This window comes from Pollicipes pollicipes, unplaced genomic scaffold (assembly GCF_011947565.3).
Source record: "Pollicipes pollicipes isolate AB1234 unplaced genomic scaffold, Ppol_2.1 Scaffold_3447;HRSCAF=4054_pilon_pilon_pilon, whole genome shotgun sequence".
Lineage (NCBI taxonomy): Eukaryota > Metazoa > Arthropoda > Thecostraca > Pollicipedomorpha > Pollicipedidae > Pollicipes > Pollicipes pollicipes.
Window position 1 is genome coordinate 2,393,716 of NW_023596297.1, and position 70,753 is coordinate 2,464,468.

A 70,753-nucleotide genomic window follows, 5' to 3' on the forward strand; every position below is an offset into this window, starting at 1 on the left:
TAGGATCAGGTTTAGTTCTAAAGCACTATTCATGTCCATGCATGCAATTTTAAATGTATATATATATATATATCATGTATATAAGGCAGTGCTTGTGATAGGTCTACGGTAGGACCGTTTAATCTCCAATTCATCTAAGGTATTCAGCGAAGTACCGCATGCATGTCTACTGGTCAAAACTCCTGGCCGAAATTTACCTATAAATATGCTACATGCCCTAATCAGACTTTTTTCTGCAAATCGGGACATTTGACTGATCTGCGACTTTAACGTCTTGCAGATTAACAAATAATATGTGTCAGAGGCCACTGGTTGAGCAGTCCCCCAAATGTAAAGGAGCAGGTATGGGTCGCTACCCACCCACCCCCTCCCCAGGGAAAGGAAAATAGTAAATTCCAAGAATCTGCCGGTTTCACCAAAGAAATAACACTCGTTTGCAAGAAATACGATCTCGTGCAAATTTTGACTTCCGTTGTGTGCATGTCACTTGTACTGTACGCTCGCATTAACAGTACTTCTCTGTCGATGTTTGAGCTCTTTCGGAATCGTTTGAAACAGGCCTTAACACTTTTTTCAAAAGCCAAGTTCACTTCACTTCACGAACGGCGCAACGACACCCACCAAATGTGAGTACCATCTGGCGGGAGCCCAAGGTGTATTAGCACTTCGTGTGATAAACGACTGCCCACAAGGCTGTCAAAATATATTTCATTTCGGTCTGAGCTATTCCGTTATTAATGACGCAAATATATAGAGAAATAAATCACGTGCTCTTTACGACTCAGGACCATTGATCACTGCTCGCATAATCTCGCTCATTTGATCAATTCCTGAGTTGGCCAAGTGACAGTGACGTCCTCAGCTGATATCGTCAAGCCGGGAACCCCAGCAAATGTCGTGCCCACAGATCCTCAGTCCAGGTGGCTAGAAGGAGCCCGAGGGAACGCTGGCGTCGTTGGATGACAACGGTGCACTTCTCTCCGCTGGGTTGTGTGCTCAGAACCTCCTGAAAATCCGCAAACCCCTTGTGGACACGAAATCTGATCCCCACAACGACCAGTTCGTCAAGTCTGTGGTCAAAGCTAACTGCTGAGGTTCCAGAAATGTAAAGGCAACATGAACCTTATTTTTTGGTAGCATAATTCATACATGCAACCAAGGGTCCATTGGAGTGATGTGTAGCAGTTCTCTTGGACGCAACTGCGCAATATAGCATTCTCGCGGCCTGTTGGTATGCCTAAACCATTACAACGTCTCGTGCGGAGCGTGACGAACGTGGCGATAACAAATGTGAGTCTTGTCACTTATCATGCGGATGACTCCAAAAGGAAAGCCCATAGAAACGCTTTCGGAAACCACGCAAACAGAACTGATTGATGCGGTGGAAGTCTGTCCATCTTAAGAGTGCTGCAACTTCCAAGCAGAGGCTCACTGATGAAACGTTCTCTCGCGAAATTGCGAATACATGGTGTGCATATTTGCTGGATATTCGATCGGCTAATCCGATGAATTCATAATAATTGACTTTTCGGTTAATGTGACTGGAGTGCTGCGAAGAAGCGCAAACACCTGGGGGAGGATATTGAATAATGGAAACAAAAGGTCATTCTGTATAGTTGTCATACCTTAATCTCTTTCGGTTTGACGGTTAGTCAGTGGCATTGGACACCAGCTTCGAAAAAGGCTTCCGTATACATGGGCCGGATAGTTCGGATCGAGGACGGGTCCCGGCTCAATTCGAATCACAACTGTCCATGTAAACAGGGTAATGGACTGGATAGCGTTTTGAACGTTTGGCAGCTAGTAGTGTAAATATTCGCTTCCATCCCACGAACGGTTTGCGTCTTTGTGCAGGCTGCCGATCTGACATCAATCCTTAAAATGACCGAAAATTGATGGATACGTTGTTTTACGTGGGGCGAGCGTGAGCGAGCTCATCCAAGCGATGTCTGTTTTCCGTCGCTGCGATGTCGGTTTGTTGAGATCCGCGTTCAGTTCCGAGGGGTGCTGCAGCTGCTGACTCTTGGCAGAGCCATCAGAGTTTACTTTTCCCATGTCAATGGCATTGGGGAGAGTTATGACAAGCATTCTGCTCGCTTTGCATTTTCATGAGCATCACGCCACTTCAAATACGTCTACATGCAGTAGCATAGGCGAGGGGGGATGAACAGAATGAGGCACGTGACGATTAAGGGCCCGAATTGAGAGCCTGAAGGGCTGACCGGGGGTCATATTAGGGGCCCAGCTCTGTGGGTCTGGCCCTCAAATGCCAGTCTGACGGCACTCTGCGCCGACTGGAGGCCCCTGAGTCGATGAGGACCTCCACGTCGGTCCGGCACCGCCAGTACCGAACGGTCGGCTCCGTGTCAGTCTGGATCTAAGGGTCTATTTCCCAAGCCGTATCAAGGCCCAAGCGTGCAATTCACATTGGTCGGGGCACCTGAGGCCATGAGTGCCCCTGTGTCGACCGGTCTCTAAGTGCCTCACATAGGGTCATGTGTGGCAAGCCGTCCCGAATCGGCCAGGGGAGCATTTACTGAACCGGGACAGGGAAAGAACTCCAAATGCCAAAGGGCCATTTGTGCTGGTTGGAGCCCTTTGGCATAGAGGGCATTTTTATAATGGGAGACTTATACATGTTGCGAAAATTTACGAGAGTTCACAATGAGACCATGCAAGGATCCTATACCAGTGAGGGCCTCTAGTATCGAACGGGGAGCCCTTGACGTCATGTCAGCGAACGGCCCGTTAAACCAAGTTTGAGTATCCGTGTCAATTATTGGACAACCCCGATCACCAGTGGTGATAAGGGATCTTGTTACATCCATGAGAGTTCTCAGATCGCCCTGGGGCTGGCCGCCGGGTCAGAGAGCTTCCCGCGCCAGGGATCAGATCAATGTATGATATCATATCTCCCTCTAAGGGCCTCCTGATTGGCCAGGGAGCCCCGTCCTCGTGTCGTCAGAATGGCAGCCGGTAGGCGCCTTACATTGGGATGGGATGCTCCAGCCTTTTATGCCCTGGTGTTGTAAAAAAAACGTAAGAGGCCTCATTAATGTTCATTGGTGTGGATTCAGATAAATTTCCGGTTTCCGTAATGTTCGGTTTCCGTAAAACCGAACAGCGTCGGCAGTTCCGAAAAAAACAACACTAGGTGGTGGGCGAAGGGCGCGCGGGAACGGCTGTCGTGAAATCATGCTTCCGAAAGTGTTTTTCAAAATTAATCTATATCTTGCAAAGATAGCTTTACTGCTGTTCGGGCGTATCCCTAACCATAAGATTTTCGAGAATATTCCCTGAATAGATTAACAGCTACAGCACCAGAAAATGGAAATATCACCTTTATTCTTCCAGTTCCACCGCCAGATTCCAAGCCCAGATCGCAGTGCTGTAAATGGCGCTCCTGTCACCAATCCGAAAGTCACATAGACGCCAGCACTGGATTCTTAACGTGCGAACTGATTCCCCATGCGAGCAAAGACACATATCTAAGATGCGTCATCATCTGCATCCATCCACTACCGAGTGTTACACGCGGAATCAAGGCGCAGCACACGGAGACTGCAACGCCGAGCGCCTGTTTTGCTTTCTGACTTGCGAGTGCGCGTGTTGAAAACTGTGCTACTTAATTTTTCACACTAATCGATTCTGACTGAAGGTCGAAAGGTTCAACAACATGGCGACCCAGCCCCACCGTTCCCATTCGTCCACTTTCGTCGGAGCGGTGACCTGGTGACCTTCGCGCCTCGGCGCCGCCCAGCAGCGCCAGCCGGAGTTGGCACGGACGGTAACATGGCTGGAATGCCTCGCGCGCCCGCTGCGAACCACGCCACCTTTCGTCGTGAGCCGTCTGCAGTCCTCGTAAAGCGTGGCTGACCAGGTGCTGCCGGGTCAACATGCTGACGGCTGCGAATCGTGGCTGGTGATGAATTGGATGTTAAGTCAACGCCGCGTTGAGTCAGTGTGGGCCAGGGTCGCCGCGGTCGTCTGAGTCGGTTGGAACGTCCCGGCCAGTGCGAATCCGTGACCTGCACCATCTCCCAGTTGGCCACAGCGTGGCCAGTCACTCCCTGCAGGACAGCGAGCTCTCCACAACCCCGGTCTGGTCCTGCCGACGCCGGGAAGTCTGGTGCTGGCGTCGCATTCTCTTCGCGATGCGGGGACAGCCGCTCCCCGAGAACGGACCTTTTCGGCCGACAGAGTGACGTCTCACGAGCTGGCCGCGGGCTGGTACGGCGGCTGGAGGCTCCGGAGCCGTGCGTCATCCGTGACGTGTGGTGACGCGGCTGGTGTCGGCCGGTGCCGGCCGCCGCTCGTCGGCGGACCGCCGGAGCGCCGAGCCAGCCGGCGCCGCGGTCCGGCTGACCCCGCACGGCGGCCGGCGGCGGCCGACGACGGCCAGGGGCGGTCAGGGGCGGTCAGGGCCGGCGGCCAGGGCGGCCAGGGGTGGCGGCCAGGGCGGCCAGGGTCGGCAGGTCAGGGGCGCGACCAGGGTCAGAAGGCCAGGGGCACGGCCAAAGCAGCGTGTTACGAACATGGCCGTGAGGGGCGCGGTCGGGATCATAGTCACTGGTCAGGGGACAGAGCCGGGATTAGGACTTAGAGGGGAGGGGGAGGGGGCGCCTAGAGTCGGTGGTCAGGATGACCGCGGTGGTATCCAGGCCGACGAGCACGGCCTGGGTCGGTCATGGTGAGGGACATGGGATCAGGGCTCAGAGCGGCACATCTAGCGGCAGAGGAGGGCTGGAACTCAGCCCATGCTGAGCGGACCACGGCAAACTTCGTTACGTGAGTCAGTTATCGGGTTTTAGGGGCGCGACAAATGTAATCGTTATTTGCACCGAGCTGCTTAATTGCGTTCTAGAGCTGTCGGGCTAAGAGTTAAGTAGGTTTGAATCTATGTGCATAAAATTAGGTAACATGCTTTCGCGGATGCAAAGGGTTGAAGCCACGGGTTGAACCCACTGGTTGAGGCCATGGGCTGAACCCGACTCCCAATGTGAAGTCGGTTTGAGACACACTCAAGGTCCGGCTAGAAATAGCCGGGGGTTAGACAGAAAACTTTAGGAAGACTGTCCGAGACCTGAAAATTTGCAAAAGGTAATCTAATCCCATAACTTGATATTTGGGCTATCAGGAGTTTGTAATATGTTGTACATATCACACGATTTTACGTATTATTCCAAGTTTCAAGCTGATGCCATGCCACGCCGCTGAAGGAGGGTTGTATATTGCGAAAATGCGAAAACCGGCGCTCGGCTGTGCTTGTGGAAACATACACAAACCACTGCCTGCAGCAGGTGCGGCGAGTCTTCTGGTCGGCCTTAGTTCAGTACACGAGAGCGTGCAAGATGTGCAATGAATCGTAATTATGGCGCAGCAATTATGATTGCACGTTGCTGTCAAACGGCAAAATTGCTGACGTCGCATTGCATGTACATACCACATTATATATATATATATATATATATATATATATATATATATATATACACACATATATATATATATATATATATATATATATATATATATATATATATATATATATATATATGTGTGTGTGTGTGTGTGTGTGTGTGTGTGTGTGTGTGTGTGTGTGTGTGTGTGTGTGTGTGTGTGTGTGTGGGTGGGTGTGTGTGGGTGTGGGTGTGGGTGTGGGTGTGGGTGTGGGTGTGGGTGTGTGGGTGTGGGTGTGGGTGTGGGTGTGTGTGTGTGGGTGTGTGTGTGGGTGTGGGCGTGGGTGTATATGGACATAACATCAAATTCTGTCACATGTATCAATAACACTGTTGAAAAAGTACGAGATTAAGTTCGTCTTCTGTGTTTGTATGCTGTTCTCGTAGATTACTCGGCTCACGTTCATATCCGATTCTAGCCGATTTTTTCTGCATTGCTGAGCTCCAAAGATGATATTTTACCAAGTGCTCGAGAGAAAATGGTGATTTGAACGGGCTTCATGCCAACTTCGCGATCTGGCGAGAAGCGAACCTAATGGCGTTTGACAACTCAAACAGTTGAACTACAGGATATAGGTTACTTGAGTGTAGGAGCGTTTCATAAAGTCGAGAGGAAGGATTCTAGTTTTAAAGTCGATCCTCCCTGTGCTTTAACATGAGGTTATGCTACGTATATTCAAAAGTGTGTGGGGGAGGGTCAACTCTACCCTACCCTTGTTCCTATACCCACGATAGCTTAGAAATGTGGGGACTGAATGCGAATGTGAAACGAATGTTGTGAGGACTTACAGGGCTATGGTAACACGCTTTACTTCTGGTGCATCAGGTGCGAAATCAATAGGGCACGCGCAAGAGCACTGTTCTAGCTAAACTGCCGACGGGAGTGAGACCACAACACCTGGCGAGGGCTAAGCAACAGTGTCAGCAGTTGTCATTCGCCATTCTCCTCAATGCGAATTTATTGTTCGCAAGTGTCTCCTCAATGCGAATTTGTTGTTCTGCGCTCTTGTAAAGGCGCAGTCGGAGTCCAATAAAACACCATTTACAGGAGGAGCCCAGCCGACATATCCTCGGGAACTCTTACACAGGTGTTTGTTAAGTGCAGGGGCCGAGAGCGCGGGATCGAACCGCCACCTACGCCCCCCCACCGGGGCAGCGCAGGGCACGCTCAGTGTCCGGCGATACTAGCAGGCGGGACCAGAGTATTAACACGGGGGGGGGGGGGGAGGGGTCGGCGCAGATAGGCAGCGTAAACACATTTTCGGGGGGGGGGCAAATACTGAAAGAAAAACAGCACAAAGCAGCACTTAAAGATGCGCGATACAGTAATGAAATTAATATTCTCCACTAGAGCTCCAGCTATGAGAGAAATTCGAGAGAAAAAGCGGGAACTCACCAACGCTAGAACCCGCGACAACCTGAGTCCAGGAACGCAGGCGGGTCCCTGAATAGAACATTTAGATGCTATGTTCACCGGCCCGGTCGTGAAGTAGAAACAAGGCCAGCGGATTCCAAATCATATTGGGTCCTTCGATGACAGCACCTGGGTCCAAGGCCCTTGAATCCGCTTCGGGATCCAGACACGTGCCTGATTTGATACGAAAGAACACAGTTAGTCGAATCATCTCACGCCCCTAAAATGCTGGCATGCCGGGCCCGGGGCTACCCGACGGGTTGTTCACCTGGCCGCAATCTTCTGACCCGCTCCGCCCCGAGTGCTCCCCTCTCCACTGGCCAATGTCCGGCTTCTGAAGCGATGTCGGCCATCGCCCGAGGTTTAATCGGACGCCAGCGGCGTAGGCTGCCATCACATTACCCGCTGGCTCTACAGGCCCCATTCCGAGGACCACGACAAACAAACACAGGCAATAGTGATTATAACGTGGAAGCTTGAAGGGGCTTCCTCGCGACTGGTTGAGAAGTCGGCGGTCGATGGGGTCCTCCGGGTTCCGTAACGGCCCTCACCTCTACTCCAGTCTCCCCTGACCTTGGACAACCGACCACCTCCCTCAGCTGGTCTCCCAGCGTCTTCCTCTGGAACGAGAGGAGTGCACAAGTCGGCCCCAGACAACAGGGGGCCATCGCCTCGACAACGAAGGCCACATTTGGTTAATGTCTACCACCTGCTGTTAGTTCTATCCGCTTGAGTGTGAGAATTATGAGGTCTATATCTACCATCTGCTGTCAGTTCTAACTACGCTGCTGTGAAAACGCGATGAGGTCTTCAAAAAGAAGGCAATTATTTAGCACGTTTGTCATCTGTGACCCAACACTTCCGGACCACCATCAATTTGCACCTGACCACTTACGGGCCGGGTGGAGGAACGCGGAGAGGGTTTGTCCAGCCGCTGGAAAGGCGACCCTGCGGAAAAAGCAACGGTTGGGCAGCAAATCTCACTTGCATAAGAAAGTTGCATCTCTGCTGACCAACTTGATCCGTTCCATCCTTTGCTTACCGGCCCGCGCGGAGGGTTCATCACAGGATGCGTATTGAAGCATCCGGAGTTCATAACGTCCGGTCAAAACGTCCAAAATCGCTGCATCCAACATTCTTAACATCCGAAAATCCTTCGACGCCCCTGGACAGGGGAGAAACTGAACATCCAAGCTCGCAGCATCCAAAACTGCAACACCCAAAGTTCATGCATCTAGGTTTCATGACGTCCAAAGGTTGTAGAACAGTGCCAATCGAAACTAATCAACTGGACGTCCTGATCGCTGGATGTTATGAGCATAGGATGTTGTAATGTTGGCCGTTGCAAGCTTGCACGCTATGAACTCCGCGAATGGGTACGGAATTAGACGCATGTTGAATGCTATGAGCGTCGGATATTGCAGCTTTGGATGATGAGCACTGGACGTCACGATCTTGGACGTTTGCTGGTCACCCGACTGACAAACTTAATTTAACGCGTAATCTGCTTTATGCCGAAATCGGGTCTGTGCCTTTGCGAGCAGTGTTAAGTGTTCCGGAACTTCAAAAACCATGTTTCTTTACGCTGATGAAATGTATTTGCGAAAACATCGCCACCGCTGGAAGTGTCTGGAAGTGTCTAGCCGATGCATCGTAACACCACACACAAAATCGGCCGATCTCAGCACCACATTCCAGCGTGCACCTGGACGTCATTTAAGGCGCGTTGATAGTTCAATGCTCTTCAGTCACATGCCTCCCTCTCCACTGTGCGGCGACAATTTGGTCAGCTGACCACAGCTCACTATGCTGTCGGCTGTTGGTGCCTACTTAGATAACCGTTCGGAAGAGCTCCCACTGGTAGACACGTACCGGGATGCCTTCGACAGGTGCGCACCTGGGGGTACGTACTAGCCTAGGGCGTTCAGTCGTTTACTAAATGTGACGTTAGCATGCTGTACTCAGCATCGGGCACCGACCGCCTGCACTGACTGGGCATGGACTGCCCGCGACCCGGCAACTGCTCACGCACCACCATGCCGTGCCACCTTCACCATCGTGGCGCGACACCGCCCACCTTCCGCTCTCGTGTCGTGCCTCACCGCGCACCGCTCGCTCCATCTCCGCCGAGCATCGCGTGGACGGCGCGCCGCCACGCCAGGCGACGTTTTCATCGCCGACCTCATCAGATTTCGCTCCCCAGCGCGCTGCGTGACCGCGCGCGGTCGGCCACAGAGGGCCTCATTGATCCGAGTGGTCACTATGACCAGATTGATCCGTGTCGTTGAATCGCGCCAAATCACGGTCGCAATGGCGCGCCAGCATCGACCGCCGCCGGCGAAACGGCCCGCGGCGCCGTCGTTCTGGTGACGAGTGGTCCTTGCGGGGCGAGCATGTCCATATACACGTAATGCTTGTTAGCGTAATGGCATGTAGGCGCGGTTTTGGTGATTTCGAACACACACGAATATAGCAGGGAAGCCAGCGAACACGGCGTCCAGGGATCATCTGACAAGCTCCGCGACCGCGGACATTCGCGAGCCCTGCCCTGATCAGCAGCGCATCGCATTTTGTACTGTACATAACGGCCTTGCGGTTGCGACGCTCCTCGCTCCCCGCGGCACAGCACTTGACCCCTCGGTCAGCGGGTGAGCGGCGCCGGGCGCCGGGTGACCGGGCCCGGCGCCTGGCGTCGCTCACCGGCGGTGTTCGGTAGGTGGCCAGTCAGGGACGGATGGGTGGAGGGCGGCGCGGCGGCGGTGTTCGGTAGGTGGCCAGACCGGGACGGACGGGTGGGGGGCGTCACGGCGGCGGCCGGCCGGGAGAGACAGGGGCCGGCCGAAAGACCGCGGCCGGCAGAGAGAGGTCAGGGTGGGGCGGGCCAGGTCACTCGGCCGGCTTGTGGCTGCGGTTGCGGTAGATGATGCGCAGGACGTTCTCGACGGCAGATGGTGTCGGCGAGTCGTCCCACCTGGACGAGGAACGGCGGGTGAGGAGCGGGAAAGGACCGGACAAGAAAGCAGGCAGGACGAGGGTTAGAAAACACATTTTCGGTTTGCGGCTACCCGTGAAAAAATCATAACTGGACGCAAAAAAGAAGTTCCACTAGGTGTCTGCTGGTTTGCAGTTGGAGACGGCGTGGTGCAAATGTTTCGATAATAAACGTATTTCCGAGTTAAGATGGATACATTACAAGTCCTGAGTTTTTGCGGAGCATCAATCAGTTTCCAGTAGCAAAAAAAAAAAAAAAAAAGAAAGTCACGAACCAACACAAAAGATGTAGGTGCACCGGACTGTTACACGTACCTCCTAGCCCTGGGCAGGACGCATTACAAACTGCTCATAATGTATGCTGGCGCTGGTGGAATGGGTCACGCAGTTTTAAGAAAAAAACACAAAGGAGGTTTTAAGACACGAGGTGCAAAGACAGCTCACGCAGTTGGAAAATCACACCAGCCAAGGCGTGCCGCGCCCACAAATACCTACTCGGTACGCCGCTAGAGGAATGACCAGTTGGCGAGCAAATAGTAGATCGATCGGTGAACGCAACACAAGCCAGCTATGGCGTCGCCGTCAGTGAAATCCGCAAATGAGAAAAGGCTGCGCAGCTTTCAGAACATCCTGTATGTAACACATGTCGGTCATAACCTACGGGTTTATAGGAAAAGTGCGCAGTGAGGGTATGGCGCTACTAACGAGCTTCAGTAGCGAGCTAGACTGGAGCGAGTGTTGGAATAGCGGGGAGCAGGGGGCGGCCGGAGGGGAACAGGGGGCGGACGGAGGGGAGCAGGGGGGCCGACGGGGGGCAGCACGGAGCGGAGGGATGAGAGCAGGGAGCGGAAGGATGGGAGCAAGAGGCTGACTGAGGGGGGCAGGGGACGAACTGATGGGAGCAGGGGGCGGAAGGATGGGAGCAGGATGCTGACCGAGGGGAGCGGGGGGCAGACGGATGGGAGCAGGACGCTGATCGAGGGGAACAAAGGCGGGAGGATGGGAGCAGGGGGCGGACGGAGGGGAGCAGGAGTCTGACCGAGGGTTTCTCAGCACGAAGATAAGTCCCGGACAAAGATAGCAGACTACACGACAGAGCGGAGGGGATCCGCGGACAGCGATGCACTCCACGCACTTAACGGGACACCAGTCTTCCTGCTATTCCCGAAACGACAAAGATGCGAACACTTTCACCAACGCCGCGGCCATAGCATCACCAGCGTCGGCCATGCTAACGCGTGACCCGTGGCGGCTGCGGTGCAGGGTATGAGAAATATACCCAGTCCGGCCGCAATCCACCCTCACAAAACATGATAGCCAACAACTCCGGCCATGTACAGAAGACACGTGTACACCGATGCGTCGCGACCTCTACCGACGAATGCAAACTGCACATTAAAATCACGCGCGGTAGGGTGTGGTGGCGAGCAGGCAACGTCCAGCGATCGTCCCGCATCGTGTCGATCACTGAGGCGTGCGTCAATACATGTGCACCAGGAGCGATACATTCGTGGTGAGGCGGTAGAAATAAAAACGGCTTTTTGTTGCATGATTCGTCCACCTTCACACTGCAAAAACCGCGACACTATCGCCATCTAGCAAGCGGTTGCGACAAGCTCAGCTTCATAACCTGAACACAGGGCGTCTCTGTTTCATGGAAGGGACGAATGTGCCGGGCTTGCGGCGAAGGCGGCGCACCCCCTCGCGCAGGTGTCTGGGCTGCACGGGTCCCGCATCGGCCAGCTCATCTTTCACGTCCAGAGCTGGAAGGCAGTGGCATCGTGAGTTCCGCGGGCACTTGCAGGTCGCCGGCGAACTGACGAGGACTGCGCGAGTACGGACGCTAGCTGGACGAGGAATTCGAGGCGAGTGATCAAAATAGTACGTACATAGCAAACGCCCTGAATTTGAGCGAAGTATGTTCCGCAAGAGCAGCAACACAGCAAAATTTTTACTTTAGTTATCCGTCCACAGACGGTTGAGCTATGTTCTGTTCGCACTGAACGGCGAACTCTTGAACGGACTCTCTTGAAACCCAAACGAATGCTTGGGAAGCCGCCTTTTATGACAGTTTGGTAGACATAAGTTCACTTATGTTGCGCCGGCGTGAGGGCGCCACAAAGTAAAATCATATGCAGATTGGCTGGCTGTGCTCCTGCCGGGCATGGCTATTTTAGGCGGCGACATCGGCCAAATGAAATTATTTGCAGTTTTGGTGACCGTCGTCAAAACACCATATGTGCGTTACATTCGAAATCAGTTTCGTAAAAGGTGCCATTGGGCACTTTCCGGTCGACTGGTGGCACACTTGTGTCGGATTTTTAAAAAAATCTCCACGAATTGTAGACCGCGCATTCCATCTAAGCTGCGCGGTCGGTTTCAAATATTTATCAGTTGGGATTGCCGAGACCCGACACCAGTCCTTAAAAACGCTCCACGACGGACGTACGCGTCGTTTGCGCCCCGGGCCGCGGGACCGTTTTCGCGCACCGACCCAGTTTTCCAAAACGGCTGACTATTATCTGATCTGCCGCATGTGCCCATGTCGTATCGCTGCGACGTCGTGCCATCGCGAACTGGACCCGGCTTTGACCAGTGGTATGCAGATTCTTCAAAATAAGAAATTTTACGTTTATCGTGTTAGTCCAATGGGTGAAACAATGTTTGGTTCAATTTGCAATGTTGCAGAAAACTTATGCCTCATCTTCACCGTAGCTGTTGGAGCCACCAGGTTTACAAGCGGGCCACCGAGTCCGCATTGATGGATCCTGGCGACACGACTTTGGGGTAGACCACAAAAGGCCAAGTGCCATCGACTTAGACGTTGTTCATCACGATACGGAAGCGCAATCCACGTCGACACGCTTTTCAGCCGGCATAACAAGCGCTGGCTGGTTACAACGCGTGATGCCGAATGCTTACCCTCTTCCATGATTTCACCCACGAAGACTTTGGCTATGCCCGACATCGCGATCACCGCGTTCTGGGAGACTGAGCAGGTGGTCAGGGTCTGCATCAGCTGCAAAGGGGACGCACGAAATGCTGCTTTATACGCCAAATTTTGCAACCGGTATAAACCATTTCCCACACACAAGACAACACAAGCTGATGGTTTACAATAAATTCCCGTGAAGGGAGTATTAATCAAGTGAACGATAAACATCATCTAGTGTTTCGCACCAGATTATCTCCTGACATAAGTGCATCGATCAGAAAATGATGAAAATGTGAAACACATTCAGCATATCCAGCAGTATATGTTTGAGCAAGACACGGTGATCGCACGATCAACTCGATTGCCTTATGACGAGAATTCGAAAGTGAAACTTTCAATTCAGTGTCTAATGCTAACATCACATTTTAGACAACACTGCGCTCTGAAACGTCACCTCACCCTTTTGATCGCAGCCTTCGGAAACGCAGCACGACGATACATTTCGTATCTATCCAGCTGCTCCTCAGTAAAATAAGACACAAGCACTCTGAAAAATTCAAATATTTCAGAAAATGGTTTCAGTACTTGACACAAGCCACACATCGGTTACAACTGCATTCATCAAAAACAAAACGAAATAGTTAAGCGTGAATTGCTTGCCGGGCACTCACATGTTCCCATTATCCCTGCCTGCCTGCTGCGACACGTCCGGTCCACCACGGATGATTGATGCAGCACCAACAGCATTTCAGCAGGCCCGTCCTTTTCAGCTGGGCCGGCGGCCGCCCGTCTGGTGGGCCCGGTCCTCCCTCCCGCTGCGCACCGGTTCCGTCTTAACGCACTCCTCCCACCCTCGTCCGGTACAGCATGTACCTCCCTCCCCCGCGAGCAGCGCTCCGCCACGCCCGGCGGAGCCCGTGCCGCCCGACCCCGGCCCGGTACTGACTGCATCCGCTCGCGCTCCTCTTCCTCCAGCTCCTGGCGCGACTTGCCGGACTCGGCCGCCTCCTCCGCCGCCGCCTCGGCCGGACGCGGCAGCTGGATGTCGGAGTCTGCTGCGCGCAGACACAGCGACGCCGTCACAGCGGGCACGGCGGGCACCGGCGACGCCCACACCAACCGCGGCTCGCGGGCGACAAACGGTCACGCCCCGTCACCGACAGAGGCAGATGATGATGATTGGGGTTTTAGGGCGCGTCGAATTCTAGGGTCATTTTGCGCCCAGACGGAGGCAGACAACCGTTTCAGAGAGCGGTGTACAGGCGCGCTCCGGCACCGGCGACGCGCGCACCGAACGGAGGAGATCCAAAGAACGGAGCTCACCGTCCCAGCGCAGCTGCTGGCCAGTGATGGGAACACGCCGCAGTCAACACGAACGGCGTCCAAGTCCGGACGCAGAGGCGATCATTTGTATTGACCAGTGACGGGCAGCTGGGGTGATCATCTGTGATCTGACCTGAATTAATCAGATCTGATCATCTGACTGACCGGTGGCTGGAGTAGCCATCTGTGACTGACCAGTGGCTGGGGTAGCCATCTCTGACTGACCAGTGGCTCGGGTAGTCGTCTGTGACTGACCAGTGGCTGGGGTAGCCATCTGTGACTGACCAGTGACTGGGGTAGCCATCTGTGACTGACCAGTGGCTAGGGTAGCCGTCCATGACTGACCGGTAGTAGGCGTGACTGGCTCAGACGGGCCAGCGGTTGGGGTGGCTGGCTCCGACTGACCAGTAGAAGGGGTGACCGGGTCCGACTCCTCCGCCTCGGAGTCCAGCCGAGCCCGCTTCGCCGCCGGCGACGACAGCAGCTGCGACAGTGGGTCGGGCCCGGGGGTGGTGGGCGTCACCACCGCCTCCGAGCCGGACTCGCTGGAGCTCATGACACTCTGAAAACAGTGTGCATCAGCACCTAATGCAAAGAACATGAAAAGGTTCCAGAGAATAAAAACAAAATATCACTGTTACAAGTCAAGACCCAAAAATAATGACCACACTTACATCTTCACAGATAAAAAACAGTTAGCCTATCACCACTGCTTCATTTGCTTGAGATTCCAATATTTTGAGGAGCTTTCCTATGCATCACTCATTAACTCAATGGAGCTTTAAAGGACAACAGCACACCAAGAGGCCAAACAGTAGGGGGGCCTAAAAGCAAGGCAGCATTCCAAGATTGATCCAGAAGTTTGTGCAGGATGTAAACAAGGGTTCATGCTACCCGGCAGCCCCTGCACGCAATTGGTTGACACTAATATGTTGCCCTTTGACCCCAAACCCAGACATCTGACCTGCCCAGCCCATTTATGGAGCCTGACATGCCTACATAATTGGGTTGACAGCCACCCAGCTTGATGCCGATAGGCCAATTTTGAGCAAGGGCCAACAGGCAGTGAGCCACAGGCCAGGGTGTATATCATGAAAAATATTAACATCCCTGCCACCCAAGTAGCCAAATACTGGAACACTGCAGCAAGGGGCCCACCAGCAAAGGGTCTAACAGTGAGAGGCCCAACAGCAAGGGGCCTAACAGCAAGGGGCCTAACAGCAAGGGGCCTTCCTGGGCCCAACAAATGCTGAAAAACTTGTTTTTGTTTGCTTGTGTTTTTGTCATTTTTGTTTGGTTTGGTTTTGTTTGTTTGTGTTTGTGTTGTTTGTGTTTCTGTGTTTTACAGGCACATTAATATGAGTTCATTGTTCAACTTCAATGGCAATACCTTTTCAATTGAGCAGCATTAACTAGCCTAGCTGTAATAATCACTAGATGACAGTAACTGACCAGTGATTAAAACTGCAACTTCATGTGGACTTGAGCATAAAAATCATGGTTACTTTACTGGTATGTCATATGTATTTTGTGTTGGCATGGCTTTTTTGCTAATCCATTTTGCTTTTGCAACCAGCTCTTGCATACCAGCTGACTGACCCAATCTAATCTTCCCACAACACTGCAGTGTGAATGGCATACAGCATTCCACAATCAAGGGAAACTGATTTTCATGATTCCACCATGTTATGAGATTCCAGGGCAATGGCAGAACTTTCTAGAGAAATTTTAACATGCTGTAATGCCCAGCACAGTTGTTCTTATTCTCCATCATCTGACCTTCAGCCCAGCCCCTGCCACCAGCAATAGGTCATCTTAGTCAGGCACAAACATGATGCACATGAATTGACTACAATCCAACCAACCTTGGGTGGCTGAATCCAGAGACCAGCAATCTAACCAATGCAGCCACTGGAACAGGATGACAAAATTAATCCTGCTGGGTGCACAGGATGTAAATATAAATTCATGCTACCAGAATCCTGGTTCTCCAGCAGTCCTGCACACACTCAGTTGGTGCTAGTTGGTCACACCTTGACCCTGACCCAGACATCTCACCTATCTAGCCCACTTGTCAAGCCTGAAGTGCAATAGAGCTCTGTTGCATAGCTGCCCAGTTCAATGCTGGCTGGCTGATTTTGAGCAAAGGGAGGAGCTACAGGCAGTGGGCCCAAAGCTGGGGTGTTGAAGCATGAAAAAAATATTGACTTCCTCACAACCCAAGTGGCTGAATATTAGAACAATGCACTTGAATGGACAAACTACCTCCAATCTGTTTTGTGCCTACCAAAAAAGGCTGGTGCTGCTAATACCTTCATAAATGACAGTTTTGAGGGTAAATCTAACAGAAGATTCCAAATGGGGCTGTATTGTACCAAATGTTGCAGACAATGCACATTATACCAAACATGCCTGGCATAAGAGCATCCCTGCTGCAGAATTTTGGGGCATGCATGCTATAAATCCAAGTGCTCAGAATTTGCCATATAATCCCCACTAATCATAATGCACAAAGAGTCAATATTTCAAGGAACTATGTCACTGATGTCTAGTATAAACATGACACTGGTGTCTCCACAAAAAGCTGTTTTTCCATTCCCAATTTATGATTTATTGGAGACAATCTGTGTCTTGCTTCATTTGATTTCATTAGTCCATTTGCATCACCGGTAGCTTCATGCCTTTTAAGGTACACATCATTCAAAGAAGGACCTGAGAAATACCCGGCTGTTTACTACCTTTACATGCAGATAATGCATTATAAAAGAACAAGCAACATTAAATACACATCAGCCTGAAGCATGTGGATTAGAAAGTCGAGTTCGTTCCATAGCTAGTAAGTACAGCACCTTGTTGTAATTATACGCCAAAATCTCCGGCTTCACGTTTATTTGTGTACCGCTTTCCCACGATCGCAAGATAAATCCCTCCTGGGCAGGCCAAGAAGGTCCGCAGAATGACACCGATGCGTCACGTTCGCTTACAATAAATGTACAAAGCCGCCGCACATGTAGAAGTTATTTTGAGCCCAGATTGCAGAAATCACCCATGCACGGTGTTCTGGGTGAAGAGTTTTGTCTTTGTTTTGTCCACAGAATGGACGCGGCCAACAAGAATTGACTTATTTAATTCAGGCAGACTGCGTGTACGCAGTTCTTCAACCGATGGCCAGATCCCAGGTCTTCTAGCGTATCTTGCGCACGATAATATATGATCTTCTGCGCTGTTGTTTCAGTAACTTCCCATTCATAAGCAGCGCGTTCTCGATCAGTTTCCGCCCAACCGCTGAGATAACGGCACCTGCTCAAAATATGCGCAAGTACAAATGTTTACAAAACTGCTGGCATCCGTGATGAGGGCTGCGCCTCAGCCGACCGAACCGAAACGTTTGGCGGACGTCCGGCGGCCCCGTGCACTGAGGGAGCCGGGTCCCCCATCGTAACGCCTGGAACTCCGTCGCTGGGAGAGCGCGTCCGGCGAGACGCTGCCAGACATGCGGTATTCCCGCTCCCCGGTACTGTCCCGCGGTGACGAGCGCCGATCTCCGCGTTTCGACAGGCCTCGTTCACGGGCCCGCTCCCATCCGTCCAGCGACCCGCCCTTGCTGCTCCGCGCGATGGCCTTGTGCACCATCTCCAGCAGCTTCTCAAGCGGCGGGTCCTTGGACAGCTTCTGCTTAAGCCGCTCCCAAATGACGATGCCGCGGTTAATACGCTGCTGGAGCTCGCGGCGCCGGTCGTGCCCTTCCGGCGGCTGCAGCAGCCGGAAGCCGCTGCTGCTGGTCGCCGAGCCCTGGCGCACCACCGGGTGGTAAATGCCGCACTGCTGAAGCGTGCTCAGCGCGTTGGTGGTCGCTGGCAGCTCGGTCAGCAGGCGCATGTTGCCGTTGTCGTCGCAGAGGTCAAGTTCGACGGTCAGGGGTGGCAGCAGGGACTCCACACGGTCACGCAGCCAGTCCAGCAGCACGCGCACCGGGCAGTTGGCGTTGGCAAAAATAGCTGACTCGTCACCCACCTTGATGATGACGTACGTCATTTCCGACGCGTTCGGTTCGGCGGTTCGGTTTGGGTCGATCGTTTACGGACAGTTCAGTTCTCGATTATGATTGCATCCGGTCGAAACGTCGAGCGATTCGTGCATATACGCAATCTAAAAGTCAGCTCCTTTGTAAGTAGTATCCTGAATATATAGATAACGTGACGTATGGTGTGGATCGTTAACGCCTGGTTAAAAAGCTTGCAACCCCATGAAACTTCGGAACAGATCCCTTGAACAAATTCACTACAGCAAACAGCAGAAACACCATCAGTTATCTCACAGCGTGATACAGTCACGCGACATGTGTTCGATGTCACTTTCCGGTTAAATTTTTTTGTAATCTCAGACCGGGATGTCCAGTAAACATGGAGCAGGTGGCGACATGCATAGGTTTTGTACAGACGGACATAAGATATTGACGTACACCACAGGCGTCTGACAATCGTGTAATTCCGTTTGCGGGTTTACCGTAAAATCATACATCTTTGTACAGCTTTCTATGTTATTACGTGCAGCGCAACAAGCCGACGACGTGTCAACATCTTCGATATTTATTTTGACTTTATCGGGGAGTCTTACACATGTTACACATGAATTTTCTTCCAAGCAGGAGATCCAGTACCAACGCCACGCAATTTCACAAACATTTTATTTCGGCGTTTCAGTAAGCCTGCACAAGCTGAACAGCTGTCGACTTCAAGACTGCTAACGACTGGACGCTTCGAAGCTGCTCCGACACACTTCGAGTAAGTGCGATTGTCCGAAAAGGCTACGAACACATTCCTAGTCTCCTCGTGCCGCTGCACGGTGTGTCTGGCAGCATCAAAACCATTGTAACCCGTGTCCTTCCTTGTGATGACTTTCATCCGCGTCAAGGTAGGCGACGAGTATGAGCTGCTTGCCAACGCTGATTGCTACGTGGGCCTGATGATGGACTGGTTGAAGCAGCGCATGATGAGACTACTCGGCGAGCAGCCGCTGCAGGGTGAGCTCGACCTGTGCGACGAGACGGGAAACCTACGTCTCCTCTGGGCGCTGCCGGCGACGGTGACGGCGCTGGACGTGCTCGTGCCCCGCGCCGCCTACCACCTGGTGGTGCGGCCGACGACCGACGCCCAGCTCGGCTTCCAGCTGGTGCGGCCGTTCGGCGGGCCAGAGGTGTTGCGCGGGCTGCAGGACCGGCTGCAGCGCGCGCTGGCCGCCTGGGAGCGTGTGCAGAGCCACTTACCGGCCGACCTGCCGACCGAACGACTCGTCGAAGTGGTCAACAAAAGCGTGTCGCGGCAGGCGACGCGGATGCAGTCGCGTCGCGCTGGCAGCCCGCTCGGCTCGGCCGACAAGTGGTCGAGCGTGCGTGACCGGCTGGCCGCCAGCCCGCGGTCGCGGCAGCAACGCGGCGACAACGCGGGCCGTGCGCCCCCGAGCATGGCGTCCGTCGTGGGCCGCGTCACCGCCTCGCCGCGCCGCGCCATGGCCAAGGTCTGACCCGGTGCCTGCTGGACAACCGCGAGGACGAGCGGGTTAGAGTACCTCAGATGCCCTGGCTTCTGGTGGCATCATTTCGATCGGTGGAACGCGACGAGACGAATGAGGCGAGCCGATGTATTGACGTGGATGGCGCGCGATACGATGTGTACTGTAGACGAGCGAAATACATCCCTAAAACGCTCAGGTGTTTGCGACGGCAGCGCCCCCTGCGCTTCGACTGTGATAACACAGCCAACGGTTCCCCATTCTGAGCGCGGTCCGGAACAATTCGCCGCAGCCACACATAGGCGGGAGTCTGCTGTGGTAACGTCTACAACGCGCTCAATGCATGCCGCCACCACGCTGCTCCTTCTGGCGTCATTTGGGGCTCTGACATCGCATGTGACCTCTGTTCTCGCTTCAGAAATTCCAACAAGAAACAGCCACTTCACCATCTGAAACTGTATTGTACGCTCGATGTCCCACAATACAAAATTGGCGCGCGGTTCAACTTCCACCGTCATTAAATACATACAAAACAAACAAGCTAATAGATGACAATGATCCGTCCGTGATTAATTTTCGATTTCGGGGAGGGATGCACGTGAGTTTTCTCGCTCGCGCCACACTGTAGGCGGGCCAAACCCAAGATCGAGAGGTTAGCGAGCGACTAGGCCAGTTTATGAGCGGGGCGGACGCGGAGAGATGCGCGCGGACGGGCGGCGGCCCCACCAGAGCGCACCCCACATGCATTCATAATCAAGTGTTATGAGAACAACGCGAGTGGCCTCCCCCGACACATATGCGGGACGTATTCACGTTTCAGCTTCCCAGACGAGACCAATCACACGACCGTCGTGGAGTCCCGACGCCCGGTGCACTGGCGTCCGGCTGCCAGAGTCGATGCCTGCGTTTTTGCACGCCACAGCCATAGCCTTTTTTGGCTTCCGCGCTGCTATTTCGGGGCAGTCCTTTGCCTGTGGCCAGCGGGCCTGCAGTGCCCGGCCGCGGCACCGACCTCAGATTGTTCGTCATTGCTCGCGGCGGCAGTAGTCGGCAGCAGAGTGAACTCAGCCGCCCAGTCCACGAAGATCAGCAAATCTCGCGTCGCTCGCGACTTTCAACCAGGTATAACCTACACCGTACGGGGTGGGACCGTGTACAGCTCACAGGGAGCCGGTGGCCGGCCGCTGGCCGCGGCGGTCGCGAGCGGAGCTCAGCCCAGCGACGGGAAGTCGTTCTCGTCGTCCACCTTCGGCGCGTTCTGGCGCGGCGTGCCGCGCGGGCCAGCGCCGCGGCCGCGGTACTCGCCGCGCCCGCCGCGGAAGCCGCCGCGCGGCCCGCCTTCCTCGCCGCCGCGTCCACGGAAGCCGCCGCGGTAGCCTGCACCTCCCTCTTCGCCGCGGTAGCCGCCGTCCTCTCCGCCGCGTCCGCGGCCGCGATAGCCTCCCCGATAGCCGCCCTCCTCGCCGGAGCCGCGGTAGCCGCCGCGCGAGCCGTCCTCGCCGCCGCGACCGCCGCGGCCACGGTATCCGCCGCGGTAGCCGCTGTCTTCGCCGCCACGGAACGCGCCGCGCCCGCGGCCGCCGCGCCCGCGTCGGTTGTCAGAGAACGTAAACTCGATCTCCTTGACGAAGTGCTTGGGCCGGCCATGACGCACGTCGTGCTCCTCGTCCTCCTGAAACGGGCGGCGGGTCACCAACGGCAACGGCAAGCGTGTCTGTGCGGAGGCCCAAGCTCGGATCACAGCTGCCAACCAGCACATTTAGACAAAACTGATGGCTCCTGACATGAACTTTTACTTTGCAACGACAAGCTCAGTTTATCCCACCTAGAACCAAGTCGATACACCGCAGCCCTCCACTCACCGACTCCTCGCCATCGTCGTCAGAGTCCTCGTCCTCGCCCTTCTTCTTCTTCAGCTCGAACGTATTCTTCCACTGGGTGAGGTTCTCGCCCTCGCCGGCGCGGCGCACGTTAAACTGTGGCTGGCGGCGCGGCTCCTGCTGCTTCTTCCACTCGTCGAGCGTCAGCTCCTGCGGCCCCTCCGGCTCGGCGGGCGCCTCCTCGCCGCCGACGCCGTCCTCGGCCGGCTCGGCGGCCGGCTCGCGCTCCGTCTCGGCGGCCGGCTCCTCGGACGGCGCCTCCAGCTCGGCCAGCTCGTCCTGCACGGTGCCCCAGTTGCCGCGGCCGCTGCCGTCGCGCTTGTCGACCGCCTTCACCCCGCTGCTGAGCACACGGACGCCGGCGCCAGGCCGTTAGTTGGCCGCCCGGCCGGCTCGCGTCGCGCGCGCTGCACCAGCCTGTGAGGCCCTCACAGCGAAGGATGAACAGGCGAGGACACACCGCGACAAGGTCCATTCGGCCAAGGCAAAACGGTTTCATGGGGTTAAAGCACGGCAAGAACTACAGCACGCGATTTCTTGGGACCCAAAGTATCGGCTGCCACAATCGCACTCCATCGTCGCTGACGAAGGCGACTGCCGTCGACAACCAGACCTCAACACAGTCGCCCGGTACGGCGTTCTCCCACACGCACGCGGACAGCACACTGAGCCGCGCGCGTCCCGCGGGGAGACAGGTAGCCGGGCTGGCGGGGGCGCAGGAGGGGGAAGGCGGCATCACCTGCGGTCGGAGCCCGACTGGCGGTCGAACTCGCGCTTGCCGCGGCTGTCCATGCCGCCGCCGCGTCCCCGGCCGCGGCCACGCCCCCCCAGGCCGCCACGGCCGCGGCCACGACCGCGCTCCGACATCTCGCCGCCGCCGCCGCCGCCGCCGCCGCCGCCGAACCGAGGCGGCGCCCCGCCGTCCCTGCGGCACCGAGCCGGGTCACACATCGGCGCACGAGCACGGGCACGGCGGGTGGCCGTACTGGAGACGCGACACGGGGCTGGAATTGGCTGGGTACGGCCTGGCAGTTTCGGCGTGCACGCACGCACACTGCATCACTTTGCAGACTATGCGGAGAGGGGATGTTTTATCGCGCCCATCCATGCATAAGGCACAATGACTGTCAAACCCAAAAGGTCACACAGCTCTGCGCGGTGCAGCGCACTGGATGGTTCAGGGATTCAAGACAGCAATTTGGGTATCTGACAAAGGTCTGGACATCCAGTCCTAACAGACCAGAACAAAAAACACGCGAACCGACACCAAAATCGTTAGACCTGTACGAACTTTGACAAAAAAGTACACAGGAAACCCATTTAAAAAGATATCCCGCTCTGGGGACAATTTCGGAATAGCATTCGGCATAATATCAACACTTATATACCCGTGGGGGATGGGGGAGGGGCATCCGTGAATTAAGCGTACGAACGGCACGACGCCAGTGCCGCACGTGCGAGTTCGAACACTTAACCCTGCTGATTACCGCTGGCAATGGCTGCAGCAAACTATTACGTGACTCGCCGAGGGCCAGTGAAATGAGTCACCGTGCTGGGCGCCATGGCCGGCCGTGACGTCACGGCCCGGGCGAGCGGGGCGGGGTACCTGAACTCGGGGCGCTCGTCCCAGTTGCGGCGGTTGTTGCGCTCCTCGCGGGACTCGCCGGGCGGGCCGCCGGCGCCGCCGCCGCGTCGGCCTGGCGCACCACCGCGGCCGCCGCCCTGAACGGCAGCACCTGCTGACCAGACGCCGTCCGTCAGACGCCGGAGATGGCGCAGATCACCAGCCAACGACAGCGAGCCATCACTCATACGACATCAACACAACTGGATATCGTGTTGGTGCAGACGGCGGGGTGACGGATGACCGATCGCGCGGAGGCGACCTGCACGCACCACCATTGAGACCCTTGAAGCACACATACGCCGTCTACTGACGACGCATTCGGAAAAGGTGAAGGAACACTACACGAAAGCGCGAAGAGCAAATCCCGGACCTCGAAAGTTATCAACGCTAACGTGTGTGCATGCCAATAAGGTGTGGTCACAACAAGCAAACGTGTAATAAAATCGCATGCCTCTCGCGCCGTGCTCCACAACGGCGAAACGTAACGCAGGCACGGATGTACAACTAACTCGGCACCATGAATACACAATAGCCGTCGATAGGTGCCAGCAAGAGCAACCATCAGCGAGAAAATGTGTACAGAAGCATCATGTTCCGTGGGCTGAAGGGAAGGGGAGGGGGCGGGGGTATGCCAGCTGCGCCGGTGATGGTTTGGGTCGGGCTGGGCCGGGTCGGACGGCGTGGCCAGGCGGGACGGGCCGGGCCGCACGTGCGGCCCGGCCCGGCCCCGCCGCCCTCCCACACGTGTATAAATAGCTGGGCGGCCGGCCGCACGGGCGGCGTCAGGCGGCCGGCGCCCGACCGTATCAGGTAGCGCGGCCGCCCGGACCGCCCGACCGCGCGCTCGCGCCACTCCCCTGGTCTCGACGCTCGAGCACACCGGCCGACCCGACGGCTGCAAATGCTACAGCACAGCGCCGTAACCAGGTGGCCAAACCGACCGACGCCGTCCAGTTCGTGAAGACTTTCATGCATTACTAAAAGTGCAATGACGATCTCACTGTAATCATGATCCGCGCTACGAATAGAAAGTGGACCAGCATTCCAACCCGCAGCTGCAAGGCCCTCGATCCACGGCCAATCCCCACCCCCTCCACTCCACTCCCCCCCCCCCCCACACACACACACGAGATCGGTTGTGCACGGCCCCACACAGGATCAAGGGTATGGGATAATTGAACAGACTGGCTGCAGATACCACCCGTCAATGGCCGACGCGTGCTATCCCCTTACCTGAGCTACAAACGGGATTACTAACGCGCATTTCCGTTCTGGTCAGCTTTAAACACTCGCTGCAGTGGGTTGACAATCATATCCCGTCGATAAAGACGCTTCTAGTAATATTTATTTGGTCGTAGCATCCAGCGCGCAAATTGCTTTTTGCTTCTCAGATCCTCCGTATTGATGTTCAAACAACACTTGCGTTAAAATGTGTTTTCGTAAGTGCTCTTTAGGCTAGTGTTAAGCCAGAGACCGGGCCTTATTCACCAGCAAACATGACTTTCTCACTCCTGTTCAGGTCAAAAATGACCCGAACTGAGAAAACTGTCCCAATTTTAGACAACGGCAGCATGCCAAAAAAAGACAGTAAGTGCTTAAATTTGGCGAAGTTTGTAGACATCTGGGCGGACCAAAAACATATTTGTGAGAGATCTGGACGTGTCGCGGGTCTCCCTGCATGTTTGCTATCTGTTTTGCCAGTTTCTGTTAAGTCTGCATCAATCCCGTGAAGTCCGCCCTTGCCAAGGGCGCTATGGGAGACGAGTAAGCAGAAGTACTTTCCTTAAGGTCTGCTAACACCGGCGTCCTTTCTCAGCTCCGAACGCGCGTCGAAAGCAAAAGTCGTCATAAAAACTGTTGATAATTTGGGCTTTAGGGCGCGCCAATTACCCTGGTCATATGGCAGTCATAACAAAAAGTGTCACAATACGTTACCCAGGGTCCTCAAATTGAGATCTGTGAGGGCTCAGCACTAGTAAGTTACATCTGAATTCAAAGTTGGCTTAATTCTAATTACTCAGGAATACAACAAAGCTGCGATCATTAAGTCACTGCTCAAAAAACATGCCTAACTTGTGTCAATTTCAAATTTGTTATGCCAAGGTAACAACATTCAATACAACAGGTGCTGGTTTGACAATGAAGTGCTAAACAATTATATTGGTGACACCCAATATTATGAGCTTCTCTAACCTTCAAACATACGCAACTCGAAACATTCAGTGTTACCAATTAACTAATTGTTTAACACTACAACGTCGTCCTGACATTACCGCCCGCTATCTTGGAGGTCGTTAGCTTAGCAAAAGAACTTTTGACTTATAATGCCCAAATACCAGAAGATGAAGACCCTTCTTCTGATGTCTAGTGCTGGGCATTCAAACGAAAAACCGAATTTTATTACTTATCCTTTACAAAAGACAGTCCAGTCTGACCAGACAGGGATTGGGATAACAAATAAGTACACAGCAGAGGTCCCTATTGATGAACATAGTGCCTTCAGCTCGAAAATGAGGTAGGCAGGTAACTGTTTATAAGCTATGCACGCATGTCTGACGCACTGAAAGCAGAATGTGTAAACAGATCGAGCTTTGGTAGTTTGGTGGTACAGTTTAAAATAGCAGCTTTACTCCATTGTAATTATAGATAAGGACAGGACACAAATTGCATTGCAACATCTAAGCAAAATAGGCTTAGTTAAAGGAAATGTTTCACATGTGAAAACATTGAAGCAAGCATCAGACATGAAACAATCTCACTTATACTACTGCATCCCTTCAAAAAGAATACTGCTTTAAACAACAAAATTTCTCTCTTTGATAACTATGCTCCTCGACATGCCATTGTTTGACTATGCCCTCGCAGCTTGCACCACACTGATCGAGAGCCAACTGGAGGCCGCTAAATCTGGAAATCGTACTCGCGAATGCCGAATGCCGGATGAGCGAATCGACCCTCACATTTTTCTCGGCCTTGATCGCCACATCGCTTACAAAATACCAGATGCAAGTAATATTATTACTAAGTCATGACTGCCATGGTAGCCTTGAAATACACTCCATCTTCACAGGAGTGTAACTCAGATAACTAGAAGTGGTTTAGGTCTTAGGAGGAAGGGCTGGGCCATGAACTGCACCAAATAACCTTCAAGAAGGCTATTTCAGTTCAAAACCCCACAGAAATGTGGAACATTCCCTTCCAGTTGCAACAATACTTTGTGTGATCAGTCCTCTGTTTATGCTGGCAACAAAACAAGTCAAGTTTTCTTGGCATGAGCCAATTACTCTAAGATTGTGGCAATGGATAAGCAAGTAATGCTTTGCAATGCAATGCCTGACAACTTGGAGATAACAGTATACAAAGTAGTGAATAGCTGTTGACGAAAAGATGATGCAAGGATGACATGCTGCAGCTTTCTTCATACGATAAGGGCAGCTTGAAAAATTAGCAAACCAACCAGTAAAAAAGAGCAGAGGAATGACAATATGAACAGCACACATACCAAAAGCAAAATGTTGCTTTCCTTCAATATAAAGACATCACTCTCTTCCCATAACATGTAGGCATTCTTCAGGCACTGGGCAGCTATCCCTGAACTTCAATGAAATGTTCTGCATTAAAACATATTAAAGCAAGTATCAGATATGATGAAATAAGCTGAATTGCACATACATACATATACAAACAGATACAAATACATGCATGTACATAAACCTATATATATATATATATATATATATATATATATATATATATACAAAAATATACATATGGCATATATAAATGCACTTTTGAGTGGAAAAGACTGCTCTAAACAGCACAATTTCTCTGTTTAGAAATGGAAGCTTCCTGATATGCCACCATTTGATTGTCATCATGCCTGGCACAACTCATACTGAGCCAACTTAAACCATTAAAGCTGGGAATTGTTCTCTTGATAGCCACACCACTAATGGAATGACAGAATTTGGATGACATTATTATGACATTACAGATACCTACCTGACCTGGAAGTGGTCTCCTCTCAAAAGAGTCTGCACATCTTTGTGGGCATGTATCCCAGGAACCTGACAGGTTTGGGTCTAAAAGGGGGCAGGGTTGTGAACTGCACCAAATGGTCTTTTCAAAATGGTAATTTATGTTCAAAATCCTGTACAAACATGGAGCATTCTCTTTAAGGAGGCTCATCATTGGCACCAGAGGAGAAATCATGACAAATTGAGTATATGTTGCTCCTCACATCTTAAATTCCTGTGAAACACATGAATTAACACATTTTAAGCCAGGGCAATAGCAGTCTGTGATTTCTGCAACTTGTATCAGTCATGAGCTTAGATGGTATAATCAACCCAAAATCAACTACAGCAATCGCAATGCTTGACTGGGTGGTCAACATTTTGGCAAACAGGCTGGTATCACATGGAGCGTAATCTCAGACAGCATTCTCTCTATAAATGCCTGGAATGTCTTTATTTAAAAAGAAATCAAATAGCTTCATTTGGTATGCTGACCATCAATGCACAAAATGCAGCAAAGCTCTGCACTGTGATAGCCACATTAGTTGAATTCTCAACATGGAGTGTATGATACACAATTATCACTTGTGCAACATGGGCAAGACCTGTTCCAGGTGAAGCATGCACTATCAGCACTATTTATGCACTATGCACTATCAGCACTATTATATGCACTATTCCCCAACCATGCTGAGTCACATGTAAGACAGGTCCTATAAAACCCTTTTGGCAGGCATGCATAAAAGGCAGGGACACAACAAACTTGGTGCAATGCCAGAACTTAATTTTCCAGATCTGAGGTTAATAATATGACATCAATTTGAAATCACACAAAAATATATCTTACAAATTCACCCAAAACTTTTACTGCATGAGTTTCTGGGATCTCAGTCACAGAGCCCACCACTGAAACAATGCTTGTTGCAAAATCCCAGTTACCTGCAGATTGTGTGGTACTGGTTCAATTGTGCCACTATGCTCAGTGTGAGGTACACCCTTCCATCTCATCTGACCTTCATCACATACTGCCACTAGCAACATATCATCCTGTTAATTTGCAAATAGCACATTGTGTAATGTGCAATGATTGCACCATCTCATAGCCACACCCCACCATCTGAGGTCTGGAAGGTGGGTGCTCAACTAACAAACCAGGTAGTCTAGAATCAGATGCATGACTACATTTACCAATGCACAAGGACACAGTAGGAATAAGCTCATACAGAAAATTACATGTTTATATCAGCATGGAGCCTGCTACAAATATGAGTCACCTGAACAGAGCAAATCCACTAAATCAATTATCATCTGATATGGACTTTACTGGATAAGCAGGTCTAAGCAGTTATCTTCCATTAAGCCCTAAAGCGGGAGGGGGCAGGGCGCATCAACTGCTGTAAGTTATGCAGCAATGCCCTAAATTTTCAAATAGTTTTTGCTTTAGCAAATACTCATATTTTTCTTTCAAGTAACTTTAACAACAAATGTCCCTCACAAATTCAGTTTTTTAAGGAAACATGGGAATTTTGGTTCACTGACACCATACAAAAGGGCTCATGAGCACGAGGTGACACTCTCTCCCAGGCCACAGACCGCACAAATGCATGTTACACTGAACATGTTTTCCTCATGTAGCAGCACCACAATTTCAGCACACAATAGTGCACCTCTGAGATTTCAGTCTGATGCATGGCCATCACCAATCTCTGAGCATACCAGTTATGCTTCCAAGGAATCATAACACTGCCAATATTAATTCCAGTATCTCTCAATTTTATTTCATGAGAAAAAATCATAAAAGTTTAGCATAATTTGACTACGCTGGAGTCTAACACATACACACCCTAAGTTCAATGCGTTGCCTCATTTGCGTTAAGCAGAGCCAATTTTGAGCTTACCTACCCACCCCAATAGCTTCATAACCAGCCTGGAAGCAATGTATCTACTAGATGGGACACCCACAACTCAGCCTGCCAGAAATACACCTACCACACCAAGTGCCCATGTGACATCAGGGCACAACACCCAGACCAAAACACATAACATTCTTTAACACATTAGCTATGTACCAAAATTGGCAGCACCTGAAATAGTGACACTGTGCACCTACTAAATTTCACTCCAAGCCATGGGACTTAAACTTGCAGCAAACCTGCAGCAAAACTTCTGCTGTCATATCTTGCTACATAAGACACTATCACACCAGACGTGTTCTGTGACTAGTATTTTTTTGCAGGTCAAACCCACACCTACCATCCACCAGCAGTGCACCTCATGCTAACATGCACCACGCCCAGATCAGGTCACATTTGCTGAATTTTGACACCATTTTAAGTGAAAAATGTTGCCAGAGCATTTCATCAATTACCTTTGCAACATTCGCTGTCAGCTGAGACTGGGGCTGGCCATGCACCCAACTGTGATCATTCAGAATACGAACTACGTGCCCTGAAATTATTGCGGCGATGTCACTGCTATGACGGACATGTCCGGTGAGCGACGCATTATTGCACCGCGGCTTCAAGATACCACCATGCTCTGTAGGCACCCACCTTGCCGAGAATCCTTTTCATTGCCCGATTCCTTTGTTACTGATTTCTTTACAGGCTTCGTCACTGCATTCTTGGAGGTCTTATTCTCTTTTCCAGATACCTTTACCTTCTTCTCGGCTTCCTTCTTGGCGTTCTCCAAAATCTCAAATGGGTCCCCGGCATCATCCTCCAGGAACACGGAGTACTTATTGGTCACCCCTATGCCGTAGGAGTTCTCCATCACCACGCGCGGTCCTCTTCAAGAGGATTTAAAGCGAAACAAATTTGGCTCAAAGGCCGCTATCTTACCCTATCCATCCAATATGGCGCGATTCTACAGAGTGAGCCCGACCCACGTGCGGCGCGCACTCGAATCGGCGGAATCCTGGTAGCATTGTGTTACCAGTCAAGATATGAAATGCGACGTTCAAAATATATCAAGATAAAAACATCGGAAACAATTACAATGTGTATTTCCAAGTGTACGATCAAATAATTTTTAGTCCAACAATTTTTTGAAAGAGAAAAATGAGTAGGGTATTCTACAATAGCGTAATTTACGGTTTTGTTATACCTTTCCCTCAAACAAAGTGTCCTATTAAGCTCATTTTAAGAACGCAACAATATAGCTGCAATCATTCACATAACTATACAGGGAAATATTGAGTGTATAAAGAGCAATTGATTTATTTATAAAAAGGGAAATGCTGGACTATTACATTTACCAGACGGAAATTCCAAACTATACTAAGCGCAGCTTTTGTACTACAAATTCTACCAATCGGCGGCACAGGGAGTTGTTTCGCGCCATTTCATGCGAAGCACTTTGCATTCCCGGGTTGTGCGAGGGTAGGTCCCGAGTGCTGGCTGAGGGGGGAGGGAGCGAGCGGGTGGGGAGAAGGCGCTGGCTTGCAGGGTGAGACAACGTTCAACGATGTGTCCCGTATTAAAAAACACACTCCTCGGATCTCGCTTCCTTTCACCTCAACGAGTGTTTTACAACTAACTGATTCTCATCAGATTTGCTTGGATGTAAGTCTCATAGGTTTAACCGCACGGAGTGGCGGATCCAGAATTACGTCTTGGAGATGGCCTGCAACATCGTGGACTGTCTTTGAGTTGCTGATGTCGGCCCACCTCACTACCCAATAGGGTGTGTCATCAGGGGGGGGGGGGGGGTTGAATCTCTTGAAATCAGCTGAGACAAAAAGTTTCATTGGCGCACGGATTAATGATAAACTTTCAGGTCTGCCGTACCGCACCAATGTTGATATTCGTGAGGCGAAAGCAGTTTTTCTTTGATAGCCCAAAAAAGCCGTATTCGATACTAGCGCCACCTATTTTACGCACAGAACTTCCTCCAACAAGACTCAAAGCCGTCGCTTTCCCTGCTACTGGTACTTGGTGGATTAACTATGAAATAGATATCGTGGAGAGCACCACCAAAACATTGCCAAAGAGCTTGTAAGCTGACTTTTTAGTAAAGCACATTCATTTTTGGTGAAACCCAAAGCTGTGCAGTTATGAGAATGCTCCAGCAGACCGGGCTAGGTTCAAGTTTATTATTGCTAACGCATCATTGTGACGTTGATTTGCAATTGATGTGCTTCTTGCGTGGGACATATGGGTTTATCAGTGTAGTTTTGCCGGTACTAAAACATTTCTTTCGAACAACTACTTGCATAAGCATGCCCAAGGCTGCATGGTCGCGCACAGAACGTTCTGTGATAGGCCACCCGGCTCTTCTGTCCCACCACCAACTGCCGACTACGGGAAAGCATTGAGTTACATCAGGTGGCTGAGCGAATCGAAGAGGAATCTCACTAATGTCATCTTCAAGACCGCGACGTGAGAAATCAGGGTACTGTGGACCAACGAAGCGATTTCTGTTCACAATCTAAAATATGTGACAAAATTGATCGAGAGCGATTGATATCCTCCCAACAGAGCTAACAGCAAGAAATCAAAGAAGGAGAGTGACAGCAATGCCGCCACCGCGAAATTCAGGAAGCTTCTAGATGTCACGAAATGCAAGTGCAAGCCTCGGTGCAGCCTTCCATGACCAGTTGCCTGCATAGTGTATCAGGAGGAGGTCGCCATAGACTAGCGCAGGCACCGGAAGCTTACCCTGGAGTCATATGACCGGGATATGATTAGGACTAGAGAGGCTTGCGAGGTGCGGAGGACGGCCAAACAACTCCAGGGCGTCGTGGCTCGGCCACCAGTGAGACGGTGTCTGCTGTTGTAGACCAGACCATGTACACCATTAAATTGTACACCAGACAATATATTCCGAGTCATATGCTATGCATAGTTTTGTTTATATCACAAGAGTTGTCTTCAAGAAGTGAAAGTCTAAAGTAGTGTTAACCAGCACACTTGTACGAGTTCGTACTCAACAGCTTATAAAGTTTCCGCCAAATGGCAATCAATCAGACAATGTCTGATCCGCATATTAGACCTTAGATCGGGGCATTCTCGTACGACGGGTTAAAGAGCGCTCGGTAGCATCGTCTCTATACGCAAAGGTATTTTGTGTCGCTTGCCGCCCACGGCTTGGTGTTACCTGCGGCGGCGAACGCCGCTCAGCATGGGGTGACTGCAACGCCGGTTGTCTGTTAACGGTGATTTTACGATCGACTCGCAGCTCACGAAATTACGTTTTTGAGAAAAACCTTTGCTATTCCGTGTAATTTTTGACTCCTGCGCCAAAGAATTTGTTTGTCTCACTTGTCTTGTTACTGATGACAAACCATACTTAACATCCTTACTTTGAAGTGGAGTCAGCGCACAGCGGCGCGTGAAAGATCGAACAATTTCAAGCGTGCTGGTCACGCGGATTTATAGCAGGGGCGTAATTTCATAAAATGAGTGTGTGTGGGGGGGGGAGGGGGGGGGGGAGTAAAAAATGGCACAACTTACCCCAAACTATGGCAACAAACAATTAGCTCCCAGATTTGACCCACATACCTTCTTCCTTTCCAAAGTTGAGGGTTGAGGTGTGGGGGTTGAAGCCGTGCGGGGGAGGGGGGGGGGGGGGGCTGAAACCCTCCCCAGACTGGATGAGAAACTACACGACTGGATTACAGGTTTGCGGTGTGCACGGTCACTGGCGGGTCCAAATAGAATTCAACCGTCATATATTCTGGACAGTCTGAACATACCAATGGACCGGGCTATGCGCCCGAATTTTTCCAGAAGTTATAATGAATAGTCACCATGGGTCTCCTTAACTTACTGATCATGTCAGGACTATGATCAGCGGCATTTTCTCACAACATTTGCATGTCAGTATCTCAGTTGCCCCATGGCTATGAGTAGGTGTTTCTTTGTTGGCAGGGCCAGACTACTTCAGAAAAGGTGACCTAAGGCACGTAAGCGTTCGCCACACCCATTTATTAAGCTATCAGAATCTTTTCGAACTGCCTTCATCGCTTTTAAGTTGCATCGCTTTGCTGTAGTGTAACATAAACCAGTGGCATAACCAGTGGGGTTTGGGGACCATTGCCACCCCTTTGCGCAAACTGCAAACGCAAATTGCATGAATGGAACGGCTCATTCTACCCATCGCGCAGCCACGAAGAACGGTTTGCTCGACTCAAAATGGGTCATACATACTTAACCCACTCTAACCCGTTGAACCACGACAAAATCAGTCCCAGATGTTACCAATGTGATGAGTTAAGGGCAGTCACGCATCTTTTTCTTGACTGTTCTAAACACTGTCTAAATCATATTTTTCTCATACAATGTGCATACAAATTCGGCCTTCCGTTGTCCCTTCCACTCCTTGGTAACGATTATCCTGCTCTTACAGAGTTAATGGTTACTTTAGCAACATTCTTACAATGATTCATCTCTCTCCGTAACATATAACGCTGCTTATGCCAGCTAAAAGGTGTTATCGGTAGGATAGCCAAAGGTATACTGCATTGCCGACCCATGCGATGCTGAAGAAATGTTAAAGCATTGAAATCAACAAATAAATACCTCACCAGGCCAGGTAAACAATTGGTAAACGACTTTTATTTACACGCATACACACATACACAATTGCCACCCTCTGGAGGTGGCGGGGCCTTTAAGAACGGCGGTCTAGTGCTTTTTGACATTTAAAGACGGACAGAAACAAACAAACAGACAGACAGACAGACACACCCCATTAAAAAGCATGTGACAAAAGTTCTTCGAAAAAATGTCCGGGGTACCTTTTCAAACAGTTTGTGATGACAAACAGCCACTTTTATATATCTCCAGATGATTTATGATAAAAATACAAGAAATGTGAGAACAGCGTTCTCGGTGACGACATTTTATTTAAACGCAACTATTGACGCAGATCCCTGACCAGCGTGCCTCAAAGTGCAGCGGTCGGAACAAAAGCCCAGATGCTGCATGCTGGCCCATGTTTGTCGTGAAGTGTGCCCGTTTACGAGGCCTCTAGCTGTCCTTGAAATATATATATATATATATATATATATATATATATATATATATTTACACAACGATGCATGCGGTTCTCAATACCGCGACGCGAAACTATGCTGGATATAGCTGTATTAAATGCCCCACAGCTTCCAAACAAAACTCCGGCGGAAGTCACTGAAAGGCTACCAGCTATTGTTCAGAGCAGCCCACAACCTCGCTTACAAGGCTCACCAACTGCCGAGGTGCGTGACTTAACAAGTACCTGCATACGGGCATTGTATGTCCAGAGAAGATCAAGGGCGCCACGTGCCAAATCCCAACAGACCTATGAAAATATAACCCAATTCACGCGCGGAAAGTCCGTAGAAAGTTTATCCATAGCTTCCATAGCCTGGACTGGTCTGAGAACTGACCCCTAAAAATGTTAACGGCCTCTAGCTGCGTCAGGGGCTTTGCGTTAGTGTGGCATTCAATATACCGTTATCCAGAGCTCTAGGTATTTGGCAGGCTAAATGAAGGGTCCAATCAGTCTGCAGGAAAGGATCCCAAATTTCAACAAAGATCCTGAGCTGAAAGAGGCCCCCAAAATACCCAACAGCCTTCCTGTCAGACCTCTCGTATTTTAAGAGAGGACTCAAGTAGTCTTCGGCTTACCAACGGCATGTGGCCTATAGGCATGATCCTGAATGTAAGCATGACTCAATTAGCTCAAAACCCAATAGGAACTTAACGTGTCGAAGAGCAGTTCCTCACAGCTGCCAAAAGGCTCGAAAAGCCACACGAGAACACATGCTATAAAAAGAGGCCGCCGAACCGATCAACGTATCGAAGGCGTCTTAATGTGAGGCTGCTTTCGTGAACCAGTAACAGAATGTTCGCAGCTACTACAAGACGAAGCTGCTTTTTGACAACGATATTGCCCGTTCTCATTGGCCCAACATTAGCACTCAGTACTGCCGATTCGGAGCGTGGTATGGGACATCGAAATCACGTATTTTTCGTGACAAATAGGTAATTCAGACGAGGCATTTTACAGACTCATCAGTAAACACCATCGGCTGAATTAAGCCGACGTCATTTACCATGAATCAAAAGCGGGGTACTTGGTCCTTCGACCACTGCTACAATTTCAAACTTACACATCCTGCAGTCATGCAGTCCGCGGATATCTGGCGAGAGACCATGCCCACTAAACCTTACAAGAATATCAATAAAATGGTGACCATTGCGTCTTGCATCTACGCCAAAAGTTGGCTTATCAGCGGCCTTGCTGCACAATGAGGAGACGATACGTTCAACAGATCCGTTGCACATCTTTCCGATGCTGATTCGGTTCCGATGCATATGTGGTTCTCATGGTGATTTTTGTTCCAATGCTGAGCCATTTCGATGCTGAATCGGTAAGACGCCATGTTGGGATATGGTTAGCTCAGGCTCCGTCAGAATGAACTTGTTGTATGGGTTACGGGCTCCGGCACATGATCCAATGATGCAACAACCCAATTTGACGGTAATTTCGACTTCAAAACAATTCTTTGGCCCTTACAAAACCCGCTCACTTGAGCTATAGTCATTTTGATGTTATTACTTTAAAAAATTAAAAAATGCTCATGCGCTTGGCATTTGGCGAAAAACTGCGAGTTTAAACCGCCCATTAGAGAAGGTGTCTGTTGGTACAAGGTTGTGGTCGAGACCAAAGCCCAACACTTAAAAGGACCATTCATTTCCTTTAATTAACAGCAATTACGTTGCACTTCGTGGAAAACTAGTTATGAAATTCATATCAACAAGGTGCAAAATTATCGTGTACTTATTGATAGGTGCTACCTACTTTTCATAAATCATCGTACGTAATTAAGGAGTTAAGTGATAACATGTTCTCATGCGCCTACTTTCAACTGGAGCCAACGCGTTTCAATTACTTTTCATGTCTGTCTGTGCCTGCTCTCATCCCTATTGCACAGCTAGGTGCCACGTGTCAGTTGTTTTGCATGTAAAGGTAATTTTGCTGTTACCTTCCATGACTCACAGCAGTGAAAGTGACTCCATACTTAAGACGCAATCCTGTTTTCAAACATATAGTGGAAGTCATCGTGTTCAGCTGATGATGAAGAAAAAGCCAATTGATGAGATAATACTTTAAACAGCTCCAGCATTGCCTAAAATCAATGGTGGCTAGGGCCTTGAAATAGAAGCCTGGAATTTCATTCCGCTGTAAAAGCTGAAGAGTCCCATTTTATGTGACTAGAAAATGCAACACGACGGCAGGTACACATAGTTTATTCAGCGTTGCAGCTTTCATTACACGTCTGTATAATTTAAGCAGTACCATTGTCACCTGCATTGTACCATCACAACGCATGCCATCGCACAACCCACACTATTAATATAGATGACATTACACAGCTTTCAATCAGTCAAATTTGAGACAGTTTGCTGATCATCTACCATCAAATCGGCGCCGATGCTGCGTACGCGCAACAGTCATGAGTAACATCAGGGCAGCGGCGAAAACATGATGCCGCTTACGATTCAGCTAAGCATGAAATGCTTACACTGTGGGAGTCTCATTAATGAGCCCAGTCGGTGGGGCACATTTGAGGTTGATGCAAATATGATGTACCTCTGCAAGTAAATGAAACTGGCTACGGCTGCAGCATCAAACCAATACTTTGAGTACCGTATAAGGGCTGCTACCAACCGAATTCAGCATTACTTGATAGCCACGCCCCTCAAACAGGTAAGTGATGCGACAGTTTAGACATATATTTCAACCATAACGAAAAATAAGACATTGGGTTCGATCTCACTTGGGAGTGCAGTCACAACCGACCTCACTCTCGAAGACAAAATAAGTCATACAGGAGTGCGAGGAAACCGAGAGGCGTCCAATTATAGGAAGCTGAGGGTTTCCGGCGGCACCCTATACGAGCCGAAGGTCTCACAGGAGACGATGCCGCAGTAATTTGGCAATCATGCTACCCTATCACTATTTTTTCTCGAAATACCGGCCGGCCCCAGGAGTGACGCGCTCCTCACCAGCTTCAACATCAAACTTTCGTGAGCGCCCTAACGAGCTGTCATTGTTTTCGGATACCTCCGCTGAACTTTTGTTATCGCTGAGATCGCTGCGCATCACGAAGTGAGCCTAAAATATCCGATGCTTCATTCAGCACCTTTAAAATGGCGTCGGTCAGGCACACCCGATACCAACAGCGATAGCATGTTGACGATACCACAGGTTGGACGTAACACTTCTGCCTAATTGACAGACAACAGAGTGACGGTCCTGGAATCGGACTGACTTCATAGCGCTGAATATATATATATATATATATATATATATATATATATATATATATATATCCCACACGGCGAACACCGACTCCACCAAGCCGGCCAACCATCGATCGGCTATCAGATCTCGAGGCCGACCTGTCCAACTGACCGGCTGCGTAGTCCGGGGTGGGAGCAGCATGTTGTCCAAGCCCCATTGAACTCTCGGTATGGAGATGGAGCCGCTCACGGCTCGCCTTAAACCTATCAGACATCAATGCAGGCGGAACATGCTCCCATTCGTCCGGTCTTTTAGTGTTGCCTGACGCAAGAGCCATGCAGCCTAAGACAATAATTTTCGAGACATCTTCAATTTTGGCTCACGATAGCCATTAGACCAATGCAGTTTAAGGTCGAGGTCAGAGATCAAAATTCGAGTCTATCAGCAATAAAAAACGAAGGCTTTCAATATCAAGGACATGACCACGCTTAGGCAGCCGAGCTACCAGCGATAAGGAAGGACGGGGAGAGGGGAGCGGGGGGGGGGGGGGGCGCATGAAGAATGAACAGTGCTGCATGTCTGTGATGGAACTGCTGATCAGTGGGGTCACATACCGCCTAAATAAACTATGAATAATTACAGATAATGGAAAGTTAAGTGATCGATCGATTCCATCAATGATGCAAATTTTCTGACAAAGCTATCCTGATGGAAAGTGAAGTTTGTTAGCTGCACACACACCCGCCGGAAGTGACAGATTTATGGCCTTGTCCTGGTGCCGGATCTGATGCCACTCCTTCGTATTCTTCCGCGGACGGCAGCAGCTGCTCTCGGCGAATAGGCATTGCGTGGCATGGTGGGCTCGTTGAACAGCTCATGATTGACATCTCGTTCTCCTGTTAGAAGATATGCCTAAAGATTGTTGGCTGCGATCAGATGTGTAGCTTCGTGTTCAGTTGGAGGGAGGGCCCCAGATCCGCTCCCCTAGCTTTGAGGGGAAAGCGGACCAAATCTGGGAAGAAACCCGATTTCTGTCTTATTTTGCGGATAAGCTGCGTTACCCGCAACCACGCCGCTCGTTGGCATGCTAAATTTGTCTTCGATTTTGGAAAAAAAAAACTGGGCGACAGGCGGATCCCCTATCCAATGCATATGTTCAGGGTAATTTGCGAACAAAACGTTTAGGTCACCGCACCATGCCAGCCGAGCACCAGCGATCGAGTGATGCAAAAAGGGCGGCTTGGCATTGTACTGCGCAATTATACCAGCAGCGCGACGCAACGCCGGTGTCATGCCTTCGTGCTGGAATGCTCCCCGCTGCAGCCGAACAGAGCTAACCAAAATGGTTACTGACGCTTGATTCTCGTCATAATTATGGAGCTTCATGCAATCATAAATGCTCTTCACGCTCCACCCTTTGACACATTTGGCTTTGAGAGTTGCGCATCCTATTAACAGCTGTGCCGGCAGCGGCGAACGTCGCGCTGGCGAATCCACGCCTAGGCCGCTGGGTGTAGCACCCTCTCAGCTCAAACGTCCTTAAGGGACCCTGAACGGCCAGCACGCCGTCCCCCGTCCCCAATGTTCCAGAGGGTGCTGCAAGCTACCATCATGTCGCTCTGCGAGCCGGAGCTAGCCGGACACCGTGCGCCGCCGGCGGCCAGAGATCCGGGCGACATGAACTCCACACTCAGCGTATCTTGGCATTCGGCAGCAGTCTCTGAGTTTGGTAGCGACCGGGAAGGGGAGGGTGTCTCTGCTGCAAGCCGAGTGATCTTTGAACCAGGAGAGCGGGCGTGGGTCCTCGTTCTCTGCTGGCGCCGCCTGGACAGAGTCGCTCAAAGCTTCACCTCTTCGCCCGGCGCCGAGAGGGCGCTGCCGACTATCGGTCGCAGCAGTCGGTAGGCGGAGGCGCCGTCGCGCTACGCCGTCCACCAGCGCCGAGCGGGGAGAGAGAGCGCCGGCCAGCCGAACCGGCGGGCGAGAGGACGGCCCGGGATGTCTGCAGGCCAGGGAGCGGGGGCTGTTGCTGACGCGAGGCCCCTCGCCGCCAGCGCTGGCGAGGGAGCCGGAGGGCCTCCCGAGACGTCAGGAGTTCAGGGCCCGCTGGAGATCAGGGGACGGGGCTGCCCTGTCCGCTAGACGCCAAACGGCGAGCGTCGGGCCGGCGAGCGCGGCAGCTGTTCGGCCACATCCTCTTCGGCCTCGTCGGCCTCCTCCGTGACGTCCACGTCACTGTCGCGGCCGGTGACGGGCGCTGGGCTGCCGGCCGCGTCGCCCACGTCCGTCAGGTCCGGGTGAGGGTTGTTCTTGTTAGGCAGCGTCTGTTCGCGCGTGCCGCCACTAGCCAGCAGCTCGCGCTCTTTTGAGTTGCGCCACTTCATGCGCCGGTTCTGGAACCATATCTTGACCTGGTGACAGTGGGACGTGGTTAGTGGGCGGGACGACAGATGGCGAGCACGGAGAAGGGGCAGGGGGCGGTGGCTGACCGACCTCTCGTTGCTGATGAGAATGTCGGACCTGCATCTCTTCTAATTCGTGACCGCAAAAAGCCAATACGACCCTGCTAATGCGTCATTGGTGTGTGCCGATACTCCGTTGGACATTTGACACTCCAAGGACATCTGGAAAGACAACCTGCAGTGTTCTCGTCGGAAACAGGGAGCAGCATACAACAAGCTATTTAAGCCCATTTTAAATTAAATAAGCGTTATCCATCAAAGTTTGAGGTTACGAACTTACACCAGGCGTACAAATTCACGTTTCGATTAACGCCCAAGAACATCCGCCATTTTTCCTTCCCTATCAATTCATCCTGGATCCCCGCGACGGCCTTTTTGTCCGGAGTAAGCTCCATAAGCGGGCTTAAGTGTCCATCTGGTAGGAGACCCACCCGAGTCCCCGCGCAAACCGCGAAGAGGGGCCCTGCGGAGACCTACCTGAGTCCCGCGCAAGCCGCGAAGGGGGCCCCTGCGTAGACCCACCCGAGCCCCCGCGCAAACCGCGAAGAGGGGCGCTGCGCGGGATGCGTCTCGGTAGCGGAAGACTCACAGACAAGGGCGTATTTATGGGGCGCGGCGGGGGGGGGGGGGGGCAGTGGCACGCCCCCTGATCAAACTTGAATAGATATTGATATGCATATGAATAAAGTTTAACAATTCAACTAGTGGCCACCATCATTGACCGGCCCACCAGATCAGTCTTGATCGACCAGGCCCGTCATAGCCCTCTCCACTTTCCCTTATCCGGTAGTTTTGAAATGGTCACTGCTGGCCGAAAGGGCTCTTATCCCAACCAATTCAAAAATAGCCACCACGATAAACTTCACTGGCCACAACGGCTCTATTAATGCCGGCAGCACCAACGGAAATGCCCTGTCAGAAGACAGCTTCTAGCAAACCAATGCAGCACCCATACAACACCCTGCATCCTGCAATGCAGCACCCTGCGTCCATAAGATTCAAAGGGCCTTGGCCGTTACCGCTTTTAGGATTGGAGGGAGCCCGTGCACCTTTATTTTTGACACAGATCACTGCATTCCGTGATTTACCCACACAGACTACCTCAAAACCGACTCAGACCTCCGGCAGTTAATCACATGTGTTTACGAGCCTGGCCGTCTCGGGCCGTCCGGGGCCTCTCTCTCCCTCTCTATCTCAAGCGCGGACACCGCCGTGCCATGCCTGTCATCGTCAACGTGTGGCCTGATTTAGATCGCCACCCAGCCATTGGCCACCGGGAGGCTAATATTTGCTCTCATAAAAAGCACTAGGGCAGAATTATGACGTTATAAATCGGCCACGGTTCCGAGCCACAATAACAACAGGGTCGTGCATCACGCTGGCGGCTGCTGCTGACATCTGGTGGGCTAATTGAGCACACGGCTCATCGAGCCCGCGCGCCGCCGCCGCGCCGCTCGCCCCGGTCCGTCGAAGGGCTGGAAAACGTTGGCGACGCGTGATGCATGGCCACGGTAAATAACCGCTCATAAATGCTGGCAGTGCTAGTGCCCCTGCTGACGTGTAAAGTGAATGTGATCTACGGAGCAGAATGCGAAAAACAAGAACGCGACATGGTCACAAACACCTTTGATATCGGAGCGATATAAATGTTCACGTCTCTGTTGCCCAACAGGACATCAACCCCGGAAACGTTATGATTGCTGTTTCCCGCTACCTAATTGTGCATGTCTTTGTTCTGACTGGGTCAAGAATCCCGTTCTTTCCTGGACATCAAACGTTGCATATACACCATCCATCCAAACTTTCACTATAACAACAGCCTTCCGACCTGATCCCCCGGCAGCAAAATAGCGCACACTCGGTTAAAGGGGCGGAAACGAGGCGGGGAGAGTAGGGGAGGGGTGCTGGGGGAGCAGAGGAACGGTTCCGAATTCAATCAACTCCATCAATCGCGTCTCCAACTCCCGGAAAAAAATCGAACATGAGCTCTATTGCGTCGCATTGCAAAATAGCCACGTAAAAGGCGTTTGAGCATCAATTTCCCCTGATTTCCCGCACTTCTGCCTCGCGCCGCGCGAGAGACGCAGAATGCTTGCAGAGTATTATGAAAGCCTACACGCGTCTCGTACCTGAACGCGTTTGGCGAGAGCCGGCCCGCCACCCTGCCTCTGTCCGGCACGATCACGGCCGTTGCAGATGCTCCCGGACATAAATTCAGGAGGCCGTCCGCGCCGCGCGGCCGACGGCGCCCCTTGCGGCGGCCATTTTTGTCGGAGAACACGTAACGGCCGCGCGACTGGCGCCGTCCGTCAGTGATATGTCAATCGGAGGGCCACTGGCGGCAGGCGGCGGCTGCCCGCGCCGCTTCCGCCGCGAAGATGGCGCCGGCCGGCTCAACACGGCCCGGAGCTGCGGCGAATGGGCCAAAAATGGCACCCATAAACGTCTATTTGTCTCCTCAATCACGTGCGCCGCGTCCGCCGAGTCACGGCCGGTGCACCTAAAGCGCCACTGTTTTGACGTATTGGTGTAAAAATATGAATTTAGTGTGGTTTATAGAATCAATTTTATGGAGATTGCCGGCTGCCGCCAGATGTCGCCAGCCAATAATGGCGGCAGCCGCCGCGCCGCGTGAATGTATGAAGTTAATATAGGAGGAAAAATAGGCTCTGTGGACGAGGGGTGAAGCAGGGAGCCGGAGAGGCGGCTGCGGGCGCTGCCATTGATTCTCTGGCGAGGAGCAGCAGCGCCGTGACTGCCTGCTCACCTCACCTGAGGCTGAGGCGCGGCAGCGAGAGAGAGAGAGGCATATCGAGGACCGTTTGGACGCTGCAGTGGTTCGGGCTGGTGCCGCAGCGCCCGGGAGAGCGCCGGGGGAAATTTGAGGTAATTGACTTTTCTCCTAAATGATTCATCACGGACGGGTTGTGAAATGAAGTAAAGAGGCTGTAATCCGGTGGCCGAGAAGCTAAGTTGAAACAAGCGGAATAAACGGAGGGGATGACATCGAGCACGTCTGCTCACTTATCTATAACGAAATAGGTTATATGGTGTTAGGTGGAGAAACCAGGGGTGCACGAAGCGCCCAAGCCGTCCCGCCCGGCCCGCCAACCCGGCCTCCCACTCACAGTGGGGACAACTCACAAAGTGGGCGAGTCAAGAAGTTTTTGAAGTTACTTATTTCCAGGCATGACTGGGTAAAGAGACTGGGCTCACTGAAAATCATTTGGTCGTAAAATGCGTGGAAAGTTGTGGCATTTTCCCTTGGTTCATTTGGTATCTTTCTTTTTGTGAGGGTCTGTTCCTTGTAACCGTTTTGGGCTTAAAGAGCTCGCGGCAAAATTGATACGTATTGCGGCGACGCCAATGCCGTATTTTAGTTTTTTTACTGACAATGTCAAGGCGTCCTGTCCATGGACAGGGCAGTGAATGACCTAGGATGAAGTACAAAAGTGACAGTGTTCCACTTGTTTTGGGATTTGTTGCGATTAAGAAGCTATTTTCAGAAGCTAAAATATTCTACTGGTTGCGTAAAAACAACACCAAACCAAGTTTCGTCCCCCTTTAGTGCCTTTCCTATGGTTTTCAGCACTAAACTGCTCGAAAGTTTTACAATAACGAATCCAAGCATGCTTTGCGATTTCAATGACCTTTTTTGCTAGTTTATCTTTTCCTTTCCTATTGAAGGAACTTCATATGTTTGCCGTGAATAATTGATATTTGTCTGTCGGCCGTACATTTTTATTGCGTAATATTATCCAATTTGTTTACATCTCTGTAACACACTGCACATGCACGCAGGGATGAGAAAAGTGATCTGTCACGAGGGATCAGGAATGCTTGGCATCATCTCTTGGTATGCGCCAAATGGGCATAATGATAGCAATACAAAGCTAGACAAATCCGAAGCTGTGATGTCAATGACAGCATGAACATCAATACTAACGTGAATGTACGCATGTCCGCGTCACCTCGCACCTGTGAGTCCTTCAGTCCGAGCTTCTCGGCCAGCTTCTTTCTGTCCGGCTTGCTGATGTACTTCTGCACCTGGAAGCGCTTCTCGAGACCCTGCCGCTGTAGGTCGGAGAAGACGGCCCTGCGCAGCATACCGCGCCGAGGTTTGCCTGTGGTCCACCGAGCCAGGTTAGCGGGGGCGCCGGGGTTTGCCCATGGCACACCGAGCCAGGTTAGCGGGGGCGCCGGGGTTTGCCTGTGGTCCACCGAGCCAGGTTAGCGGGGGCGCCGGGGTTTGCCCGTGGCACACCGAGCCAGGTTAGCGGGGGCGCCGAGGTTTGCCTGTGGCACACCGAACCAGGTTAGCGGGGGCGCCGGGGTTTGCCTGTGGCACACAGAGTCAGGTTAGCGGGGGCGCCGGGGTTTGCCTGTGGCACACCGAGCTAGATTAGCAAGGGCACCGGGGTTTGTCCTGTGGCCCACCGAGCCAGGTTAGCGGGGGCGCCGGGGTTTGCCTGTGGCACACCGAGTCAGATTAGCAGGGGCGCCGGGGTTTGCTTGTGGCACACCGAGCTCATAAGGGAGCAGCAACATGGAGGCAGTCGACATAACCGCGCAGGGTATCTCTGTCCATGTTCGTTGTATGTTTCGTTCCTTGTAGGGGGCAGGGGCGGGGGCGCGGGTATGTTTGCACTATGCGTAACTGGATGCATGTGTGTGTGATGATTTGCCGTCACAAACATGGACTGATTTGGGAATCTATCAATTTCAATTGACGGTTTAGGTTAGCAACTAGTCAGGAGGCATGATGGCCCGTGGAGGTTGATCCATGGAGGATGGTGGCAATTTGACCACTCCAGTCTTCCAACCTCGTTTCCAAACTATCAAACTGTTCCAGCAAGAGCGAGGAAACTTGGGAATTCCTGCTGTCGGAATTAGGGTAAAATGACATAAATCGAAGAATACCTAATAGAAAAAGAGGGCAATTGCGACGATAAGCTGACGCTCGTTTCTGATCTGCGGTTCGTATGCCTTTGTACATGCCATCGCTATAAACCTACCGCCAGCCATACATTTCAGGGTGATGTGTGAATATGACAAAATTAGATATAGAAGATAAGATAGATGTGCGCGCGGAAGGGTATGATGAGGGCGATAGCTCATAGAGACTAAAATGTTTTACGCAGATCTAGCCAAATGTTCAGATGCCTAGCCCCATCTTTGCGCACCTGAGTGTGCCATTGGCATGTTAAGAACTCACTATGTGCGACGGAGCCTTTACAATGTGATGACTACAGGGAAACTTAAAAAATTGTGTAGCTTACAGAACACCGCGGCAGTGAATCATAAGAATAGAGGTAGGAAAAGGATGAGGAAAACTAGGTGGCCATTACTATCACTTTTTGTGACTGTATTACATTAACACAATGGTGATCCGTGAAGCCAACTGGCCTGAAGAATGGGCTCGTCTCCTGCCCATTTTTCTAGCGATCTCATGCCTCTGAATTCACGACGCAAATAACCGGGCGCTTGAACGAATACGTTCAGAGCAGGCGGCGAGACATCATGCGAAGAACGTCACCGACTTGCGGCACCGCAACGAGGGCGTCAGCCTCTCTCACGACACCATGCCGTGGAGCCAGCTGACGCCGGCCAAAGCTCAGTGGTGGAGGAGCAGGGCGTTATCGCGACCCCGACCAGATCAGCCACGCTGCCGAGGATCTGGTGGCAGCTCACGTAGGTGGAGGCGGAGAAAGCACTCACCCCTGGGTGACGTCGGCCAGCAGGAGAAGGTGCCGGCTAGGGGCAGCATGGACGTCGTCAGGCGCTGACATCCCGATGTGGTAGGAACTGGAACAGAACAACGCGCACTCCTTTGAGGCACAAACATAACAGACATACGTCAGCAACCAGGCATATTAAGGAGCATATCTCTGGAGTTCTTAGCAGCGTTGAATTGCGCGATGTATCACTTCACCGCGTGACGTCAGCCGCATCATTTTAAACTTTCGCATGCGTAAGCTCATCGCATACCAGAACTCCCCTTCGGCGTCCATTGACTGAGCTACGTCACTACGCCATGCTCTTTGGCGGTGATCTGTATAGGCTGCGCGTATTTATGTGCGCGCCGCCACCGGCCCGGTGTGTAATCGCCGCAGCCGCGTCGCCCGTCGCAGCCAGCTGCTTCACGGTGCTGCTCCCAAATTGGTCATTTCTGCCTCACAATGCCGGCTGGCCGGCCCCCGGCGCCCACTAAACCCACATTAAACTCTTATCCCTGGCGCACAGATAGCGTGGCAAATGCGGCTTTCTGTGACCGCGCCGTGCACGCCGCTTGCGTCGAATCCGGTTCGCCGGAGATGCACGCCAACAATCGAAATCATGAATTATTTAGCGCCGCGCACAAAGGGAGCGGTCGAATGTTGTCTCGCCGCCGCAGCTCGCCGCCGCCGTTTCGCATTTAAATGCCGCGCGAGCGCGCGCCGAGGCGTTGATATGAAATTTCACGGTGCAGCGCCGCTGGTTGTCACGGTCGGTCCGTGCTCGCCACCGGATTGTCGGCTTTTACACTGCAGAAAAGTTGGCGATCCGGGGCGGGAAGATCTTGTCAGGTGGCCGGATTGAGCTCACGTTTAAAACGTGCAGTTGCCTGCCTCGGCTATTCGTGTCATGCACCGCTAATACAGCCGCCGAAGTGGCTATTTGTGCGACTATTCAAGCCGATGGGGATGAGCTGGCACACTGTGTGGCGGGTTCAAGGATTTGCTAGATAAGGCCTTTAGACCTAATCCCTCAGTAGCGCCGCCGTTTATGAAGTTAGCTTAAGCGTGCCATTACGAGGTAGGCCTCAGAGTGAAGAGTCTTGCTCGAACTAAGCCGCAAATTATCAATTTTAGTGCCCAAGTCAGGGCCAGCTGTCGTGCTGCGAAGAAGATAATGTTTCGGCAACCATTGATCGCAGGTGCATGGAGGTTTTCATCGGCAGCTTCATACAAATTGATTAGGTGAGTGTCCTGCAAAGTTGTGTAAACACCCCGATTCCACCTCACCCATTCTGGTGACACTGATGGCGTAACATCGTGGAATCGCGGGAAGGCTGAGGGAGGCTGACCGAGGCTGGGTCGAGGTCTCGGTGACTCAGCGCCGCGGAGCTACATGAACAGAACTTCGCCAGCTGAACTATCATGAGAGTTATGCTCCACGACGCTTTGACCAAACCCATTATATTGGCTGCCAAGACTGTATGGTTCCATCGGTTCAGTTTTGTTTAGCATCATCTACACAGCGTCTGATAACTCTCCCGGCTGCTGTCAGTTCACTGGTCTCACGCTGCACGAGACGTGCCACTGGTGGGCAAATGGCTTTCGAATCCTATTGTTTTTATGCTGCGAAGCACGGAAGGGGTCCTTGACCAGCCTGATGACTTCGAGGGTCATTTCATGCAACACGTTTTTTTAAGGGCCGGCTCGCCCTTATCACATCAAAACGGCTCACGTCCGGAAGCGTTTGAAGCGAGTCGCACATCCCTAACACTTACGCGAGACACAACAGACACCACACTCAGGGGTCGAAATCCGCGGGCGATCCTGCCAACCACTTCTGCATGCTTCACTCTTCCTATTCCACCCGATCTTTCTGATCCCGGCAATGAGCGTGAAGGTTGCAGTCGGTCACGGATGAACTGGATTTGGACCCAGGGGTTCCCGGCTGTCCCGAGGCCGACGCTGACTGACGGACTGATTCCTGCTGCTCGGGTGTACGGGACGTAAGGTGTTTTATTTAGTGTTTCAGGCGTAAGGCTAGCAGCACAACGGCAAGAAGTCGTTTCTTGCTCGTTTCTTGCCACCTTTGCCGTAATTCATTCAATTCTCAGAGGCTTTACGGCACACTCAGCTACTGAGGCTATATGGCGTCGTCTGCCACTCATCATGGCAGGAGACGCGAACACCGCAAGCAACTGAACCCCGCATCCCGAATTTTACAGATGTTCAGCTTAACAACTGCATCATCGCTACCAACAATGGACTGCGACAGAAATTCTAAGCGTACCTTACGGACGCCACTTCTCACTCAGCAACACACGGCTAACCAGGCGGCCGACGCCATTCTTTTCACCATGTGGTACGCCCCTGGGTCACACGGCCGCCGTGGGCGGAGCGATGCTGCCTACCATGTGGTACGCCCCTGGGTCGCACGGCCGCCGTCCACGCGTGGGCGGGGCCATGCTGTCTACCATGTGGTACGCCCCTGGGTCGCACGGCCGCCGTCCACGCGTGGGCAGGGCTATGCTGTCTACCATGTGGTACGCCCCTGGGTCGCACGGCCGCCGTCCACGCGTGGGCGGGGCCATGCTGTCTACCATGTGGTACGCCCCTGGGTCACACAGCCGCCGTCCACGTGTGGGCGGGGCCATGCTACCTACCGTGTGGTACGCACGCCCTTGGGTTGCACGGCCGCCGTCTACGCATGGGCGGGGCTAGAGCGGGACGAGGCACGGGTCCACCACCGACTTGGCCAGCGGACGTCCGTCGCGTGCAGTGAACACCAGGCCTGCCGGCGCCGCGCGGCCGGGCATGCCACCCAGAGAGGGCCCCAATGCACTCTAAACGGGCCGCTGTGATAACAAGGTGCTGGAGAGTTTTTTAGCCTTAGTCGCATTTTTTCTGGACGTTGACAAGCAGATGTTCGAGAACCACGCACGGAATTCGCTCAGTGGAAAGCGGCACAAAAGCAGCAGCCTTCGTGCTGTTTATTTTAAACATTCTATCGTTCTTAGCCAACCGACCACCATGACTGTGATCGAAAGGAAATGGGAGTGCTGCATTCGGACCAATGCTCTAAGGCCCGGGATAATCCCCAGATATCCCCAGATAACGTCCAGAATAGCGACCAATAGTTGTTGGTCACACCAGCGTGCTCAGTTCGCAGCTCATGGCTGAGTGGATCCACTTTCAAAGTTGGAGCCTCATAAAATTCGGTGGGAGAAACCGTAGATAATATCTTTCCCCAAGCAAGGAGATGTGTGCCGTATTGCATTGCTATTTGAAGAACTTTTGATATCTTGGTCAGATATGAGGAAGCTTTGAAGAACATTGGGGGGGGGGGGGGGCATGACGAGGACCCCTCCAAACGCTCACAGGACTCCACATGTGGCAACTGCAGCACAGTGTACCAAACGCAGCAAGTAAGCCTGCATGACGCTCGGAGTTATCTGCTCTTTCACGATTTTTGGTACTGATGTCACCGGAATACGTGATATTCAATCAAGCGCAGGCACGAGCCTGCACACCGCATAAACAATAGTGTTATGCAGAAGGCGGTGCATGTGAGGCACGAGTTCGGATTCCCGGTCACAATCACCAAGCCCTTAATAGCCCAGTCGATCAAATGAACTAATGGACGTCGCCATTTGAAAAGTTACATTTGTCTTGACGTCAAGACTAGGACCCCATGGACGTGACATTTTTATTGGTCGAATCGCCGCGCGGCTTAGGACCGCGCCAACCGCGCCAGATAGCCGTATTTAAGACACCCCGGGCAACTTCACGTCACATATCAAATAACTTTTGCAATGTTTCAGCCACAGCTGTTATCGCCGCAGTGTTTCAGCGACGTCAACTGAGAAATAACGTCCAAACCTAACCGATGGCTGAACACACCCGACGACACGATTCAGCTTCCAACGACAAAAATGACCGTTTTGTTGGCTATTACCATTGGTCATTATACGTCACTCATCCTGGCTGTTTTGCCGAGAGCACAGATCGGCCCGTAACCGACCGCGCCAGCGTCACTGAACCCTGTCGTCCCGCTCTAACGTGACGGGTGCACCGCCCCGCACCATCACAAACAGCTGGGTGGAGGAGGCAGGGGGCGTACGCGCGGAGCCCCCCGCCCCTCCCCCCTGCGTCAGCCGCGGGATCATGGGCCTTTCGCCGCGAAACAGATTGTTTTGTTAGTGTTTTATTGGCGATCCCCAGCGGCGGGGCTCGCTAACGATGGAAGCATCGGCGCTATTGTCTGCCTCCAACGGGCTGGAAGCGGCCTTTCAGATGGTAATGGACGCGAGCCACAATGAGCGAGCCGCCGGGCGCCCGGCCTGACCAAACATACACCGCCAGTCAGCAGATATTATTCCAAGTGGCCCATCGAGTTTTTACACGCGCTCTTTTGGTGATTCGGTTTATCCGGGGCTTATAATTGAACGGGACCAGGCGGGATTGGTTCGTATGCTGAGGCTATAGAGGCTCGGCGAAAAGCCTCGCCTGCAGCCCATTGCCATTTGTTGTGAAGAGATATTATACAGATGTGCCGACTTAGTAAACATTGCTTGGCGGATCATCAGCTTCCGAGGCAAAAAACGCCATGGCCCTGAAAATAGAAGTGGGCGGACATCTCTTCCGAAACAAATCATCGGTAAACGAGCCATGTTGTTTTTGTCTAGGCAGGAAGCTCCATAAATTTCTCTACAGCTTTGCATGTCCAAAAACTTGTGTCATTCACCCCTTCCAGCTGCCGCTTCCTGCAGGCCTCACAAAATCCCATGATCGGCGAAAGAGTTTACCATCAAAACTACTCGGGATAAGTCTGGAAGTACATTTGGAGCGTGTATACCGTTTATTTTCTGTCTTTATTTAGCGTGCGTGGTAACGGCTGCATTCTGAACAATGTTCGTTTAATAGTAATTTGCACAGAGCTTCAAAACCGTCTTTTTAAAATAAAAACCAGCATCAGTTTTAAAGCAGGCATTGAAAAAAAACCAGCACATGATGCTGCTGCGGCCCTTGAATACTGTTCTGAATACTGAATAAACCGTTCTGAAGTTCTTGCATGCCGCAACACTATGTTGTGTGGTTATCATCATGACGATAATGAATTCAGCTTCCTGTAGACAAAATGAAACTAAAGAGCAGGCAACCATAAACATGCAAATTATACACATTCAATACACATCGGCACCTTCCCAAAATACCCATATAGGTACACTTGGCTCTGCGCCTCTTGGTCAGGTCTCATCCAGAGCTATCTGAGTGGCTCAGTTATGCCACATAAGTCTATCAGCTATAAACTCTCCGAACCAGGGAAAGCTTAAGTTAAGGCTTTAAAACAGCTAAAATGTAATAAACATCTGTTAAGCCGTTTTCAACCGTTTAGTGTGCTGTTATCTTAGATGTTCACTTTTCTTCATCTTGTCTTTACTTTGTTCGGAAAATAGTTTTTCATTAGAAGGCAGGATAGGGAGCCACCTGCATTTTGGTTTTGTGGAATTCATTAGTCATACATGCCTATGTATCAATTCCTGGGTGGCGAAATCAGCGAGGGACCAAACGGCATTCCTGGAAGCAGGTGCAAGTTTCTTTAATCAACAAAATCTTCTTGTGGCATCTTTTGAACCCATTTTAAAGGACATGACGGTTTATTTTGAAGGATCGTGTTTTTAACTCCACCAAATGAAACTGAGTTTTTTTTAGTAACGAATAAAACAAAGGAAGATATCCGAAATGCATCTCGATGGAGGGGTGAAGGTAGCTGAATGTTACCGTAATTGTCCCCATGGACTCATGGACTACCTTACCTGTACCGCTGCGTGGTTCCTCCATCTGCCGTCAGGTATCATCACGTGGCTTCAACCCCTCGAAATGAGTCCTGCTGGTCACCTGATCGATGTCATGGGCCGCAGCTGCATGATAAAAACCTTACCCGTGAGACGGTAAACACCTCACCTGTGAGATAGTGTGACCTGCTGGTGAGCAGCGAGTGCAGGGGTGTGTCGAACAGGGACCTGTACAGGGGCTTCGGCGTAGCCAGCACGCCGGAGCACCCGGGACCAGGCCGGTACGTCACAGACTCTGAAACAGCCGGCCGTTGTCATCAGCGGTCTGCCCGTCACCGCTGGCGTCAGACAGGGGATTTCAGCAGTTCGGTAGCCTCCCGTGCCACCGAACACCGGGTCCACGAGAGGGACGCTATGACACTCACCGGGGACGTAGCCAGGAGTGGTCCACGGCACCGTCCCCACCCCATGAGCTAAATGGTTTACACGAGATACTGGGCACCTTCACAGAAATTCGGCCCAATTCGCGAGAGTTCCATGGTAAGTTAGTATTTTGTCCCAAGGAAAATTGTGGCTACGTGTCTGGCATTTGCGATGGAATGCATAGGCATCTTTCGGCTTTAAGTTAACATTAGCCCTGCTTATAACACACAACTGGGTTGTGCCACCGACATCATCATTTTGTACGTAGTCATTCAGCCTATTTCCTAACTTGTTCTGCACTTTGCACATAAATGGTTAAATTTCTCGCAGCCTCGGCAATGCCTTATGACAATGTATAAAGCAGGGGTATAACACAGGACAAGAAACAAGGGTCAAAGCTCGCACATGTCCAAGAATGGGATGCCTGATTTGTGGCACGCATACTGTATGGAATAGTATCCGGATAAGGTAAGAAATGACTTCACGGTCGCAGTTTCGATACCACGCGTCCCCGAGACCATTGTTCTCGCGGCAACACGGAGACTCATGCAAACGCTGCGTTGGTAGTGATTGTATGTGCTACGAGCAGCCCCCTGCCTCACACCACCGGGCAAGACTGTACACCGGCTGAGCTGGATCTGTTAAACTGGTGATGAGAGCTTAGAATGAATAGAGACTTCCAGTTGAAAGACTGCATGTTGGGCGCTGCTAACTCTACGGAAGACAAACGGAGGCTAGAGGGCCTAACTGGTTCTAGCATGTCTTCAGAATACATAGTCCCGAATGAAAGCCGACAGACAATTCTGAATCACCGAATCACGGCTGCAGCACTGCATAGTCCTGCAGCATGAAGTGTTGGCTGTCGGCACTATAATAATGTTGTACCCTTAGCAAACCACATGAGGTAAACAACAGCGCACGGCCGACTTCCGGCGAAAATGATGCTTGTTGTACTTGTTGACACGTATTGGTTCAATTAAGCAGCGTGGCCTGTTCTTTGTCAAGTGAGTTACACCTTCAGGCATGCGCGACATGACGTTGGAAGCCCGAGAATGTCACACATTTTGTCGAATAACTCGTTGCGTTTACAGCAATCTCCCAGTTGGAATAATTGGCAACAGCTGCGGACCGCCGGGTCAGCTGTTCAACTTCCGTTCCTTTTTTGGAACGTGAAAAGGGTTTTGCCACGTGAAACAGCAATGGAAAGTGATGCCCAACGTTCCTGCTAAAATAGCAGTGCTCTTCCAAGATTACTAATCGCCGAATTTATGAAATATTAGTAAAGAAACGGTGACATTTCACAAAGGAATCATCTAAACGAACGCTGCAACAGCCGTCATTTCGCTGGGAACTATTTCCAGCTCGTGCACTTGTAAAAGAACACATTCTATTCTATGTTGGTAACCCGTGAAATTGACAATACGTCCAAGAACATCATGCTTCAGGCATTGATGTCAGGTTAATATTCATGAAAAACAATAAAAAGCATGCCATGATAAACAATGTTCATACTGATCACTGGCACCGTTACTTGGACGCTGCTGCGTAGTAAAGTTATTGGAGATCGTTGCGACAAAGTTCTGTGTCAGTTATCGCGAGGTGAAACCATACTTCGAGGCTGAACTTGACCCCATGAACATTTCAGCCGCTCTGTTGAGCTGCTGGGGCGTGCTCTATCATTGTAGGCGCCGTTTGCCGCTTGATCCTAAAGCGAGTCTAAATCGTCGATGGTTCCTACAGTCTGCAGGGTTCAGCTCCTACTATACCGCATGGCACACGAAACAAATTCTCAAAACAAGGTGTCACTTTGCGACTTTGCTAGCAAGGGCCAGATTCTTATCATGTTTTTGTCCCATGTCGGTTTGAACTATAATCTTTTTGATGGTAGACTGCATAAAGAAAAAAGTAAAATATCCCATCGTGCATCCATTCCTTATACATCATTTGATGGCTATGACTACTAAGTCCCTGTAGTAAAGGGAAATTTAACAGCTGGAAAGCTAAATTATGGTTTGTCAATGCAAAACTAAAAAATCACTTTTGCCGCCAGACAAAAAGTGGGCATATATCTGTTTCAAAACACACATTTGGAATCCTCAGTTCGATGCAACATTTTTAGGTGCAGAGCGCAAAAAGGTGGCGCAGAACTGTGCTGGAAACGACCACCTGCCAGCGGCGTCACGAGGGTTACACGGATCAAGCATAAAGGTGATTCCAGTCGCTGAAGTGATTGGAACCGCGGCACCCTTAAGCACTTCAGAACACTGCATGAGTGTTATTATTGGTGGCAACGCCAGTGCTGAAGAACAAGAATACGATGCCAAAATACAAAATGGAATGATTTTTCGTCTTAAGCTTACGTACCGAACCATACGGTTAGCATCTAGTTATCAGGCAGCAATTATTATCTCCTTTTTACAACTGAAGGTTAACGAGGAAACTTCCAGGAGACTCACGACAAAGGAAGATCTAAGCACTTCTTTTCTAAAGCACACATTACACTCGCTGACTCTTCGAATAATTGTTTTGATTGCATTTGGTTCAAGGCTCTTCTTCTCGCTCAGGTCGGTCGGAGATAACAGTGCGCTACAGTGTCAACATACGAGCAAAGATGCAAGTTGAGGTCGCGAATGTAAGGTGATACGGAGGTATAGAGCCGCGGCTTATTGGGCAAAGGAGATAAGACGGCGGGGTTTCCGACGCCGCCCCCTGTGTCTTACCTCAGGGGGCGGCGTCGGGAGCACTACCATACCAGAGAAACGCGGAAAGCGAGTGGAACGACACCGCTTTTTGGCAAGTGGACAAGCAATTATTGTTTTAAACGCCATCTACATCGTTGACTGACCTCAAAACGCTAAATATCTGTTTCTATAACAGTGTGCTGCGGTTTTGTAGAGCGGTCCTGTGCTGGCCAGCATCGGCCACGCCTCCTCCATAAGCGACTCCCCATTCCAGGACCCGACACGACCGTTGAGACAGCATTGAACATGTACACTGGGCAGCATACAGTGGTGCCATGTGCTGTTATCTGTGCCTCAATGACTCAGTTTACCTGATTGTATAGACAAAGACCGTGAGCACGGTTTTGTGTTCACGTGGGGTGATGTTGACACAGGAGTGTTCGAAGCCGAATGACTAGATCCACAAGGTTCGAAAATGGGCGCTGATCGGGCAGCGCGACTGATCATTCAGAAGCCGCTTTCCAAGATTTGTTCCATCTTGCTCACTAATTTGCTGCTGCTTTTGACGGAAGAACGTAAGTCTAACTGACACGGGCGTTGCCAAATACGCACGCAGGCGCACGACCTGGCTGTACAGAATCACGCAAGCACTCACTCAGGAGCTTTGTGAAACTAGGGCCCTCCCAGTCGACTGAACTCAGGCGTGGGGTGTACTTTTTCAGACTCATCCCGCGCTGACTGCGTTTCTGACCTAGGCTTGAACTCCTCCGCCAGATTGAGACAGGCATGGCGTCTACGGGCTTCACAAGACTAAACAAGGGCCGGACAGCTGGCTCACAGGCTTTTGCGAGTGGTAGGATTTGTCGTACCAGACACCACGCATTTCCAGGTGAACATCTGGGGAAGGTTGTCTGGCGTTGCCTGATATGAGAGACGGGGATATCGAGTGGTTCAGTTGTCATCAGCTCTGCAGGACCCTTTACGTCGGATTCTTGCAGGCCATGAATCACCTTCGAGAGAGACCGCACGGTCGCCTTTACCCCCTCACGCTGCCAGCCTCCGGTCTCCCGCTGCCAGTCCCGGTCTTCCGCTGCCAATGCCCGGTCTCCCGCTGCCAGTCCCGATCTCCCGCTGCCAGTCCCCGGTTTCCCGCTGCCGGTTCACGACCTCACGCTGCCCGGCCCCGGTCTCCCGCTCCCAATGTCCGGTCTCCTGCTGCCAGCCCACGGTCTCCCGCTGCCAGTCCCGGTCTCCCGCTGCCAGTCCCCGGTCTCCCGCTGCCAGTCCCCTGTCTCCCGCTGTCGGTTCACGACCTCACGCTGCCCGGCCCCGGTCTCCCGCTCCCAATGTCCGGTCTCCTGCTGCCAGCCCCCGGTCCCCTGCTGCCAGCCCCGGTCTCCCGCTGCCAGCCCCCGGTCTCCCGCTTCCAGTCCCGGTCTCCTGCTGCCAGTCCCGGTCCCCCACTCGGGGGCTGCCCGGCCGGCCATCCTCACCTTTCTTCGGAGGCTCTTCGCCGTCCCTGTCGTCTCCCAGGATGGCGTTCACACTGAACTTCAGCACCGGCCGGCGCTTCTCCAGCTGCTCAGGCTCGCGATCCGCGTAGCCCTCGGCGGCCTCCACGGACGGCGGCAGGGCACGCGCCGGCACCGGGTACACCAGGTGGGGCCCGCGCGCCCGCAGCAGCTGCTCGGTCGCGTACGAGGCCCCGGGCGACGCCGGCGGGAACCGCGACTGACCCAACGACGCGTAGAAGCTGGACAGCGGGTTGGAGTACATGGCGGGCGGCGCTGGCGGCGGCGCGGGGCCCTTGCGACCCGCTGCGGCGCCTGCTGCTGCCGTGCTCGCCGCGGCGCGATTGGAAACATGAATACATGAAGCCGTCATCGAGGGCCATATCGCGATTCATCCGACGCTTGTCGCCGGAGATACCCCACCTCTCAGCCAATGGGCGGCGCGCCAGCTGCGGCGCCGCGCGCCGATTGGTCGCCGGCCGGCTGGGATGGCCCGGAATGGGTGCTCGGTGCGGTGGAGCATGGACAATCGGCGAATTATTGGGTCGGACGATCGGCGCTGCCGTTGACACGCTCGTTTTGTTGGCCAAGCAATCAGAAAATAATAAAAGGTCGGGATTAATGCGCTGCTGGCAGGCGGGTACCTCCGAATTGACAGGAAGGGTGAATTTGCTGCGATAGTGAGTTCCAGACGGCGTGGTTTCTCGTTATCCGGGATATTGGGGAAGCGGAGGCATCTATGGCAGGAAGCCGGCTCTGGCAAAGGCTCGACCTAATGGAGTCAGCGAACGAGTCGCACAGACTCGGAGCTCAACGAGTCGAACAGTTAGAGCTTCTCCGCTGTCACGCGGCAAAAAGAGCGTTGTAGTGGTGCATGCACAGTCAATGGGGATACGACAGCCCGCGCAACAAATACACAGCATGGGTACAGGGGCGGCACCAATGAATCAGAGTGGGGGCGGGGAGGGGCAGGATTCTAGGGGGACCTTCTGGAAAAAGTGGAGCCCCTCGTAGGAGGGATTCCTGGGCAGTTTCGTATTCAAGGGAGAGGCACGGGGGCATGTGCCGCATCATCAATCGTTGCACATATCAACATCCATACCGATGTCGACCATACAACAGTTCAGAATATGGACCTTATGATTAATGCAAGGGACTCCTGGCACTAGAAAAGGTCTCCCTATCCCAGAACAGGGCATCCTGTTCCAGAAAGGGACTCCTAATAAATGAAGGGTCTCCTAGTGCATGTGGCGCCTGATGGTACCTGCAGCGCCTCATGATTTAGAACAGGAGCTTTCCAACTCACAAATAGGGTCTCCAAATCCAGCAAAGGGATTCGCCATCCGAAGACATGACATCCCGATCTGGAACTGCGACCATCTAACACATGAAGGGGGGGGGGGCACCTCTCCCAGAAAATGGTGCTCCACTATGTACAGATAAGCGTCCTAAGTCATAACAGGGGCTCTCAAGCTAAAACGAGAGCCTCCAGAAGCCAACAAAGGGCATGCTTAACACAAACTGGCCTCCTGATCCAGAGCATGACCGCAAAGGTCTTTAAAGGCGACCAGAAAATGGGGTTTTTATGCGAAAAGATTCTACGGACCGATGTAGTACACTCTGGCCACGGGCGGATCCAGGGTTTAATCAATGGAAGGGCCACACTTCACTGCGGTGCCCCTGGAACTTGGCGTCTCGCTCTTAAGAAGTCCCGTATTTCGGTCACTTTATTTCCAAGTCAGTTTTTTAATCGATTAACTATCTTCTGCTGGACTGGCTCATCGGATTAAGCCTACTTTATTTCGAGATGTCAAAGCTTTTTTTTACTTTTGTATGTTGAGCTTCTTTGACTGAAGAACAAGCCAGAAGATACCAGAAGATACAACTCAGGATGTTTGAGGAGATAAATTGAATGCAAGGAACGGGAATTGAAGGATTGTTAAATAAACCACGTGCACTGCGCTATAATGCGCTTTGCACCTTATGTAGCCTAGCAAGGTCAAAATTGGGCATTTATTTTGTTCTCCTGGGACATTTTATTCCCTTTCTAGAATGCATCAGCGCAAAAGTATATAAGATAGCTTTTAAGCATGTGCGCTTACCGTCTGGGAGAAAAAGCACCGAGCCCGGCGTCGCAGTCTCCTTGGGCCGCGTGGCGTTGGTCCCACAGTCAATACCCGGTGACGGTCACCGGACGGACGAAAACAGCCATATATCAGGAAGTAATGCTTCCAAATGTTTTATAGAATCAATTAGTAAACGTCTAAAAGGTACCAGATCTGCGAGTTTAGCCCGTGCGATAATCAGATTGATATTCGGGATGGACTAGCACGTACAGCACCACGAGCTCACGACACAATGGCGTAATCTCTATCGCCTATGTTGATGTAATTGCTAGCGCCGTATTATGGTTAGGGCCACGACCGATACATTTTAGCGCCCATTTAAAAAGACGGTGTTAGACTCTTTAAATGGTTTGCTTGGCTTTGGTGCCTCTTAAAAGTACAGATTATGGGGATCCGCAATAATTTTTTAGTTGCTTACTTGTCCGAAGAGCCGATCAAGAATTTAATCAAGATGGGAGGTAAAGCCATGTTATGCCCCTGAAATTTGGTGCTCTTTTGGAATAAAGGATCTGGTTCTTTTCGTGGTGCCTTCTGGAATTGGATGTCTCTTGAAAGAAAGTCTCTTGAAAGGTTGTGGTGCCCCGAAATGATGGTGTTGGTGCTGGCTCGCTGAATGAGCCTACTCAGGACTTTTTCAAAGTGTACAGCACGAGCGTTGCGGTGTCCCTAAAATTAATTAACTCCCAAAAATGAAGATGCAATACCACTGTGGTGCCCATAGAATTTGGTGTCTTTTAAAAATAAAGGTTGCGTGTTTCCAAAGTAATGTTTTTGGTGCCCCTTCACCATGAAATTTTGGAACCCTTCGAATCACCAAAAATGTCATGGGGCCCAAGGTAGAAACATGGCCCCATGCCCCCTGGATCCGCCCCTGCCTCTAGCTCAGTTACGGGGACTGTTCGACATTATTTTTGATAATCTGCATATGCCTTTAATCTGGGCGTATCTGCCGTCCAAAGGTAAAACCCATGTGTTAATTTTGGGGCCGTTTTGCGTTTTTTATGTCGTCTGATTTGTCTACTCATGCTGAATTTGGTAATCGAGACCATTAGTTCAAATTTTCACAAGCTCTTAGCTCAATCTTTCAGCTAAAAGCTTGTACAAATTTCAACCATTGGTTTAGATATATGATCTCAGCATGGGAAGACGAGTCGGATGGCATAAAAAGCGCAAAATATCCAGAAATTAACGTATGGGGTTTTACATTTGGACGGCAGATATAGCCTCTCAAAATTTCGAAGGAAAAGACACGCTATTTCCCCCATGCAGGCAGGCAGGAAGCGGAAGGCAACTGTGGTGACGGCGTTGTTTTTCTCATGCCTCTGGGACTCATCACCAGGGCGCCGACCGCCGCAGTGGTCGTTTTAGTCGAAAAAATATTATGGAAAAGTTGGAATGCAACTGGATTGCCTCCTTGCATCATTCAAGTCGCTTGCAGCTCCCAGCCGTAACGCTCCTCCAACTCAGACCACCATCCCACTCACTGACTGTCCACGAATGGTCAGCAAATTATAAGCAGAGATTCGAATGAACTGACTTTCTTTACCCCATGATAATACATGTCATAAAAAGTTGCTTCTTGATTCAGTCAACTGTATTGTCCGTCGAGGCATTGCATCTCTAGGCCCACAAAGGTGTGCGAGCCCCAAGAGGGCCTTTTAGAAATATTTTGGTTGTTGCATATTTTTCAGTATATAGCCTTTACATCGATTGCTAGCCCCGTCTCATTCAGCCATTAATTCGGCTCTGACCAGGGATTCGGAAACATGTCAACGACACGTGCGATGTATGCAGATCATTTTGTTTTAAACAGCCTGCTGATCTTCAAAGACACTCGTTAACAACAAAATAATCCCATCTTAGGTAGACATCTGGAACCCTCTGGACAGTAAGAGCAATAATTTATCCACCACAACCAAACTGAGCATGCCGCCTAATGTTTTGGTTGGATACGAGCTTAACTAGACAAATACAGGTACAAAAGTCCGACATTTCTGGCAAAATAAGATAATTTTATAAAGGTTCTATTTACCACGCGTAGCAGCGACCACATATTCCGATAAATGTTTTCAATAAAATGCCCAGCGCTATGGTCGTTTTACGCGCCAGCGGCGCGGCTCATTTCAGGCCGATAGCCTCAGTAGCTGTGGCACCTACATCGGTTATGCACGACTGGAGTTACGTCACAATTCCAGCGCAAGTGTGGACAAGCTTCTTAATCCGCTGTCATAGTCAATACGTGTGGCAGAATATTTGCTTATTTCCATTGTCACGACACATGGAACTGTTTTAAACTTTTCAGGGGTTTACTCTATATGTCATTGCAAGACGCCATGTAGTTTCACATCATCACATCATCACATCATCACATCACATCATCATACATCGAGTCTCATAAGTTAAGTGTTCTCGCCATTTTCGGTTACCATGATAAACATCTTAATAATTGCTTGATGCGTTGTGACTTGGATCGTCATGGATAACAGTTGAAACTGATGTGAAAGTTGTTGTTTCCGCTTTGAAGTGCACACTATATGTAAACCCAGCGACCTAAATATAACATTGTTTATAACAATCACTTTTTTGCCAGTCACTCTGATCAATTATTGTGCCTGGGATTGATGACATTTAACAGCTAATCCTACGACATCTTGCCATGTCTTTTCCGGATTATTCAACCTCAAAGTGGTAAGATTCTGCAGCCGATTGAAAAACGCGCTCAAAGGCCCACGTTCTTTGTATCATTGTCCACCGCTGCACACAGGAGGACAGTTTCCCGTTTAAAAACTGAAGAAAATAAGAACTTCAAAATGACTAGCCGAAATCCAGAGCGTTGGGGGGGGGGGGGCACAACACGTGCCCCCCTCAAGTTGGTAACACATTCAAATTCATACCCAGAAAAACATTCACCCGACAGCAGGCTTTGGATTGGCCTGAATATCTACACACAGATGTTGTGTGACTTTTTGACCGCAATAAGAACAAAAACTGAAACTGTTGCGCAGAAAACTGGTAAGTTCAAACTCCCAGTGGGTCGTTTCCTGTCACCAATCGATATATTTGTAGCAGGTCTCAGGTCATGCCGCTCAAAAAGGGCCATTTCAGTTTTTGCAACAAGCTACGTAAAAATGGATATCGAATCTTCGCCGGAGCGAGCACAAAACCTGAGACAGATAGGAACCAATATTGGACCCACAGCAGGTCAAAGCCGCGAATACCGATCTAAATTTGAGCCTGAGTCTGCTACCGACTTGACAAACGCATGCATCATCATCTTTTGACGAAATCAACGTATCATCTTTTGACGAAATCCTGGACCTGTCCTGCGTTAGTGACAGTGACAGATACCGCTACCTGTCCTCGTCCCTCCCACGTGGTGTGTGAGGTGGTAATGGCGATTTGAGCCTGAGCATAGCCATTCAGAAAAATAAGCTTAAACATGATCAAAGCTTCTATCAAACTGAAACGTTGTCTCCTTTTCACAAAAAGACATATGTGTTTTCAAAGACATTTTCCTTGCTTAGTTCCTTTTTAGTGTCCACACTGGACACTAATGATGCATTTTAAATGCAGCAACATATCTTTGAGCCAGTTTATTTGTGTACCAATAGAGCGCACGAGCCTTATTTTGCACTGGCCGAATGTCGCATAGGCACTGTATTTCAAAAGCACATGGAACCCCGACTAGTCTATCTATAATATGTGCTGTTATGAAAGGGTAAACAACAACGGAATCACACGAACTATCAACCATGACCTTCGCCATGCAAAGGACACATTTCAAAATTGCATGGGCACACAGACGCAGCCACATAGTCATGCGGAGAAGCATCGCGCTTTTTGGGTAAAATCAGCATAGAAATTACTGTGGTCTTCACAAGGCGGTCCCCGGTTTAAGCCCCGTCGTTAAATGACCCTGTCGTTTTCAGAATCTGCGGTTGGAATCCAGCCATCTGGCAGGGAATGTGCCGTCGCTTCAGGCATGTTTCAGGAACATGCTGTCGGAGCACTGCTAACGGGACCCAAAAATGGATTTCAGGATTGGGATCCTGAGTTCTGTTGTGGAAGGGTTCTCGGGGATCCAAAGGCCACTTTTCGGATCAAAGGACGCATTGCGACATGAGCGTGGATTAGACCTACTGCATCTCAGTCGGTAGGCACAAGAATTGTGCGTTTAAAACCTGCAGGTTGTTTCTGGCAAGATCGACGGCTGCTGCGTTTTTTAAACCGCAAAATTTAGTGAAATTGCCAACATCTATGTTTTATACATTCCACAGGCATACAATGTGGTGAATGAAACTTGATATACAAGTGATCGAGTGACTTATCAATAAATTCAGTTGGATGACATTCAATTCACATTGCTCGGAAAATTCATGAATCAGGGTTCATTCAACTGTATAGCAATTCTGGATTGATCAACGAGTTGCGAACAAGAAAATGTGACACTTCCATTTTCTGACTGATAAGCTATTACAGCAGATCTATGCGCTACACAACTGTCATGTTAAACCAGCGTTCAGTAATATCGGAGGCCAAGGAGAGCTGAAAGTGAAGGTGGGAGCAAGGCCCTCCCTGTTGGCGACGGGAATCATTATGCATTCCAATGATGCTTGCTGATATTTAGTTTTTATGCAGAAGCAAAGATCAGAAGCAAAGCATAGTTGCCAAGTAAATCATAGTGCAAATTGTCATACACTTTTACCTTCTGCGGGCAATAGTCAGTGGACAGTGCTTGAAGCGCTAGTGCTAGTAACTCCAACACGATGCTCGTACGCACCTTGGAAATAGCCACTGGCTAACATAGTTCGTTACCATTATGGTTAGGAATACGTCTACTGTTATCGTCATCGCTATCTTTAAATCGTCATGATGCTTAAAATCCCTTTCGCAGCCACCAGCCCGGACATACCCTTTCTCCAGTTTAACTTCAATGGAATGTACTAGCGCGTCAACGAAGTTCCACGATTCATTTACAACTCATTTGTTACAGTAACATCTTGTTGAAGTTTGCCCCGCTCACGTGGAGAGCGCACAAATCTTTCGATAATTTTCAGGCTTCTTCTGGGTCCCAGCTCCTATCATATTTTTCGACGCTATGAATTGCTTATTCATAAAGATGGAGACAGTACTGTTGACCTTATTCCTCGTAGAATAACCAGGAGGGAGAAGACATAGATGCATTGATATTTTGGCCACATACCTTTATCGAAACGAATGTCAGCTGTAACTTGAAAATCGCCTGCCGATTCCACTGATCTTCCTCAGGTTTTTGTCTTAAACAGCGAGCCACAGCTCTTACAAGCATCAACATTCAGGGGATTACACAAGGAGCCAATGCCAGCCATTACTCCAATACAGGACATATCCAGATAATAATACAAAAACGCGAAAAGTGCGTGTACATGCAAACGAATTCAAGCACACGGGCATCATGCGTCCCACATCCTTCTTACACTCAGGGGATTTAAAATGAACAGGCATCATTCACCGCGCATCACTTATGCATGCAAACGATTCTGATTGAACAGGCCACCGGGCATCACGCGTCCGACGCCACTAATATAGGTACACAACTCTAATCTAATGCGCATCACGCATTAAAGGGAATGTTCCACATTTGGAGATATTGAATTAGGCATCAGATATGATTGGAAATGCTTCTTTGTGACTATTGGTAGGCTTTCAAGGTTCAAAAACGCAGCTAAGTAGCAAAATTTTAAAGTTGATAAAAATGGGGCCCATTACGTCATTGTTTGATGGCGTCATGAAGTGGGTTTGTGGCGACAGCAAAACCTGGCAGCATCTGGCAGCCAGACCTAATGAATACCTCGAAGGGAGCGAAGCCGCACTTGTGTAGATCTACTCGCAAGTGGATTTACACAACAGTGCGTTTATGTGTAGATCAACTCAGATCTGAGTCGGTTTACACAGGAGTGGCATTCTGTGTAAATCCACTTCGCAGTTAATTTAAGCAGAGGGACCGTTCTGTGTGGATGTACTCATGAGTCGATTTACACACGTCCTACCTCGAAACACATGAAACGGCTATTCTCGTCGCGGGGCTGTGTCGGGGGCTGGATTAGCGGGTGGGTTATTCGTGGATTTTTTTGTCTTGGTGCTGGCCGTAAGAAAAGCTTTCGTGGACTGTTTGACATGCACAACGTAGCGATTGCCACCTTTTATGGCGGACTACTAATATCAAAGCACGGTACGCTGTGCTGCTGCTGTTGCTGCTTTGCTGTTGATGATTTTGTCAATGTTTTATTGTCGACCCATCGTTGCGCGGAGTGCTGTAGTCCTGACATTGATATCATGCGATGTGTACAGTAGTCACTGTCCGTAGTCACAATAGTCATTGCAACTGGAAATGAGGTCTCATGCCAAAATTAATAAATTTGTTACATTGTCTTTATTTTTTGTAACTGGAAATATGGCGTCATGCGAAAACTAATAAATTTGTAATGTTGCCATGCATTGATTGTCAAAGCATTGCTATTGCTATGGTAGAGATAGTAAGGTTGGGCTACCAAGAATGTTGTTTTTTTGCTTAGGATTATTCATGTAATTAATAGTTAACCCTGATGTAACCCTCGTGATGCAACGACATTCTTGCCATAGACAGTCCTTTGGCATTGTTAAATACATTTTTACCAATCATTCATAAATTATGAGCTGCTATCTCATACGCTTGACATAGAGTACTCAACCAATGTGGTACATTGTGAAATGACACTGCTCAATAGCTTCACTGTGGCACTATCTCGGTGCTGTACTGTGGCATGACATAATGAACAAAAATGTGGTTTTTCGACTGCAATCTATGCCGCTTTCATAACAAATTCCAGCATGAAAAGATGGATCATGCATGCACTCTTGTATTGGCTTCCCATCTTACGCACGACTGACCAAAAACACATGATACAATATATAAATCACTTTCAGCAAAGCAGACAACCAATAAGTGGCATCACCTTGTCAGCCTGCTCCGAGAATCCAGAAAACGCAGGTGAAAAACATGCAAACAAATCTTTCACTTCCATATTCATGCAACATGTTGCAGCCGTCAGGCTGCTTTACTAAAAAATAACAGGAAAATCTTACAAGTGGTGAAATGACACTGCAAACAAGCTGACGTTTCAAAAGTCTGGAGACATGACAGGTACATGTACTTATCGTTGGATGGGCAAAACGTAAGGAAGTGATGAAGCTGTCAGTGCACGCAAGGCTCATGATAAGCATATTATTAAGTGCCGTCCAAGACACCAACAGCAACGCTTTTCCACCTTTCTCAGCACCCAGCATCCCACACAAGTTCCAGTGACTATGGCATTGGTTACTCATGAGCAATGCTCGCCTGCATGCAAGATTTGTGAAGACAGTGCAAGGTTCCTCAGTAATGATAAAGGTCTGCATTTTCAGAATTATTTAACGAACGACAATTTTGCAAAGCCATATAATGTGAGCCTATGCCGAGCATGTCCATTAACGAGCTGCACACACCAGCCCTACTGCCAAAATAAATTGCTGATATAATGACATGCAATGGATTCATTACATGCTGCAATACTTCAGTAGGTTCACAATATTGGCAAGATCATAATGAAGTACCAGTACCAGTACTTGCCTTGTACACCCCTGCAACATAAGTGCTAGTGTTTCTGTCAGTTTGCCAGCATTCCTTCGTCATGTTCAAACAAACATAAAAGTAGACAGGCATCAATATCAATAGGCATCAATATATCAGGCATCAATATATCAGGCATCACGATATCAGGCATCAGTATATCACATTTATTGAGAGTCAGTAGACTGAAGATACCAAAACGATGCTCTCTCTCAGAAGAACAAACCTCGCACGCACACTCCTCGTCACATTGATACCAATACAAGGCACTGACACACACCACCAGTGGTCACATGCATTTCGAGCCTCCGATTCACACTCCGTCAAATAAGTGTGATCCCACATTTACACAGTCCGTGGGACTATCACATAGCAGATTTTCTCACAATCTCCGCACAGATCTTAAGTAACAACACCGAGCTTCACCGCGACCTCCCTTCGGAACAAAGTCCCAATGGGGGTTTCATGGCAATGCCTCTCAAGAGGTTCTTGTAAAACACAATTTTGTGTTCAAGATCTAAATTTGTCGTACCATATGTGTGAAATACATGCAGAAAATATATCTAAAATTACTCTAATGTTTCCCTGATATCATAATGCCTTGCTAACCCATATGCCCGTACAAGGTTCTGTGGCCCGGCACACAAGGCGCCAACCGAGCTGTCTGTAAGAGATACGTCAGTAGCAAAAAAACACCAGCAGGAGAAAAAAGACGGATTTGCCGTCGCGTCTTCCTTTTATAACTTCGGGAGAGTGCCCATTTTTTGAGTGCCGTACGTTTTTGCGGACAGTGGCTTTCTTTTTTATAACAGTTACTTGTGGCCTAGAAATAAGGAAAAATGACCCATTCACGACGAGTGTCGCGCAACCCGAAATTGCTCACGCTTGTGTTCGCAACACGCATTCAGCAGTAAAGTCCTTCTTATAGCCAATCATCTTCCGCGGACTGTACCACATGTGCGGCATCATCGCCTTTGTGAATGTAGATGTGGTCATGCCGTTTTGACCATAAACAAAAAACAGCCTGCAATATCACGGGGGTCTAATGACGTTTCTATGGCGTCATTAATCAGAAGGCGATTTTGAAGTTGGCTGTAAATAGGCTTTTCGTACTTTGCGGGCGTGTGACTCAGGAACCAAAGCGCTTTGTGTCTTGAAAGGGGCATATCCGTGAATAGCATCAGAATGTCCTCAAGATGGCTATTTGACTTCAAAACGCCATACAAATGTGGAACATTCCCTTTAAGACACTTATCACTCTCGCACAATAACGGTAAAAGGTTCTCTTACTCCCCATTTACAAGTTAGAGCTAAGGCGTTCGAGGTTGGTGGAGGCGCATATAGTGTGAGGGGAGGACTCACTTAGAATCAGCAGCGAATAGATGAGACCAAGACGCACAGACAGGATATCGATTGGGTGAATGAAGTCTTATTCATAAACCCTTCAGCAAGAACCTCGCGTCGCGTGGTCCCTGAAAGCAGTGGAAGATTCATGGCTCGCAGAGGCCTGTGAGCGATTAAAATGAACTCGTATGCGTGCTTAGGAGAAGAGTAACCAACATTGCATATCTGAACCGCTTATGATTTACAACACTGCGCCCTCATTGATGGACCAAGCCACAAACAGTAGTGACGGTATATACACCACACATACATGACCATACATACACCAAATTACAGTTGTAACGCATATGTATCGCATTAACGTACAACATCACGTTATCGCATTAATGTCTACCTTAACGTGATCCTATTTGAAAGCAACAATTCAGGACCACACATACCACGTTAAGCGCCTTTTTCAGACCCAGTGCAGAAGATTCTTCACAAGAAATCGCTCTAATTTTTTTCCGGAATCACACGTTTACAAAAAAAGCCGCTCATTAAAATGGGGATGACCATCTGACGAATAACCTAGCGCACCGACAATCATTAACATGTCTATCACGATTGTGCGCGTTTACGAGTGGAGGTGTGCGCAAATTAGGTGCGTTACCTGCATGCTCCTCGGGTCTGAACTGGGAACTAGGGTCCCCCGGGTCTGAACTAGAAACAAACACCAGTCACGATTCCGCACCATTCTAATTGTCTGATATCACCCCTCAGCAAGCGATTTCCTAGTAAAATTATAGGTACACCTAGCCTTCATGGGCCATTGGCTGAGTCCTGTGAAAAACCACTTGTGATGAAACACACTTGTGATACACTGGTTTGTGAACACTTGTGCTTATTGCCCTCGGAACGGCCCTGACAGTCCACACACAGCTTGCTACACACATTTGATCAGTTCTGATGCAGAGAACCGGATATAGTTCACTTCAGGCAAACATTAAATCAGATACATTAAGAAAGGCGCAGACGGCTTATTCACCTCGAACAGCCTATGATTCGTCCTAGTATGCCCATGATAGATGTTTGGAAAGGCCTTGATAAAATTATATGGCGTGTTAGTATGCTACTGGCCTGTTGTGATAATAACCAAACGCTTGATCATAAAAGCTATCGACAGTTGTCAAAATTTATGCTCTTATCACGGCTCAGATTATGTAAGGTGTTCAGTGCATTAGCAAGGAGCATTATTCACATAGATAGGACAGTAATATTAGCCTTACGCCTCGGAGAAAAACCAGGAGGGTGGAGATATAGTTGGGTTCATATTTCGGCAACATGCCTCTATCGAAACCAGCATGATATCAATTTGTTTCGATATAGGCATGTCGCCGAAATATCAAACCAACTATATCTCCATTCTCCTGTTTTTTTTTTCTTTAGGAATAAGGCTAATACTACTGTCTTATCTGTTCAGATTATATTCACGTGATATATCTGGCCATTATTTCTGCATTAGTGAGGTTTCATAACATGCGTTCGCCGAACAAACTGTAGGTCTGGCTCTGGAGTACCCAGTCCAGTGTAACTTCTCGCACGCGCGCATCTGTAACGTGGAGCCACGGGCCGGTCTCCGACACCGGCCCCGGCTCTGGCTCCGACTCCAGTGCTGGCTTTAGCTCCTGCTCCGGCCTTGGCTCTTAAATAAAATGCGTGATTGGGGCCCAGAAAAGCGACAGCCGTTATTTTATCGGTTTATTCCAGCAACTAACGGCATTTCCTTGTACAAAACCAGCTATGTATTTATATCTCTGCCGACTTCCGAGAACACCTCAGTGCTTTCAAACATCTGAATAACCAGCCAAAGATCTCTTCAACTCTATTGACATTCGAGTCAGCCGGATTTTTGTCGTGGTCCCAATTTCAAGCCATCAAACGCAGCGAGTGTTTTTCAACTTGTACCGAGCCGCCTGTCCTTGCCACAACTCATTCAGATACCAATTTAAAACTCGTGATGCTCACATCACTTTTATCTTCTCCATTTCGTCATCAAATAAAAGTAACGACTCGTGATTTGTCTCCGTCTATAGAGGGGCTATTGAATGTCAGCTGCAGCTGACGCGCCATTTTCGACGGCGTCGGCCGCGCCAAAAAAGCCGGCGCCGGCGGCGGAGCGCGCCTGTCGCCGGCATCGCCGCAGCCGCGCCGTGTCAGTGTCCGGGCAAATAGCCGGCCGAGTGGCAGCGTGGGAGCGGCGCCAGCGGCCCCGTCACGTGACACGGCCGCTAGGGTCGCCCGGACCTGGCGGCTGGGTCACGTGACACGCCGCCCGTATCGTGCGAGGCCTGGTCTTGTTTTGGGCAGCGTCTGCCACGTGTGGGACTGCGATATGCTGCATAATAACCATCACTGGTGAAAATGGATCGCAGCATCTGGTGTAAAGAGGCTCGTGCTCGATTCGAACCGAAGTAAGAATGCTCTCACGGATCACGCTGCATTGGCGTGAATCAAGCCTGATTCAAACCATTCACATGCCCTTGGCCACGAATTAAAAGCGTCTCTTCTTTTCCTTTCAGACTCAAAGTAATTCAGTTCAAGCTGAATAAAAGGACGACTTTTTAGTAAAGCTGCAAGGAATCACTGTTTGATAGTAGTTCTTCCGTTCTAGTAAGTTCTGTTTAATCAGATAACAGCATACTGCAAGGTTTAACCACAGCTTTGGTCCGGTGAGTGACACTGTAATCAACAGCACGCCAGTTACTACAAAACGCAGTGACCGAAATAAAAGGCATTTCCAAACAACAAACAGGGAACCATGCTCATCCGAGGTCACTGCAGCACTCTCCTGTCCGCAAGCCTTTTCAAAGCAACTACTTATTACCACTAAAAAGCTCGTACTATAACTACACACAACAATGGCGTTCGTAGAAGCCTGCCCAACAATAAGGTGAACAGAGATGGAACAGAACGTCGCATTAGAAGAGGCAAGGCGAGCTGCACTATAACTGAATTAATTGCATTCATAGTGAAAGCTTTAACAAAATTATTTCTCCATTTACAACATTGCGTGCATCCTGGAGGGTTGATGGGGGGTGCATGTGACAAACTTATAGGACTTAAACTACGGAAGCTTGCACATATGTTTGCCGGCTTTTGCATCCTCTCACGACACGATGTGGGAGAACAAATCTCATTTGGCTGACTGCCAAATGTTGTTTTCCTACATGCCAGTCCAGGATTTGCTTAGTTCCAGATGTATAAGAGCCTGATTGAAATACATGAAGTAAATATCCATTCTCCAATTGCTGTAAGTTAACCGGAAACTTGCGCAGTTTGTTTGCAGCTCTTCCATGCGGTCGAGAGCGTACCTAAGCTTACAAAATACCCTTTAATACCCTGCCTACATGCCTGGCATGCAACCTTCATCTCTACCCAAGTCCACATATATAAGACACAAAGCCTCTGGGAAGCTTTTATGTCGTATGTGAGTTAAACCGGTGGGCCCGACACTTCATTGGGCTCAATGTAACCAAATCATCAAAAATCACAACCAACTGCACCTGCCCCATAAGGAGGTGGAAACCTGGAGACAGCAGAAAGCTTAAAGCTGTTTTGCTTTCAGAACACCGGGTATGTGCTTATGGTTTTGACAGTTAAAAATTTAGTATCCTTTCTTTGACGTTCATGCATCAG

The 70,753-nt window shown here is 50.5% G+C and overlaps 4 protein-coding genes across 11 annotated transcripts; 1 reads left to right on the forward strand and 3 right to left on the reverse strand.

The window, feature by feature from the left end:
* Positions 1-8,462: 8,462 nt before the first annotated feature.
* Taf11 (TATA-box binding protein associated factor 11) lies at positions 8,463-18,379 on the reverse strand. 6 transcript variants are annotated; one of them, XM_037214785.1, is made up of 8 exons: positions 16,972-18,379; positions 15,988-16,033; positions 14,528-14,684; positions 13,746-13,851; positions 13,259-13,346; positions 12,787-12,883; positions 11,495-11,627; positions 8,463-9,844 (listed from the first exon to the last, which is right to left on the reverse strand). In XM_037214785.1, exons 3-8 carry the CDS (start codon positions 14,676-14,678, stop codon positions 9,760-9,762), a joined length of 660 nt encoding a protein of 219 aa, XP_037070680.1. In that variant the 5' UTR covers positions 14,679-14,684; positions 15,988-16,033; positions 16,972-18,379; the 3' UTR covers positions 8,463-9,759. The 6 variants fall into 6 exon arrangements, with proteins under 6 accessions (XP_037070680.1, XP_037070679.1, XP_037070678.1 ...); XM_037214784.1 differs by having other exon boundaries at positions 13,746-13,854; XM_037214783.1 differs by having other exon boundaries at positions 14,468-14,684.
* A 149-nt stretch (positions 18,380-18,528) lies between these two features.
* LOC119091379 (uncharacterized protein CXorf65 homolog) lies at positions 18,529-19,828 on the forward strand. 3 transcript variants are annotated; one of them, XM_037214143.1, is made up of 2 exons: positions 18,529-18,550; positions 18,826-19,828. In XM_037214143.1, exon 2 carries the CDS (start codon positions 19,016-19,018, stop codon positions 19,643-19,645), a length of 630 nt encoding a protein of 209 aa, XP_037070038.1. In that variant the 5' UTR covers positions 18,529-18,550; positions 18,826-19,015; the 3' UTR covers positions 19,646-19,828. The 3 variants fall into 3 exon arrangements, with proteins under 3 accessions (XP_037070038.1, XP_037070039.1, XP_037070040.1); XM_037214144.1 differs by lacking the exon at positions 18,529-18,550 and having other exon boundaries at positions 18,576-18,906; positions 19,037-19,828; XM_037214145.1 differs by lacking the exon at positions 18,529-18,550 and having other exon boundaries at positions 18,576-18,906; positions 19,109-19,828.
* A 246-nt stretch (positions 19,829-20,074) lies between these two features.
* LOC119091380 (plasminogen activator inhibitor 1 RNA-binding protein) lies at positions 20,075-30,065 on the reverse strand. Its single transcript, XM_037214146.1, has 5 exons — positions 29,709-30,065; positions 23,120-23,252; positions 22,253-22,438; positions 21,496-21,853; positions 20,075-21,305 (listed from the first exon to the last, which is right to left on the reverse strand). Exons 1-5 carry the CDS (start codon positions 29,926-29,928, stop codon positions 20,844-20,846), a joined length of 1,359 nt encoding a protein of 452 aa, XP_037070041.1. The 5' UTR covers positions 29,929-30,065; the 3' UTR covers positions 20,075-20,843.
* A 7,884-nt stretch (positions 30,066-37,949) lies between these two features.
* Dbx (homeobox protein Dbx) lies at positions 37,950-56,259 on the reverse strand. The gene is made up of 5 exons (XM_037214725.1): positions 55,961-56,259; positions 51,533-51,658; positions 45,573-45,659; positions 43,833-43,978; positions 37,950-39,803 (listed from the first exon to the last, which is right to left on the reverse strand). The coding sequence occupies exons 1-5, from the start codon at positions 56,241-56,243 to the stop codon at positions 39,531-39,533; spliced, it is 915 nt and encodes a 304-aa protein (XP_037070620.1). The 5' UTR covers positions 56,244-56,259; the 3' UTR covers positions 37,950-39,530.
* Positions 56,260-70,753: the final 14,494 nt, after the last annotated feature.

Coding starts and splice junctions, on each gene's coding strand:
- Taf11 (XM_037214781.1), bottom strand. CDS start 14,678: ATGAGCTCCAGCGAGTCCGGCTCGGAGGCGGTGGTGACGCCCACCACC. Junction 13,347..13,745: donor GAGGAGCGCGAGCGGATGCA/GTCAGTACCGGG, acceptor TGAATTTTTCAG/AGTGCTTGTGTCTTATTTTA. Junction 12,884..13,258: donor CGAAGGCTGCGATCAAAAGG/GTGAGGTGACGT, acceptor TCCCCTTTGCAG/CTGATGCAGACCCTGACCAC.
- LOC119091379 (XM_037214143.1), top strand. CDS start 19,016: ATGACTTTCATCCGCGTCAAGGTAGGCGACGAGTATGAGCTGCTTGCC.
- LOC119091380 (XM_037214146.1), bottom strand. CDS start 29,928: ATGGAGAACTCCTACGGCATAGGGGTGACCAATAAGTACTCCGTGTTC. Junction 23,253..29,708: donor TGAAAAGGATTCTCGGCAAG/GTGGGTGCCTAC, acceptor GCGTCTGGTCAG/CAGGTGCTGCCGTTCAGGGC. Junction 21,854..22,252: donor CAGTCGGGCTCCGACCGCAG/GTGATGCCGCCT, acceptor TGTGCTCAGCAG/CGGGGTGAAGGCGGTCGACA.
- Dbx (XM_037214725.1), bottom strand. CDS start 56,243: ATGTACTCCAACCCGCTGTCCAGCTTCTACGCGTCGTTGGGTCAGTCG. Junction 43,979..45,572: donor CTGGCCGACGTCACCCAGGG/GTGAGTGCTTTC, acceptor GGTGGACCACAG/GCAAACCTCGGCGCGGTATG. Junction 39,804..43,832: donor TCGGACTGAAGGACTCACAG/GTGCGAGGTGAC, acceptor CACTGTCACCAG/GTCAAGATATGGTTCCAGAA.